Source organism: Mauremys mutica, chromosome 17, assembly GCF_020497125.1.
Source record: "Mauremys mutica isolate MM-2020 ecotype Southern chromosome 17, ASM2049712v1, whole genome shotgun sequence".
NCBI classification, from domain to species: domain Eukaryota; kingdom Metazoa; phylum Chordata; order Testudines; family Geoemydidae; genus Mauremys; species Mauremys mutica.
The window spans coordinates 20095854-20152938 of NC_059088.1; the positions used below are offsets into that span (position 1 = coordinate 20095854).

Sequence of the window (57085 nt, forward strand, 5' to 3'; positions counted from 1 at the left end):
CATCTACAATGACCTCCTGGATCACCCAGGCCACAGGACTTCCGTGAATTAATTCCCTGAATTAATTCCTTCTAGAAAAACATCCCATCTTGATTTTAAAATTGCCAGTGAGGGAGAATCCATCACGACCCTTGATGAATTATTCCAGCGGCTAAATACCCTCACTGTTAAAAATCTGCTCCTTATTTTCAGTCTGATGTTGTCTAGCTTCAGCTTCCAGCCACTGGATCTTGCTATACCTTTGTCTACCAGAATGAATAGCCTGTTATCAAAGTTTTGTTCCCGATGTAGGTACTCATAGACTGTGACCAAGTCACCCCTTAACTTTCTCTTTCACATAAATAGATTCAGCTCTTGAGTCTCTCACTATAAGGCAGGTTTTCCAATCTTTTAATCATTCTCATGGCTCTTCTTTGAACCTTTTCTATTTTATCAGCATCCTTCTTGCATTGTGGACACCAAAACTGGACACACTCACTTCCGTGCAGTGTTTTCCTCGGGAATTGAAATAAGGGGGGTTGTAGCAGGGTGGTTCCCCGCTCCTGCCCTGTGGGGCTAGAAACAGCCTAGGAGAGGGCTGTGGCTGGGGCAAGAAGCCTGGGCTGATTGGGGGAAAGCAGGCTCAGCTGTGACCAAGCCCCAGTCAGGCCCAGCTGGCCCCTATAACAGGCTGTGAGCCAGAGGCCCAGGCAGTCTCCCTCTGCCTGTAGAGGGAGAAGGGCCTGGCTGCAGGGAGCTTACACAGGGTACCTGAGTGGAGCAGGGCTGGGGAAAGGCAAAGGGAGCCGGGGAGCTCCGGCCTAGGAAAGCCCCAGGCTGCAGGCCTAGTAAGGCCTATTAGGTACTGGGTTGCAGGGGGCAGCCCATGGGTAGGCAGAGGCAGCAGGTCCGAACCCTCTTTGCCTATGATGAGTGGCTTACACTGCAGTCCGCCCCAGTGAGTGGAGGCTAGACAGGGACTGGCAGTAGCCTAACACTGAGGCAAAGTGGGGATAGTGCGTGGGGGTTCCCCTGGGAGGGGGAGATCCTGAGGCTGTGAGGGGTTACTGCCAGAGGGGCTGCACCTCAGGTCAAAGGGGCACCGGCTCCAGGGAGGGACACGGGGGCCAACGGCAAGTTGATCACTGGCCTGCAGGGGGTGCTCTGGGATTGAAGAGCTAATTCCCATGGATGACCAGCAGGAGGTGCTGCAGGGGTGAGTCCACAATGTTACAGGGGTGTTCAGATGTACGGGGGGGGGGGGGGGTCAGGGCCGATGAGGAGTGAGACCGTGAGGGTGAAGGTGGGCTGTATGGCACCATAGTAAAAACTGAAAAATGTTTCATGACCATTTTATTAGATTTTAAAATCATCACACAAGTTAAAGTTGGCTACTCAAGCCTTCTATGAAGCACGACATCTACATCCTTCTTGGTTTCTTGTTATAATTTTGCACAACTCTGTTAATGAACTTCTTGAATGCAAGGCATTCATCTTTGGTGGTTTCTCGTGTGTCCGGTACTTCCAGTCCTTCAATTGATATGCTCATTAGTTCATTCACATGATCAGGCAGAAGGCAACTTCTTTCAAAACACAAAATTCTATTCAATGATGAAAAAGAACGCTCAACTGTAGCTGTTGTGACTGGGAGTAGCAAGAGATAAATTCCTACTTCTTTCAGCCCAGGAAACATAGCATAAAGATTGGGTCGAGCCACTAGTGATGATAAAAAAGAAGTTGAAGTCAAATCTTCATTCATTCATCGTATGATATTCCACTCTGTGTTCAAATCCTCTATTCTGTCCTGATCACATGGCAGCCCCATTGCTGGTAGTGCCTCACTCCACTCAACTGTCGGTGTTTTATAAGACACGGATCTGTAAAAGCTACGTAGAGGTTGAGTAGAATCTAGAAGTTGCTGTTGTAGATTTTTAAGAATCAAGTCTGTGTACTTTTTCAGTTGTCTTAACAAACACTTCTTGTCTTTTTCACTTAAGGATTCAATATAAATGCCTTCATTAGTCAACTTCTGGACTGAAGTCTTTGCTTCTTCCAGTACTTTTTCAATGAATAGCTCTCTGATTGATCCCAGTGTAGCTTCTGGACAAGCTTTGCTGGACAAAGAGCTACTACGGTTGTAGCAGATGCCTGGATGGCATTGTTTAATGACCTAAGTGGTTTCAACAGTAGACTTACAAGAGAGGGAATGGCAATAGTCTTTTTTGAATGTAGTAGCAAAAGTAATCCACCAGCCTCACTACTTAGATCCATCCTATCTTGGTAGATACTTTCCAAAGCCAGTAATAATGGCTGGAGTAATTTTAAGACAACAGCCAAGGATCGCTCATGAGAAAGCCAGAGAGTTTTCCCAGGTTCATAGAATCATAGAATCTCAGGGTTGGAAGGGACCTCAGGAGGTCATCTAGTCCAACCCCCTGCTCAAAGCAGGACCAAACCCAACTAAATCATCCCAGCCAGGGCTTTGTCAAGCCTGACCTTAAAAACCTCTAAGGAAGGAGATTCCACTACCTCCCTAGGTAACCCATTCCAGTTCTTCACCACCCTACTAGTGAAAAAGTTTTTCCTAATATCCAACCTAAACCTCCCCCTCTGCAACTTGAGACCATTACTCCTTGTTCTGTCATCTTCTACCACTGAGAACAGTCTAGATCCATCCTCTTTGGAACCCCCTTTCAGGTAGTTGAAAGCAGCTATCAAATCCCCCCTCATTCTTCTCTTCTGCAGACTAAACAATCCCAGTTCCCTCAGCCTCTCCTCATAAGTCATGTGCTTCAGCCCCCTAATCATTTTTGTTGCCCTCCGCTGGACTCTCTCCAATTTATCCACATCCTTCTTGTAGTGTGGGGCCCAAAACTGGACACAGTACTCCAAATGAGGCCTCACCAGTGCTGAGTAGAGGGGAATGATCACATCCCTCGATCTGCTGGAAATGCCCCTACTTATACAACCCAAAATGCCATTAGCCTTCTTGGCAACAAGGGCACACTGTTGACTCATATTCAGCTTTTCGTCCACCGTAACCCCTAGGTCCTTTTCTGCAGAACTGCTGCCCAGCCATTCGGTCCCTAGTCTGTAGCAGTGCATGGGATTCTTCCGTCCTAAGTGCAGGACTCTGCACTTGTCCTTGTTGAACCTCATCATATTTCTTTTGGCCCAATCCTCTAATTTGTCTAGGTCCCTCTGTATCCTATCCCTACCCTCCAGCATATCAACCACTCCTCCCAGTTTAGTGTCATCTGCAAACTTGCTAAGGGTGCAGTCCACACCATCCTCCAGATCGTTAATGAGGTTGGACTAATTTGAACTTCAGTCCCAGTGTATCTTCTATATTTTCCAAGATATTCAGTCTTTTTGGAGTCTTGCTGAAAAAAGAATTCAATGAAAACATTAAATGTATAGCTTTTTAAATGTCTTTTGAAGAGTCTGCAGCTCGTACTAGTGCTAGTTGGAGTAGATGGTCTCTGCAGTATGTATAGGAGAGACTAGGGTTACACTTTTCTCTGAGCAAAGCTTGTGCTCCACCGTGTCTTCCAGAGGAGTTTGCAGCTCCATCAAATGCACAAGCAGCCATCTGTTTGGGCTCCAATGGACAAGCATTTAACTCTTCTAAGATGTGGGTTGTCACAGATGCAGCCAATCTGTCTTCTATAACTTGAACATCTAGAAATGCATCTACTGGCCTACCACTGACATCAAGATAACGTACACAATGACTTAATACTTGATGACCATTTGCACTGGTGCATTCATCAGCCATGTATGCAAATTTTTTGAATGTGGTGAGAGAGTTCTTCACTTTTTCAACTGTTGAGTCCTTCACTGTTGCACCACATGCATCTAGCCAGTCAGTTGAGTTTCTTGCAGCAAGATAGTGAGCATTTGCTGGTCTTGTTTGGAACCAGTGTTCAACTTTGAGATGAACAAGTGACAATGCACTTAACATCGGCCTCCAGTTTGTAGTGTGTGGTATCTCTTGCCTAAATAGAAAGTATGATGCCACAGCCATGTTTGTTCGCATGAACTGTGTAGTCTCCAGCATTCTTAATAGCCTCATTAACACTCTGCCTTTGAGCTTTTCTCCACAACCCTGACGGACTGAAAAATACTTTTTACTTAACTGCAAATGTGGCTCTGGGAGCTGGGGCTTTAATTAAAACAGCAAATATGTCAAGACTTGGGGTGAAATCGTGATTGTTTCCAACTCTGCAAAAACTTTGTGGCGCTGGCAGTTCCTTCTGGGGAGCCCAGCCCCAAGGTGCTCACACGTGGGGTGCCACAGGTTCAATCTCTTAGCCGTTGCTCAATGTGTATCTGAAGTCAGGGAGGTGATAGCAAGGAGGCCAGGCTTATGGGGTTTTCCTGAAGTGGATCACACCTAGCTCTGTGTCTCCCACACAACTCATCCAGCCCCTGATCCAAGGCCAGGCACCTGTGGAGGAGGGTGGTTAGGGTGCACCCTTGGGGGCAGTTTACTGTGAGCACTCAGAAGAGGAGAGGTTTGATGTGAGAAGCTAGGAGTAATTTAGGTTGGACACTCATGGGGGAGGAATTCAGTGTGAGCACCTTGGGGAGTGGTTTTGGTTCGGCAGCTGGGTTAAGTGCGTTTCCGTGAGCACCTGGAGGGGAACCGTTCTATAGGTATCCAGCTGGGGGAAGGAGTTTAGGATGAATACCTGCCAGAGGAGGGTGTTTGTGTGAGCATCCAGGGATGGGTTGTGAGCACTGCAGGGAGCAGTTTGGGGTGAAAACATGGTGAGGGCTCCTTAAGGGGAGAACCTTGGAGCGGGAGTGGCTTGGTGTGAGCACCTGGAGGAAGAGCAGTACAAAGAGTGTCATTACACTGGAGCGCGTGCACACACACATCATCAATACGTTGCAGCCTGGGGTGGGGCTGCTGCGGCGCTGTGGGTGGGGTGCTGGCAGAGCATCCCCAACTCCTCTCCTGGGGCCCGGGGTCTTTGGCCCCCACATAAAACCACCCCCAGGCACAGGCAGGGGACCTTGGTTCAGCCTCGTCCTGGCTCTTGTATATACCAGGCAAGACACAGCGGGCCAGACCCCAGAGGGTGTAAATTGTCTGTGCTCCACTGAAGTCAATGGAGTGATTTACACCAGCTGTAGATCTGGTCCAAGCGTTCTCCTCTCTCTGGTCTTTCTGCACATTGCCAGTGTTCAGCTGCCAACCCTGCACATGACCCCAGAGGAGCTGCAACCCCCCACCCCCAGCTCCTTGAACCCCCTGACATTCCCTGCCTGCCCAGCTTGTCTGCTCTGTCTCTAATGCCAGTAACAATGCTGGGTTCCCAGCCAGCCCATTACAGGCCTGACTCTACTCACACTGACGACACTCCAGGGACCAACTGTGGAGTCACTCCTGATTCACCCCTAGGTGAACGAGTGGCAGTCGGCCAGGGCAGTTTAAGCGAGGAGCAAATGGGAGGTGCAGAGAGGAAATGGTGTTAAAAATGATACATTGAAAGTGCAGCTTGGCCACATTTCTTTCCAATAACCCCCTGCTTGGGCGGAGAGCTCCTTGTTAGAGTTCAAAGCAATGTCCCCCTTCTACAGATGGGCTAACTGAGGCAGAGAGAGGGAAGCAGCCTGCCCAGGGTCACCCAGCAGAGCAGTGGTGGAGCCGGGGTTAAACCCACATCTCCTGAGTCCCAATCTAGTGCCTAACCATTAGGATACACTCCCTACGGAGGCAGCTGTGTGGATGAAAGTCCAGAGCAGACTTTAAAAAAGCTACAAAAACTGGGTGACTGGGCAACAAAATGGCAGATGAAATTCAGTGTTGCTAAATGCAAAGTAATGTACATTGGAAAACATAATCCCAACTAAACATCCCCTGTCTTCAGGGTCTGTAGAGCATATTCACAATCCTTGGACGACTGTACCCTTCTAGGTGCATTGCTTGGGTGGCATAGTCCGTAACAAAGTGTCTGTAGTAGGGGGCCAATCCAAAAAACTGCCTCATCTGTCTCTTGGCTGTGGGGGTTGGATAGTCTCTCAGGGCTTTGTCCTTATTCACAAGTGGGAGCAGCTGCTCCTGCCCCACCGTGTATCCCAGATATGCCACCTCCTTCTGCCCTGGATGATACTTGGAGGGTTTTGCTGTTAGTCCTTCCTTCCCCAAGAGCTTGCAGCACCATAGTGAGATGCCTAAGATGGTCTTCCCAGCTGAGACTGTATATTACTATGTTGTCAATATAGGCTGCGGTGTATTACTCGTGTGGTCACAGTGGTTGGTCCATAAGCTTTTGAAAGTTTGCAGTGGCCCCATGTAGCCCAAATGGCATAGTCATAAACTGGAAGAGATCATTTGGCATGACAAAGTCTGTCTTCTCTTGGGAAGCTGGGGTCAGGGGAATTTTCCAGTATCCCTTTGTCAGAGCAAGTGTAGATATGAACTTGGCATTCCCCAACTGCTCCAGCAGCTCATCTACCTGTGGCACTGGACAGGCATCGAACCCGGAGATCGCACTGACTTTCCAGAAGTCTATGCAGAACCGAGTGGATCCATCAGCTTTTGGAACCAAGATGATGGGGCTCCTCCACTCATTGTGAGATTCCCCTGTCACCCCCAAGGTTAGCATAGCCTCTATCTCTTCCCTGACGACTCCCCACATCTTCTTGGGCAGCGGTCGATAATGATCTCGCACCTTCTGTCCTGGGAGGGTGGCTATGTGGTGGTGAGTCATATTTGTCCGTCCAGGGTGAGGTGACAGAACAGCCGGAAAGGACTGGACCAGTCATTGCAGCTGCTACCATTGTGCTTCATTGAGTTCTTGTCCAATTGCTACTGTTGTTGCCTTGGAGGGGTTTGACGCAACTGGCCCCCAATTCGGAATTAAACTCCTTTTACTTTCAGTATTCTTACTTTGCTCCATATGTTGTTTTTTCTGTCCTCCCATCCCATGATATTTACCAGAAAACTGAAGTTATTTTTTTGCTCTGATTTTTACCCATTTTTTATAGTAAACACTGATAAATTCCCAGGAATTTTAAAACGAAATAAAACTGAACATGAAGGGCCTTACTCACAGGTAAACTGATAGCTTTGTTTTTATACATTTTCTGCTATGTACTGCCTCGATCTTTGGAAGATTTATACATGTGTTTACCTTTAAGCATGTGAGAAGATCCAACGGATTAAAAAAAAACAAAAACAGGAGAAAAGGATGAAGTTGAGTATATGTGCTGCAAATGGTGTGGCCCAATCATTAAATGTAAATATTTATATCCCAATAGTTCTAAGTCTACAACAATAAACAGTTTATTCAAATGAAAAGTTTTATTTGGGCATTAGAGGTATTTTGTTTTCTTAAACTCAGAGGTGGCCTTGTGTTTTGAGTTCTGTTTTAGTTCGGCAGCAAACCATGTTGATGAACGGAATTCAAAGAATTAATCTACTGAATACTTGTTCCCCCTGTCTTTCCTTCCACCAAAATAAACTCTGATATTTACCCAGAAAAATCATTAATAGTTTTTTGCACTGAGTTTCACCTGTTTTTGTTGTTGTGGTAAATTCCTGGGGAAAATTAAATAAAATAAAAACTGAAAACAAAGGGCTCAACCTATGGCCAAGTGTAAAGATAAAGGAGAAAGTGACAGAGGCTGTGACAGACAACACTGAATGGGAATCACTGGTGACAAACTCTTTGCACCTGTACCTCCCTTGTCCATTAACACCGCTCATTGGGTACAAAGGAAAATAGAGCAATTGGTGCCCAACAGGCAATTGGGAATAATACTGCTAAGCCAGTGGAAACACCAGGGTGGGCTGTACCAGAGGAGGTGAACTTCGTACTTTAAGCCTAGTATTGATGGAGGTTCAAATGATTACCCCCTTTGCAGTTCTGAGAATGAGCTGCCGAGTAATAAACTTGAAGAAGAAAGCACAGAAAGACAGGAATATGATGCAAAGGAAACAAATGCTGATATGAAAAGAAAGAAGCAGGGGAATATAGATAAGGCCTGGCCTGACATAAGTAATTAACACACGGAGAGAGCCTAATATTTGGAATATAAGATTAGGGAAGGAAATAAATGATTTGATGGCAAACAGAATGTTTGTTCTAAATCAGATAAGTCAGGAGGCCAAGAAGACAGAATGTTTGAGCCAACTAAAATCAGATGGAAAGCACTCGGGGAAGTATTTACTATGAACTCGATAAGAAGAGACAAAGAATGTAGAGATAAGATAAAGAGCAAGTCATATCATGGTCAGCTTGTACACAACACCTACTGCACAGGGATTGGTTCCTGCAAAGTAACCAAGCCAAGCCAAATATGTGTGATGCAATGTATAGTAAATGCAATGAGATGTGTAATGTATATCAAGGGAGAAGGTTTCTGTATAACTATGGAGTTGTAATGTAACCTGCATCCGTCCCCCCTGTGTTTGAATTTGATCAATTCAGCATAGCACAGCTGTATGTAACTTGCCATTTGTACAGACACATTTCCTGTGACCGCAGACCGCCTACAGGCATGCCATTGAAGGCCACCTGACTGCCATGCTTGGGGCAGCAAAAAACATAGAGCCACCCCTGCCCACACTGCTCACCAGTCCACTGCCACAAGGACCTACAGCTTCCCTCCATGCCGGAAGCGTTCAAGGTGCATCGGACCTCCTGGCGCTGACAGCACCACCCTCCCCTCCAAGGCGGGAGAGGTCGCCGGCACTGGTTCCTAGCCTAATCCCTCTGTGGGCAAGCCGGCGATGATGGCATTGATGAGGGTATCATCCTCTGCATGCCAACCTCTGGCACCTGTGGCCCATGTGGGGGAGCCGCTCCGGTCCCCCAGTTGGCTCTGCTCCTTCATGATCTTCACAGTCAGAGACCTCAGAGTTGGAAGCAGAGTGATTGCTCTCCAGTAGGAGCAGAAGATTCTGCTCCCGCTGCAACCGACAGCCCTACCTGGCACTGTGGCCGGGACAGTGGCAGGCTCCTCAGTGGACCTTCTGGACACCCTGGGCCTATCACCAGAGCCAGGGGCAGAGCCAGGGCTCCAGACTGATGTCGGTGGCTTTGGCATCCTTTGGGCTGCCACATATGCCCTCCGCACCGCTGCAGGGGACCCATCTGGCAGCTGCACTGATGTCGACGATCTCGGCACCAACCGCGATGTCAACGATCTAGACGTTGATTCCTGCACAATCCTTGGCACCGATTGTGGCTCAGATCGCAGCTCTGATCGCTGCTCCATCTGCGGCACTGCCATCGTCACCCACGGCATCACCAGCAACACCAACCGCGGCACTACCAGTGACACCGACCGTAGCACAGCCAGCAACACCAACTGCAGCACCGCCATCATCACCAACCCTGGCACCACCAGCGACACTGACTGCGGCTCTACCCACAGAATCATCAGCTTCACTGACTGTGGCATCAACCACCACACCATCCACGACACTGCCCACGGTGCTGACTGTGGCTTCGGTGTTCCTCGCTCCTAGGGACACCAGAGGGGCTGATGGCAGGGAGCAGGCTCCGGTACCGGCCGCCATCTCATCCTCCTCATCTCCAGATGAGGCAGTGGTGGGCTCAGCAACCGCTCCAGCCTTAGAGGACAGCAGAGTCCTACAGCAGTTGCTGTGATGGGTGGCCCAGAACCTGAACTTTAAACCTGAGGAAGTGGTGGAGGAGGCCAACCCAATGGTTGACATTCTTTCCCCTCCAGGGCCATCCCGTATCACGCTGCCGCTGATTAAAACCATCAGCGATGCCACAAAGACCCTGTGGCAGACCCCATCCTCATTGCTGCCTACCGCCAAGAGGTATGTGTGGAGATAATTTATCCCCTCAAAGGGGTATGAACATCTTTACATGCACCCCCAATCGGATTCCCTGGTACTGAACATGGCCAACCAGCGTGAGCACCAGGGCTACTCCATGGGGAAGGAGTTGCAGCTCTATATTGCTAACCATCAGGAGGTGATTAGCAAGTACAATTATAATACTTGTGGGGCCATACAAAAATTGGCAGAATCCTCCCTATGGAGTTTTCCGCGCCAGTAGAGGAGGGCAAATAAATTTCCTGTCAATCCTTGCAGGCGGCCCTGGATGCAGTGGATTCAGTGTCTCACACCATGGCCATGAGAAGGAGTTCCTGGCTGCAGGTCTGGTCTCCTTTTGAGGGTCAGTCTTTGTTTTCCGAGAAGACAGACTCTCGTCTGTGCAGCCTCAAGGACTCTTGAGCCACCTCGAAGTCCCTGGGCCTCCACACCCCTGCCACCCAACGGAGGCACTTTAGACCCCTGCCCTCACAGAGGAATTATCAACCTCTTGGTAGGCAGGACGGGTCGCACAGGAGAAATAGGAACTCAAGTAAGAGACCTCTCCCCTCTTCTGGCCAGGGCTCTGGCCAGTCTAAACCCTCCTCAGGCCCAGATCCTGCCTTTTGAAGGTGCTTCCGGGGGCAACACATCAGTGCAAAGACTGGATCCATCCCACCTTGCCTTTTCATCCCATTTATCCCCTTTCTACCATGTGTTGGCCTCTATTACATTGGACTGCTGGGTACTCCGCACAGTAGAGAGGGGATATTCACTCCAATTCTCTGCCCTCCCACCCTTCCACCCTCCTTCCCTGTCCTTCTTCAGGCTCCCTTCTCACGAACAGCTCCTCATACAGGAGGTGCAATCCGAAGAGGAGCGGCCCGTCCTCTGCAGCCGGGGCAGTGCCGCGCTACTGGCTCCCGCATGGGAGAGTGTGGGGGGGTAGCCGCTGACCACAGGAGAGCGGCGCGAACATGCTGAGGAGGAGCGGCCGATCCTCTGCAGCCGGGGCAGGGCCGCGCTACCGGCTCCACCTGGGGGGTAGGGTGGCCGCTGACCGCGGGAGAGCGGCGCGAACAAGCTGAGGAGGAGCGGCCCGTCCTCTGCAGCCGGGGCAGGGCCGCGCTACCAGCTCTGCCTGGGGGGTGGGGGTGGCGGCCGCTGACCGCAGAAGAGTGGCAGGAGCCAGTAGCGCGGTCCTTCCCTGGCTGCAGAGGATGGGGGGAACATGGCGCCTGGGCGGGCTGCTCCTCCTCGGCTTGTCCCTACCTCTGCCTCCTCCTCCCATCTGCACCGCCTCCTGCCAGAGGAGGGGAGCAGAGTGGCAGCCCGGGCTGAGCCCAGCTCGTGCCGGGGCCAAGGCAAAGACCAAGGATGAGCAGGGCTGGGATCCAGCAACAGCCCCAACCCCTGGCCCTGGGAGCAGCGGTGATGGGAGACGAATCCACCTCGGGCCAGATCCACAGCAAGGTAAGAGTTGGGCCGGGCGGGAGGGCCCCCGGGACCCCTTGGGAGCTTCTGCCTGCTGGAGCCCCAGAGGCTGGTGCCTCCCTCCCCAGCCCCTCACAGCACTCCAGTGCCTGGCGTCTCCTTCTGCCTCTCCTCCTGCAGGGGGTGAGCGACCTGGCAGAGAGGGGCAGCATCTGTCCAGCAAGCCCAGCACCTCTTCCTTGGCTCCTCCAGCCCCAGAGCTCTCTCCATTGCATGCCCCTCTGGCTCCCAACTGGGAGGCCTCAGCGCTGGGAAAATGCCAGCAGGGCTGGGTCCAGTGTGTATCCGAGCTCGTGGGGAGCTCTCTCGCCCCAATGACTAGCGCCTTACCTACGGCAAGTACAATAGTGCAATAGGAGTGTGACGTGAAAAATATCATGTCACGTTGTGACACGGTCACTCAAATCATGATTACGTGTGTGTACTGTGCTGCCCTATTGGTGCCATTTGGGCTAATTTCCGTTTCACGTCAGTGCCAGTGGTTATAGGGCTAAAATGCCGGGACAAAAACGAAAATGACTTTCTGGTGCTGCTTACCGGCAACAAAGAGAGAAATGGCAAAAATAAGAACATAAGAACGGCCTTACCGGGTCAGACCAAAGGTCCATCTAGCCTAGTGTCTGTCTACCGACAGTGGCCAATGCCAGGTGCCCCAGAGGGAGTGAATCTAACAGGCAATGATCAAGTGATCTCTCTCCTGCCATCCATCTCTATCCTCTGATGAACAGAGGCTAGGGACACCATTCTTACCCATTCTGGCTAATAGCCATTTATGGACTTAGCCACCATGAATTTATCCAGTCCCCTTTTAAACATTGTTATAGTTCTAGCCTTCACAACCTCCTCAGGTAAGGAGTTCCACAAGTTGACTGTGCGCTGCATGAAGAAGAACTTCCTTTTATTTGTTTTAAACCTGCTGCCTATTAATTTCATTTGGTGACCCCTAGTTCTTGTATTATGGGAATAAGTAAATAACTTTTCCTTATCCACTTTCTCAACATCACTCATGATTTTATATACCTCTATCATATCCCCCCTTAGTCTTCTCTTTTCCAAGCTGAAGAGTCCTAGCCTCTTTAATCTTTCCTCGTATGGGACCCTCTCTAAACCCCTAATCATTGTAGTTGCCCTTTTCTGAACCTTTTCTAGTGCTAGAATATCTTTTTTGAGGTGAGGAGACCACATCTGTACACAGTATTCGAGATGTGGGCGTACCATGGATTTATATAAGGGCAATAATATATTCTCAGTCTTATTCTCTATCCCCTTTTTAATGATTCCTTACATCCTGTTTGCTTTTTTGACCGCCTCTGCACACTGCGTGGACATCTTCAGAAAACTATCCACGATGACGCCAAGATCTTTTTCCTGACTCATTGTAGCTAAATTAGCCCCCATCATGTTGTATGTATAGTTGGGGTTATTTTTTCCAATGTGCATTACTTTACATTTATCCACATTAAATTTCATTTGCCATTTTGTTGCCCAATCACTTAGTTTTGTGAGATCTTTTTGAAGTTCTTCACAATCTGCTTTGGTCTTAACTATCTTGAGAAGTTTAGTATCATCTGCAAAAAGAATTAGAAAAACTATCTCGTACTTCAAAAAAGTATTTTTAAAAAGTCAACAATCAAGGAGAAAGCTCTAAGCAATGCATTGAAGGTGATTATTCATCAACTGATGAAGACCGATCGAACCAAAGATTACCTTTATCAACTGATAAAGATGAACAACAATCTGACCAAAGATTATCTTCGCTAACTGATAAAGACGAACAATCACAATCCATCCGAAGATTTACTATTTCAGCTGAAGAGTCCAGAAATGAAGAACTGTTATCCAAATCTAAAACTGAAGAACAATTATTGGAAGGTGGAGAGACTGACATAGGATCGGATCCAAGTACATGGCTGACAATAATTACTGATACAATGCAAATTATTATTGTGAAAAAAGGTCCTTCAAAACTAGATCCTGCATTTGAATATCCATTTAATGAGTCGAATCGTCGATTTATGCCATCCAGTATGAAGAAAAAAATGAAAAATGGGGAACAAATTAATAGATCGTGGTTAGTGTATTCACAGACCAAAGATGTATTTTTTTGTTTTTGCTGCAAACTGTTCTGTAACTCGGACATTCTTCTGGCAACTGCAGGTTTTAATGACTGGCGAAATTTGTATCAGCATTTGAAAGAACATGAAACATCAAAAAAACATTTATGCTCATTGACAAATTGGATTGAGCTGTCAAACAGATTACGTTCCAGTACAACAATCGATGCGGTACAGCAACGTCAACTAAATTCAGAAATTCTACGTTGGCAAGCGGTGTTGGAATGCTTACTGGCAATCATTAATTTCCTAGCCGAACAGTGGCTCCTCGGATATTTTATATGAGAATAACAATGGAAATTTCTTAAAATTGGTTGAGTTATTGGCAAAATTTGATGATGTTATGGCTGAGCATGTATGAAGAGTGAAAGATGGAGAGATTCACACCCATTATTTGGGTAAAAATACACAAAATGAGATAATAGAATTAATTTCTAATGGAGTGCGTAATGAAATTTTATCAAATTTGAAACATGCCAAATATTACTCAATTATAGTTCATTGTACTCAAGATCTGAGCAAAACCGAGCAAATGTCAATAGTTTTACGATTTCTGAAATTTGATGAAAACGCAGAAGTGAAAATTTGTGAACACTTTGTAGAATTTATACCAGTGAACGAAACTACTGGGAAAGCCCTCACAGATGTAATTCTACAGCGATTGGAACACTATGGAATACCTTTAGAAAATATGCACGGCCAAGGGTATGATAATGGCTCAAACATGCGAGGATGACATGCAGGTGTACATTAAAGAATATTGAATTTAAACAATCGAGCTTTTTTCATTCTTTGCCATACGCATTCACTCAATTTGGTTGTCAGTGATGCTGCCAAATCATCTAAAGATGCTGTTTCATATTTTACCACAGTGCAAGCAATTTACAACTTTTTAGTGCTTCCACACACCGTTGGGCAGTCTTGAAGAAGCATCTTGAACAAAAACTCACACTTAAACCTCTAAGTCAAACTAGATGGGAAAGCAGGATAGACGCTATTAGACCATTTCGATAATCATCAGGAGAGATTTACGATGCATTATTCGAAATAAGCCAGGACTTGTCGTATGATCCTTCATTTCGACATGAAGCTGAAACATTGGCTCAGAAAATGATGCAATTTCAATTTTCATGTTGCATGGTTATTTGGCACAATATTCTAAATCAAATTAATTTGACCAGCAAAGTTATGCAGAACATAACCATAGACATATCCGAGGCAAAGACGATTTTGAATAAAACGCTGGAATATTTAAAAAAATACCGTTCAGATGAAGGATTTGAAGAAACTGTCAAAGAAGCAACAACAATAGCAGAGGATCTTGATTTTGAACCGACGTTTGTGCCTCAACAATTCATTCATCCTCGGGAAAAAAACAAGACAGTTTTGTTATGAGGCTCATGATGATCCTATTCTCGATCCAAACGAAAGGTTTAAAGTTGAATGTTTCTATTGTATTTTGGATGTAGCTATAACTTCCATTGAAGAAAGATTTTGTCAGTTGCATGGTCATTGTGAAACTTTTGAATTTTTATACGATATTGGAAATATTAAAAATCCGTTTTCCAAAGAAGACCTCATGAAGCAGTGCCAAGACCTCCATTTAGTGCTCAGTACTGATAACGCTGCTGACATTGATGCAGTAGAATTGTATGATGAATTAATAGCTTTATCTGAGCTAATAAGTCCTAAAACTTCTCTAAAAGTATTAGAATTTATAGCAAGAAATGATTTTTTCACTCCAAACACTGCTATAGCATTACACATTCTTTTAATGTCACCAGTATCAGTGGCTTCTGGTGAGCGCAGTTTCTCAAAACTGAAATTACTAACAAATTATTTGAGGTCCACAATGTCTCAAAATCGTATGTCAGGACTTGCATTAATTTAAATTGAAATTACTATTGCAAAAAATTTAGATTTCACTGACTTATTAAAAGACTACGCAAGTATAAAACCCAGAAAAATTCAGTTCATATAAATTCTTTTAATTTATGAGAAACTGGAAGACACTAACGTTTTTCATTACAGTGTATAGTTGAACTCAAATTGTTTGTAATTGTGTTTTTGTTAAAATTAAATGTTAAAATTACACTACTAGGAAATTGTTTTATTTCACTAACTACAAATTCTCTGTTTTAATTTTTTTTAAATTTTAAACAGTCAAAACAAAATTGCAAAGTGCAAGCATATGTAAAAGCCAAAAAAAAGCAAGGGGCGGGGGAACAGCCAAATTTTTTTTTGCTTAGGGCAGCAAAAACCTAGCGCCGGCCCTGAAGAGAAATGTCAAACAAACAAACAAACAAATGACTTTATTATGTGAACTAACTTAAGCTGTTTAAGGTTTCATCCCACAGACCAAAGATACCAGAAGATATCACACCCCAAAGACACCAGAAGATATCAGTACACAGTGAAGGAACCCCCAAACATCAAGAAAATAAAAAATTAAGTGCTTTATAAATACAGACTGGTCAATTACACCTCAGTGTATGATATATGGACAATTAAGTTAGCAATCAGCTAAAAAACACTAGCTGGATCAGGTTAAACTGTCATTTAATTTAAATTTGGTTACTGTGTAATTGCACCTGTATTATTGCTGTATTACTGTATTATTGCTGTACAACATTTACATTGTGCATAACCTTGCTAAACTGTTTAATCAAAACACAGGTAAGAACCAACAAATGAACGGCAACAAACAACATGAAGGCAAGAAAAAAAAATTGGTAAAAAAATACACCTTACGTTACACAGTAACTACAAATCGGATAAATAAAAATTCCCTGGTAGCACCGGTCATAGGTTAAGGGGGTTTAAGGGCTCTGAGCTTCTGGTAACTGTTAACAACTGAGTGTGTCTTGCTTATGTTTATTGTCTGAAGGGGTCCTTGTCTAGTTTACTGACTAGTGACATAATAAATATTTGTGTGTTACATCTTATTCTGCCTCTGTCTTAATAAATCACCCGATGATAGATGCTGGAGGGGGTGGGATCTGCAGACAGCCCATCTTCTGATCTGTGTAGACCATAGTTAAACTGTTTTGGGCTAACAGCACATGTTTTTCAAAACAACCTTGTTCTATGTCTGGGTACCAACACTAAATCCTGACACAGCAATGTTTGATAAATTGGCTACTGTCCATTCAGTAGGTTATCTGGAAGACAGCAGCTATAAGAAATAACTGGACCTGTGTCAGCTGCTGGGGTATCGCAGAGCAATGCAACCAGTGGAACAGAGAAGCTAGCCGTTCCTGTTTCCTGCCCAGTAAAGCTTATCCCAGAGGGGAACAACCAGCAGTAAGGGTAACCTGTAACATGGCTGGACAGTACTGTACAGGAAACCCTGTAGACAGCTGCGATCCACAGGGCCCTCGGCTGGAACCTGAAGTAGAGGGTGGGCCTGTGTATCCCCCATCCCCCCAACTTCCTATTTGATACAAGAGGAGTTGACCTGGACTGTGGGTCCCACCAGAGGGGAAGGTCCCTGGCCTGTCCCCTGACTCACTAGGTGGGTCAGCAGAAACTGCAGGGATTGTTCTCCTCCCTTTCCCCATGCTGGCCAGTGATGAGGTTAGCTAAGTGAACAGCAAGTTTGCTGCTGTGAATCTGTGAGGCAAGCAAATCCACCAATAAGCACAGGACCCACCAAGGTATATATATATATATTATATTATATTTATTATATGTAAGCAGAGTCAGGATGAGCTCTACCCTGACATATGGTGGTGAATTATGGCGAGTGTAGAAAAGAATTTCAGGGGCTGATCGTGTTTGCATAGGCACACCCACCTAGCATAGCCCACGACAGCCTAAAATGGTTACTTTGACAGCTGTGGGATCCCCAATATTTGTTATTAGGACAGGAGGAATAAAGTGTTGTCATCCTGATTATGTGAATGAAGAACTATGAAACTGCTTTATGACAGAGAGTCTCACCATCAATTTAGTAGCACTCGCTAGACAAAGGACATGGGTGCCAAAACCCAGTGAATTGAGAGAGGCTGGGGATAGGTGTCTGTACCTGGTGGTGTGGGCTCATTGTGTGAGCCAGAAGCACCAATTGCATCTCCTCCTTTCTCCACCGTTGAATATCAGAGCTGATTTTTGATTCCCTTAAGAATCTAAGTTACAGGTTGTTGAGCTGAACTCACTTTGGGCTAATGGTGCACCAGCACCGGGGCTCCCCTACTATGAGCTGAAATCACTAAAGAGCTAAAATTACTGAGCTGAGATCACTGAGTGCTGTGCTAACTAGTGGGGGAGCCTGAAGCTATACTGCGGAGCAGAGCAGCTGGCGGAGCAGAGTAGTTTGTGGGACAGTTGGAGTGCCCACGGAGCGAGCGGAGCCCAGCAGTTTGCCGAGACGGCTGGAGCAGATCACAGGTCGGCTGGTGGAGCAGAGCAGCAGGCAGAGCGGAGCAGTTTGCGGGGACGGCTAGAGCGGATCACGGGCCAGCTGGTGGAGCAGAGCAGCTGGCAGAGCGGAGCAGAGCTGAGCAGTTTGTGGGGAAGGCGGAAGCAGAATCCCACGGAGAGGCAGGGCAGTCAGCCCCGGACCACGTAAGATGCCCCTTTCTACCCAGGCTGGCGGGGAGGGGGGGAAACCCTGCAGATAGACTCTTGAATTCTGGGGCTGCACTGACCTGGGACAGAGACTTTTGGGTTGCAGGACTTTTGGGACTGTGGGTGATTTTTGGGTTGCTGGACTCTTGGGACATTTGAGGTATTGGACTTTGGAGTCTTGGGGTGATTTTGGGGTTCCAGGACTCAAGAGCCCAGGGAAAAGGACACAGCCTAGTTGAAGTGTTTTCCCAATTTAATGCTATGCTGTTTATCTCATGTTATTAAACATTCTCTGCTACACCGAGACTCTGTGCTTGCAAGAGGGGAAATATTGCCTCTTTGAGGCGCCCTGGGGTGTGTGTAGGATTTTCCCAGGTCACTGGGTGGGGGCTCGAGCTGGTTTGCATTACGTTGTAGGCAAGGGACCCCTATGTATTGAACCCGGCCCTTGCTGCTATCAATTCGGCCTGGCAGAAGGGTTACAGATATAAGCAGAGTCAGGATGAGCTCTACCCTGACATCTGGTGGTGAATTATGGGGAGTGTGGAAAGGAGTTTCAGGTGTATGCATTTGCACACCCACCCCGCCTAGCATAGCCCACAGCAGCCTGGGATGGTTATTTTGACAGCTCTGGAATCCCCAATTTCTTTGTTATTGGGGCAGGAGGAATAAAGTGTTGTCACCCTGATTATGTGAATGAGGAACTATGAGACTGTTTTATGACAGAGAGTCTCACCATCAATTAAGTAGCACTCGCTAGACAAGGGACATGAGTGCCAAAACCCAGTGATAAACTTTTGAACTCTGAGGCGGCACTGATCAGGGACAGAGACTTTTGGGTTGTTGGACTTTGGGGTTATTGGACTTAAGACCCTAAGAGGAAAAGGACACTGCCAAAACTCACTTGGTGGGTCTTTTGCTCATGGTTTACGTTATGAATCCTGTTTGTGGTGTTTCCCCAATATGATGCCACATTGTTTCCCTCCTTTATTAAAAGGATTTTGCTACACTCAGACTCTGTGCTTGCGAGAGGGGAAGTATTGTCTCCTTGAGGCGCCCGGGGGGTGGTATGTAATTGTCCCCGGTCACTGGGTGGGGGCTTGAGCCGGTTTTGCATTGCGTTATTGAAACGGAACCCCTGGATACTGAACCCGGCACTTGTTGCTGCCAACTCAGAGGGGCAGAAGGGACACACACACACACACACACAGAACCCCAAGGCTCAATCATAAAACTACATTCCTCAGTTAAAGTCCCAGGCCAACCATAAGGGACTAAACACAGTTGGAAAATAAAATCTGTCCATCAGTCGTACAAGGGAATGTGCGGACCAAGAAACAGATGGGGCATGTATGTGTGGATCGTAAAGGTAAGGTGACCACATAATAGTGCGTAGCCCACGGGGTCATCTTCAGTCCATGCAGTATGCTTTTCCACAAAAAGACAAACAGTGGGGGAATGTAGTAGAAAGAAAGAGCCTGAAGCCTGGGCCTGGTGCAAGGCCTGAGGCCTGAACCAAAGTCTGCAAAAGTTATGCTCTGAGCAACAATCAGGCCCTGCCAAAAGCAGATGCTTGTCTGCAAGTCAGCGTCTGGTCCACGAACTTGGCACCAGTATTGCTAGCATTGCTAAAACACACTGCATATGTGAACACATTCCAGCAGGCAGGCACAAGAACACCCCAGCCTAGCACATGATTAAATGGTTTGACAAAAGTGATGACTAGGGATATTTTGTCTGAACCATTAGGAGTGGAAGTACAAAAACAGGTGGTGAATAGGAGTGTTTTGTCTGAAACTTGCGGAGGAAAGTACAAGGGGAAGTAACAAACATGGCATGAAAAGCATAAAATGATACATGAGCTATTTATCCCAGATTGTTTGTTTCAGTCTATAAATGTTGGGATACCTCACTTTAACCCTTCGTGCAGCCTAGGGGGCAATGGAAAGTCCCACCATTAACTGAGCTGCATCCATTGTCACGGGCATACACGTCTTAGTATCCTCGCAGCGTCTGCCAGGTGCTATTATCGTGCTTCGTCGACAATACACGTGGACAGGCGCCGTCACTACTAAACCCAGTCGTGTGGTCACTGGGCAGGTTGATTGAGGTCTGCTGTGCCAACTGATTGTGCAGAGCTGGGACAGCACACAAAACACACACACACGCAGCTGAACATCTGATGACAAGGTGAGATATTTTATCCATAACTAAACAAGAAACACTCTTCTTTCAAAACGAGGGAGAGGGTTGACTAAAGCAGAATTAAAACGAATAGGTCCGTAGGACAGCGGCTTCTTTATCATCTCTTTAAACCCCACCTTAACAACCAGACAGCCCAGTTGCAATAAACATTCCTGACTCTACACAAACTAGGTGGCTATTAATTTACCCTTCCTACCATTCCTCTCAGTTGAGTGTTATCTGCAAACTTGCTGAGGGTGCTATCCACACCATCCTCTAGATCATTAATGAAGATATTGAACAAAACTGGCCCGAGGACTGACCCTTGGGGCACTCCGCTTGAAACCGGCTGCCAACTAGACATGGAGCCATTGATCACTATCCATTGAGCCTGACGATCTAGCCAGCTTTCTAGCCACCTTATAGTCCATTCATCCAGCCCATACTTCTTTAACTTGCTGGCAAGAATACTGTGGGAGACTGTATCAAAAGCTTTGCTAAAGTCAAGGAATAACATGTCCACTGCTTTCCCCTCATCCACAGAGCCAGTTATCTCATCATAGAAGGCAATTAGGTTAGTCAGGGATGACTTTCCCTTGGTGAATCCATGCTGACTGTTCTGAAGCACTTGGAGAGGAAAGTGATCAGGAAGTGATTCCTTGAGGACCTTCACCATGATTTTTCCAGGGACTGAGGTGAGGCTGACTGGCCTGTAGTTCCCTGAATCCTCTTTCTTCCCTTTTTTACAGATGGACACTACATTAGCCTTTTTCCAATCATCCGAGATCTCTCCATGATGGCCATGAGTTTTCAAAGATAATGGCCAATGGCTCTGCAATCACATCCACCCACTCCTTTAGCACCCTCAGATGCAGTACATCTGGTCCCATGGACTTGTGCTCGTCCACCCCCGGCATGCAAGGGGTAACAGGTCCGGGAGGGACACAGGGGCCAGGAAAAGCGGGACACCGGCCTGGAGAGAGCGCTCTAACAACTAGAGAGCTAATTCCCAGAAGGTACAAGCAGGAGGCACCGCAAGGGTGAGTCCCGCGCAGGGTTACACACTCATTTCTCTAAATAAATAATTATTTATTTGTTTTCGAAGAATTACTGCTTATGTGTCCATGCTTTTGAGGAAGGCTGTATCTGTGTCCTTTCAAGGGTTAGCAAGACTAGCTTGCTCTGGGGAGCCCTCTGTGGGTCAGAGACAAGCCCCCTGGTAACACTCTGGCAATTCCTTTAGGGCAGGTCACAACCTTGTTACTCTTTTGATAAATTAGACAAATGTGTAGGTAATTTAATTAGTGTCTAAATTTTAGGGTAACATGACTCACAAAACATGACTTCGGGAGCTGAGGCTTTACACCCAACACCAGCCATCCGAAGATTTGCAATAACCTCATGAGAGTTAATGACACAGTCGAGTCTCTCTTGTGGAGTTCACAGGGTACCTGTTTTCTCTTATGTTTGTTTTCCCTACTGTTCGTGGAGCTGCTCATTTTGCTCTTGAAGATTATCTGAACTTTAAAGGGCTACTGCACTGAGGCTACCCAGCTGGGCAGGCTGAATAGGCCAATCTGCTGTTTGTAGGCAGAGCCATTCCTCCCCCTGTCCAGATGTTTTATTATTTCAAGATGAATCACTGCTACTGCAGCACAACCTGGCTCACGGGTCTCAGCATAAATCCATCAGCCCATCTGGAAGGGAACTAAAATCTATCTTCAGTTAGCAAAGAATAGCATCTTTGGGGCATTCTCAGCAAGGACTGAATGGGGCAGGGAGACTGAATCCCTTTGCTAGGCTCTCTCCACAGCTGCATTAAGGCGCGTCAATATGATAATGAATGAGAAGCTTGCTGGGTGGTTTTGTGTGATTAAGGATGCCCTCTAGTGGCTGAAGAGGCGATTTTGTCTCCAGCGGAGATCCCTCAGCATTCGAGGATGATTCTCTTCCATAAAATGGATAGCCAGTTATTGCTGGAGGTTTGGCAAGTGGCTAATGAGACTTATCCAGGATCCCCAGCTCTTGGCATGGTTGGGGCAGACATTTCCGGTGGAAGGGATGGATCTGGATTGTTGAGTCTGGCTGAGACACATTCTTTCCTCCTTTTCTGTTTCTCCATTGCCTGTTGTCTTTGTTAGATCTGGAAATACTGGGGTCTTTGCCCCAAGGTCCATTTCCATTTCAGTTGGTCAAGGGCTTGGGTTTCCCATGAGTTTATATTAGTGTTGCACTAGGAGTTACAGCCCTAGGATCAAAGTTCCCCCAAGCCAATGGCTTAGCAGGCTGGTGTCGTTGTGGCATGTCTGTTTCATAGGCAACGGTACACAAGGGAGGGATGTGCCAGCATCATGTCCTTTGAGTGCCCTAACCTGATGGATTGGGTACCCGCTTTGAAGCTGGGTGAGCTCACAGTGGCCTTTCAATGCGAGATTGAGCAAGAGCCAACCCGCAGCTTTCAGGATTGTAATCAGGCACCGTGACCACTCAGTCACCCCAGCGCCAGCATGCTGAGATGTCATAGAGAGTTTTTCCCCCCCGGCAGTGTTAGCATCTCCATGCCCTACCCCTGTCTTAGCGGTGAGGTTGTCCTTGATGGAAAAATAATGACCAAGCTAGGATTCATTCTGTGCTGCTTCCCAGGCTCCAGCTCCTCTAGACTTTCTGCCCTCCTGTCTCTGGCTCTGCTGCACTCTCCTCTTCCTGGACTCTCCCTTGGCTTTCTGGAATCCAGTCCCTGCTGGGGTTTGTTTTTCAGGGCTCCTTCCTTCGGCTCTGCTCTCTGCTGGGCTCTCTGATGCTAAAGAGATCCGTCACCATGGTGATGTTGAAATCACTGAGATTGATTGTGACCTCAACATTTATGTGGATGATCCTCTGAAAAAGCCCAGCATTTCCTGGCCACCATGAGAGTGGTGGAACTATCCAAGTGGTTGTTGGCTCAACTCAGACAGCTGGGGACATGCTCCATCAGGGGTTTGGGCTGGCAGCTGTGGTGAGGAGTCTTTAAATGATTACTTTGTTGTGGGCCTCAGACTCACCCTCAAGAAGTCAAATCTAGTTCCCTCTCAGTCAGCACAATTCAAAAGGGCAATTCTCGACTGGAAGGCAGAGAAAGCCATCCAGCTTTCTACAGCCAGGCACTCAGATACCACAGGACATGCTCTGAGAGAACATCCAGCATAGACACCTTAACACACTTAAAACCGCCTTCACCAAACAAGGACACTCCACCAGCAAAAACAACAAGGAGTCCTTGTGGCACCTTAGACACTAACCAATTTATTTGGGCATAAGCTTTCATGGGCTAAACCCCACTTCATCAGATGCATGGAGTGGAACATACAGTAGGGAGGTATAAAACACACAGCATATGAAAAGATAGGAGTTGCCTTACCAAGTGGGGGGTCAGTGCTAACGAGCCAATTCGATTAAGATGGAAGTGGGCTATTCTGAACAGTTGACAAGAAGGGGTGGAAATCACTTTTGTAGTTTTAATGAGGCCAATGTAAAAAAGGTAGCCCATTTCAAACAGTTGACAAGAAATTGTGAGTATCAGCAGGGGAGAATTAATTTTTGTAGTGACACATCCACTCCCAGTCTTTATTCAGGCCTAATTTGATGGTGTCCAGTTTACAAATTAATTCCAGTTCTGCAGTTTCTCCTTGGAGTCTGTTTTTGAATTTTTTTGTTGAAGAATTGCCACTTTTAAGTCTGTTATTGAGTGTCCAGGGAGATTGAAGTGTTCTCCTACTGGTTTTTGAATGTTATAATTCTTGATGTCAGATTTGGGTCCATTTATTCTTTTGTGTAGAGACTGTCCGATTTGGCCAATGTACATGGCAGAGGGGCATTGCTGGCACATATCATATTGGTAGATGTGCAGGTGAACAAGCACCTGATGGTGTGGCTGATGTGGTTAGGTCCTCTCCCCCAAGCTTAGTGTCATCTGCGAACTTGCTGAGGGTGCAATTCATCCCATCATCCAGATCATTAATAAAGATGTCGAACAAAACCGGCCCCAGGACCGAAACCTGCTTGTTACTGGCTGCCAACTAGACATCGAGCCGTTGATCACTACCCATTGAGCCCGACAATCTAGCCAGCTTTCTATCCACCTTATAGTCCATTCATCCAATCCATACTTTTTTAACTTGCTGGCAAGAATACTGTGGGAGACCATATCTAAAGCGTTGCTAAAGTCAAGATATATCACATCCACTGCTTTCCTTTGCTATGTTGCAAAGGAAACAAATGCTGATATGAAAAGAAGGAAGCAGGAGAATGTAACTAAGGCCTGGCCTGACATGAGTAATTAACACACAGAGGGAGGCCAAATATTTGGAAGATAAGATTAGGGAAGGAAATAAATTATTTGGTGGAAAACAGAATGTTTGTGTTAAATCAGATAAGTCAGGAGGCCAAGAAGACAGAAAGTTTGAGCCAACTAAAATCAGATGGAAAACACTCAGGGAAGTATTTACTATGAACTAGATAAGAAGAGACAAATAACGTAGAGATAAGATAAAGCTAGAGGTGGGCCGTCACAAGGAGACATGCTGGGTCCCTGTGGCTGAGAAGCTGGCATACCCCATGGTCTTAGGTTGTGACTGTTGGTGGTTCAGGGAGGTCATGCAGGAGTGGGGGAACCAGCTGCCATTGGAAAGAAACCTAAGACCACAAGTGAGGAAGTTCCTGAGCAAAAGAGAAGACAAATGGTGGAAGAAGGAACCCCGTGACCAGATGGAAGAGCCTGGGCCTTGCTCCATAGAGGTGGGAGTGCCAGAGGAAGCTGAGCATGAGTCACTGATGGTTGACAGTGACTTCATGAGGGAGGAAAGGGAAGACCCAACCTTGAGTCGCAAGTGACCAACAGTTGGTTACTAACCAATGAGCACCCCAAAGATCCCCCTTTGAGGTCCACAGTAACTGCCTATACTTTGTGACCAAGGATCCACAGACCCAGGAGGTGATCCAACAACTGCTTGTGCCACAGAAGTTCTGGTGATGTTCCAACGAGACCTGCTGTATCTGGTGCACTCAGGAGCCCTGGGCCTGACACGTGGGGCTGGAGAAGATTCTACAGCTAGTAGCCCTTAGGTTTTTCTAGCCCAGCGTTCACAAAGAAGTGAGCAATTTCTGTGCCTCTTGTCCAGAATGGCAATGTCCTGGCCTTAAAGGAATATCCAAGGCACCCCTGATCCCCCTCGTGGTGGTGGAATTGCTGTTTGAGAGGATATGGATCTGGTGGGACCTTTAGATAAAAGCAGTTCAGGGTTCTGCTGCATACTGATGGAGGTTGTGATAAATGAAGTGGGTGGGGTAGCTCCCTTTTATGGACACTTAGCCAGCCAGTTAGCTATAAAGTCCCTCTTGGTGGCTGTTCTCTTCTTGCTTTAACTGTAAAGGGTTAAAAAAGCCCCCAGATAAAGGAAATGGAGGGGGCACCTGACCAGAAGAGCCAATGGGAAGGCTAGAACTTTTTAAAATGGGGGAAAACAACTTCCCCTTTGTTGTCTCTGTTGTTCTCCAGGAAAGAGGGGAACAGGGAGCAGTTATAATCATAGATCATACCTAGAACTACTTATTTGGAACCCCCAAATGTGTAAGTAGATCAGGAATGTTTAGAAAGACGCAATTAGGTATTTCTGTTTATTTCTTATGGCTAGTGGATTCCTCTGTGCTAATCCCAGATGCTTTTGTTTGCTTTTAACCTTTAAGCTGAACCCCCAAGAAAGCTATTTTGGGTGCTTAGTTTTTGGAATTGCTCTTTTAAAATTAGTAAAAGCCTAAGTTTCAGATATATTTTCTTTTTGGGGTTCAAAGAAGAGTCACGAGAATGATTAAAAGATTGGAAAACCTGCCTTATAGTGAGAGACTGAAAGAGCGGAATCTATTTATGTGAAAGAGAAAGTTAGGGGGTGACTTGCTCATAGTCTATGAGTACGTACATGTGGAACAAAACTTTGAGGATAGGCTATTCATTCTGGTAAACAAAGGTATAACAAGGTCCAGTGGCTGGAAGTTGAAGCGAGACAACATCAGGCTGAAAAGAAGGAGCACAATTTTAAGAGTGAGGGTATCAAGCCACTGGAACAATTTACCAAGGGTTATGGTGGATTCTTCCTCACTGGCAATTTTTAAATGAAGACTGGATATTTTTCTAGAAGATCTGCTCTGGTTCAAACAGGAATTAATTCAGGGAAGTCCTGTGGCCTGGGTGATCCAGGAGGTCAGAGTAGATGATCACAGTGGTCCCTTCTGGCCTTGGAATCTAGGAATCGCTTCCAGCAGCAGATGTAAATATGGGTCAGGTCAGAGCAGAGCCAGGATTTGAGAGGAGGAAGAATGTTTGAAAAGACAGAGTGAGCTTGGAGCCGAGAGGCTGTCACTGTCCAGAGAGTCAGCTGTCTCCTGGTCTAGGATTTTATAATGGCACCCAGGGCCATAGTATTGGTGTGCCCCATTACAGCAGTTTGTGTAGGAATGACACACCTAATTATAGGATTGTACAAGGGTTTTCCGAGGCTTGACCCCCTCCGGGGCAGCGGGGAGCCACACTGCCTCCCTACACTAAAGTGACCATACGTACTGGTTTTACCAGTACAGTACTGGTTTTTTGGACATTGGTCTGGTTAGTCGTGAGATGTAACCAGTACAGTTTAGGACTACAAAATAAAAAAGTATTAATTTATCAAAAGATTGAGTACATCAAATCAATCCTTGATAAAACAGCCTAAATCAATTTTATTAATTTATCCTAGTTTTATTTTTATTTTACATGACGGTTCTCGTTGTTGGATCTCGGCAATACTCAGCATTCAGCACACGCACTCTCACTATATTGTGGCCGCAGCGACTCTTCGATAATACTCCCGCACATTACATACAGCCCGACCGTGGGAACTCGATGATGATGTCATCACACAGAGCCCGCCAAAATCAACCAATTCGGTGTTAGCTTTGGACTATAAAAGGCCCTCCGCAGCACAGGACAGGCACCAGTGATCTGGCATCTTCAGACCGTGACACTGGCCCTCAGAGCTACGCGCTCTCTCGGTTACTAGAGCTTTTTGCTCTGCCGTTTTCACAGCGCACCTCGCTGCTTCGCCAGGACCCGATGACTTCTCCCCCTTGGACCAGGATCGACGCCTTCGCCCCTTTGGACCAGGCCCAGCGTCTTCGCCCCCCTCGATCCTGGACCGGTGACTTCGCCCCCTTGGACCAAGACCGACATCCGACGAAGTTTGTAATAATTGTTTATTTTTGGACACCCATGGCGCCAAAACGACGAAAGTGCATCTTCAATGACAAGTTAAAATCGAAATATACATTCATCAAAACAAGTACTAATAATGACAATAGTGAGGTGGAATGTGTAAAATGCAGAAGTATATTTTCTATTGCAAACAGTGGAAAAACCGACATTGAAAACCACATACAAACAGTCAAACATAAATGGGCCGTGTCTGCAGCAATTGCAAGTACGAGTGTGACATCATATTTTAAGAAAAAACAATTTGAAGATGCTGAAAGAAAACTAGCTGCAGCTGAAGGTTTATGGGCGTACCACACAGTAATGCATAATCACTCATTCCGATCAATGGATTGTACCTGCAAACTGATTAAAACGTGTTTTGATGCCAGGTTTACATGTTCTAGAACAAAATGCGAGGCAATAGTTACCGATGTGCTGGTGCCTTATGCAAAACAGTTATTGGAAGAGGATTTAGATGCTGCACATTTTATTTCTATTTATTCGGATGCATCAGATCACAAGGAAGTAAAGTTGATTCCCATAATAAGAAGATATTTTTCATACCAGTCTGGAATACACGTCAAAATTTTGGAAGTAAGAGATTTGCCAGGCGAAACATCTGACATAGTTACTGATTATATTTTGGAAGTGTTAAAAAAGTATCATTTAGATACCAAGGTACTTGGATTTTGTGCTGACAACACCAATACTAACTTTGGAGGAATGCGAAGAAGTGGGAAAAATAACATTTTTACCAAGCTGAAATCAAATTTGGGTGGAAGAGAGCTTGTGGGAATTGGTTGTGCCGCTCATATTTTGAACAATGCTATACAAACTGCAGCTGACTGTGTACCAATTGATGTGCAAACTTTCATCACCAAGATTTATTCATACTTTTATATATATACAGTGCACGTTAATGAATTGAAAGAATTTTGTGAATTCGTGGACATCGAATATAAGAAAGTCTTGGGATACAGTGTCACATGATGGTTGGCGTTACGACCCGCGATTGAGCGCGTCCTACAAATATATCCTGCCTTAAAATCATATTTTGCCTCAAACGAGAAGAGCCCCACAATTATCACAAATTATTTTGATAATTCAGAGACAGAGTCTTGGCTTTACTTTTTGCATAACGTGTCATCAATGTTCCACAATGCTATTTTGAAAATAGAAGGACAGGAGATTTCTATTATAGAAACTAGCAATATTTACAGTGACTTAAAAACAAAATTAGCTGACAGAAAAGCAAATGTTTTCTTGCCATTACAGGTGCGGCAAAATTTGAAGCAGCTTGAGGAAGAAGGCATATTAAAACCTGCTATTTTCAAAGAAAAAGTGGTAGAATTTTATGACACATGTATTCAATATCTAGAGGAATGGGAAGGACCTATTAAGCATACCGAAAAATTCAATTGGGTTTTGTTAAACACTAAACTCACCCATGACAACATTCAAGTTTGCAGTGATTACATTCTTCAGTATTTTTCTGAAATCAATTTAGTAGAAGATGAACTGTTTGATGAAACCTGCTTTGTCCTGCGCTACATTACAGATGAAAAAATTACTCACTGGAGACAAAATTCTGTACCACTATCGAACAGATGGATTGAAATATTCAAAGCCTTCAGTGAAAATGATGTTTCCTACAAAAATATTGGCAAATTGGTAGAATATTGTCTCTGTTTACCAGGAACCAATGCACCTGCCGAACGTCTTTTTTTCTTTGATGAACAATATCTGGTCCAGTGATAAAACTCAAGTACATGTTGAAACTTTGAAATGTTTGCTAATTACTAAATATAATTTTAACCAAACTTGCATGGAATTTTATAAAAACATCCAGGAAAATGAATTATTATTAAAATCAATCCACTCTTCACAAAAATATAAGAAGCAAAATTAGGAATGTAGATTAAGTACTTTTGTACCATTTTTTATTAAAACCATTTTGTTTTACTGCTACACTTGTTTCTTTATTACTTGGATCCCAAAATCCTAAGTATACAATTATGTACTAATCTACCCATATCAAATTTTTTTTTCCGCAAAATTACTTTCATAATATATAATATAAATAAAAGAAGTACATTTTATTGTATTCTTTCACTTAAAGAAAAAAAAAGATAAGCATACTCCGCAATATTTTTTCAACTTATATTCTACGACAGCGACTATTACTCATGCTGGCTGAGCTATTTTAAATGTCCTGGTTTTAAATTTGAAAAAAATGGTCACCTTACCCTACACACAGTTGATATTTGAGGGAATTAGTCTGGCCGCAGGGTCTTCCTCGGCAGCCCCTGCAGTACTGGAACAAACACCGTAAGCCCAGGCCCTGGGTCAGGGCGGGGCAACAACAGTACAATTAGTAGCAAGCCCAGGCCCTAGGTCAGGACGGGCAATACAGAGTCAGGGGCTCAGGCCCTCATGCAGGGCTGCGCAACAACAGTAGGCCCAAGCCTTTGCAGGCCTGGGAGAGGGGGAGACTGCCACTCACGAGGTGGGTGACAGGGGGGACGCAGGCCCTCCCACTCCACTGCGTCCCAGCCCGGGGCCCTAGCAGTGGCAGAAGACCTACTGCTTAGTCAGTGGGGATCCTGGCCGCAACACACTGACATGGGCTCTGACAGTGTTGCAGCCAGACTCGGGTCAGCTGCCACCGGGCTACTTCCTATCTCCCCCTCTAGAGGTACCTGGGTCCGGACAGCATCCTCCACGGGGTCACACACCATGGGCTCCTCAGGATAGCTGGCGAGCGGTAGACTTGGCAGCTCCTCGGGATAACTGGCATACAGTAGGCCTGGGAGTTCCTCGGGGTAATGAGCGAGCTGTAGGCTTGGCAGCATCTCTGGGCTTGGGCTAGCATAAGGCGTTGGCAGGTCTGGCCAGTCCTTGGGTCGGTCACCAAACTCCATGGTCTCCCCACCCAGAGCTACGCTACAAGCATCTGGTCGCTCCAGTGGCTGAGAGCCAAGTGAGCTCTGGGATCGGGCTTTTATACTTCCTGTCCTGCGCCCTGACCTCTGAGGGGCTGGCGCAGGGTTTGCTGGCTCCGCCCACTTTGGTGTCCAGAGAGGCTCGTCCCCCTCTGGGGTGGTGGGGAGCCAGACCGCCTCGCTACAGCGGCCTAGGCAGAATGCATGACAGATTGCTACTGATGTTCCTAAGCACCCAGGCAGCATTTCCCAGACACAGTCTTGCCAGCTGTTGCGATATTATCATGAGTCTCACAATGTATTTGTTGTTTTTGTTTCTGGAAGCCCTGGTTCCTAGAGTCAAAGGATCAGGTGAGAATCTCAGCTCTCATTTTTAAAACAAGGCAGTTTCTTGCCCTCGTGGTTGTAGAGAGAAGTTGGAAAAGGTGACCTGACTGTGACCCAAAGGCTCTGAATCCAGAAGGCAAAGAAAAAATCCAACTTTTTTTGTTTTTGTAAAAAATCTCATGCTCTTTAGGGCCTGACTCTTGATTCTTTAATGCCAGGGCCTGGTGTTGGCAAAGCTGCAGATGTTTGAAACCTGATCTCCCGTTCGGGACAACACCACAATTCATGGCCCCTCCCATCCCTGCAGTCCCCAGCACATGCTGTTAAAGGCCTGCACTTAAATCCTACATTGTCCTAGGGGAACATACCCCATTCTTTGGATAATTCTCCTGTAGATCTTCATGCACTCCCTCTCCTTCCTTACATGCTTTAATGAAATGGTTTTAAAGGTTGGCAAGATCTGAATTAGTTCCCATTGAAACACATGGGCAGTTCATGCCTCAGTTACCGTTTCAGGGTCTCTGCAGACCCAGGCAAATGTCTCTGCCCTGGTTACCCTTGGCCACCTTTTCAAGGTTTTCTCAACAACCAGAACAGCTGGAGGCTGACTTTTCTGTCAAACGCAAACTGAGACTCTGGAGGCCAGTTAAGAGACCTCTCTGTGTCCCCTTGCTCTATAAAATCCTGAGCGGGTATGACATACTGGAGCACAATCCAGACTAGTGGGGGACTCTATCACCACTGCCCTGCAACCTTGGGTGCCTTCAGTGCCTTGCTGTAACAGCTCAAACTGGTCCTCTCACAAACAGCCTCCAGCATGCAAGCCACCCCCTACCCCTGAGTGTCTGTATGTGACTGCTGCCTGCCAGCTACACCCTGACTCTCTCCAGCCTGCTTCATATTACAGGGTGACCCCAACACACTCCCAGTCCTGGATCTTCCCCCAGAAATTATGTCCTATCCCGCGCAGCCCCTCTCTTTGGCAGTACAAATATATTCCTTTAAAGGAATAATATGCCAGTTTATTATCTTAAATAGGTAGCCAGACACTTCAGTTTAAACACACCGGATTAGAGAAAACAGTAAAACAAGCACATTAAGTACAAAGAGACAGAGTTTAAGTGAGTACAAGCAATGAGGCACAAAAGTCAGAAATGGTTGCAAGAGACGCTCCTGCACTGGGACTAAAGAGGGGTCAGAGGGCTCTGTTCTCTGGGACTGACCCAGATGGACCAGGCTGTAACTTTTTGTTCTCTGGGCTAACCAAGGACTTTCCAGGCTGTGTTCTAGACTCTCATAAACCTGCTGCCTTTACCACACTGAGAGTTACTGCACATGGCTGAGAGTTACTGCACATTAGAGTTGCCAATTTTGTAATATTTAAAAACCGGACACTTCAGCAGGTGTGCTGGAACCTCCCCCATCCCACCTCTTTCCACAAGGCCCTGCCCCTGTTCTCTCCTCTGCCCCCCTCTCCCCTTTGCCCACTGCTTTTCCCCTCTCCCACCGCCTCTCCTCTCCTCTTCCCAGGTGGGACAGACTCGCTTGTGGAGCCAGGGCTGGGAGCTGCAGGACCTGATGCCAGTAAGAGGTGGTCCCAGCTGAATAGGGGCTGGCGCGGGTGATGGCCTCCCCACCTCCCCTGCCTACAGTAACCGAACTTTGGGTGTCCGGTCTGTAGATCTGACCAGACACTGTCAGGGCCCCTTTTCGAACCGGACATTCCTGTCGAAAACCAGGCACCTGGCCACCATACTGCACATGGTGAAGGTGGGGGTGCATGGCTCCCTTTGGGTGTTCAAGTCTCTCTCAGGTATCCAACTCAGGTGGACTGGCTGAAGCGAGCTCATGGTGCAAAGTGGAGTGCTTAAGGCTCCGAGGTTCGGTCTAAGGAGGTGGTGAAGCCAAGAGGCTTACCCTAGTGAGAGTGTGACCCTAAAGCGGGTCTGGGGCACTGAAGGGGTCCTCCCAGGGACCGGTCCAGAATTAATCAAAAGCACCAGACCCATGGATCCGTGACAAAGGGCACAGACGCTGTTTCAATGAAACCTAAATAGCAAAGTTCCTGCTTTAACCTGCCTCGTTATTATATCAGTGGAGGATCTACAGAGCTCCAGCGTCCTTCTTGGCTTCATCAGGACCATTGAACTCCATTACCTGAATTAATACTCAGCCGCAGCATACAAATAATTAGTGATAATGCAGTAACGTCAGGCCTGCCATATGCTTTTGCATCAACATGGAGTTTCCAGGCTGGACTGGCAGCAGTTGTTTTGAAGAACAATAAATTCAGATACCTGGGACATGAACTAGATTTGACCCTGTTTAACGTTTTCGCTGGAAACCTGGGTGGGGTGTCTGGAGAGTTCTATTGTTTGTAAGTTGTGTTTGCTTTTATTGGGTGGCTCCACTCCCTATAAAAGGTTAGATCTGCGACTGGTGCATCAGAGCTCTGTCTCTCTGGTCAGAAGCTTCTGATGCTGAAATTTGCAGTGAGACACCTCAGTGACACTGGAACTGGGAACCAGGTGAGTCCCGGCCCTTCCCCTTAGTACATTCCTCAGTGATGTCACGTAGCAGTAGTTGTGATATGTTAACACGACAAATAGTAGCTTTAAAAAGCCCAAGGCTACGTTGGTTTCTCTATATCTGTAAAATGAGGATAATGATATTGAGCTGCTCTGAGATCCATTCCTGAACAGCACTAGGCATTATTATTACACAGCAGCAGCATGATTCCATCTGGCTGCCCAGCACACACAAGCCTCAATGCACTTATCCTCAGAGCATCTGGTGAAGTAGGGATGGTTCTCAACCCTGTTTTACAGCTGGGGAGCTGAGCCCAGAGAGAGCCCATCACCTGCCTGAGGAGTGAGTGACAGAGGGGGGGACTTGAACCCAGCTCTCCTGAATCTGAGCCTTGACAAGCCCCCTCTGCCTACCGCTAGCCCTGGGTACCTGTGCTGCAGGGCCCTTTGGCTGGGCTCACGAAGCTGTGGCCCTGCAGTGGGAGGGAAGATGCCAGGGCATGAGTGAAATGTGCTGGAGTCAGCTCTGCTGCAGAGCAAGGAGAAAGACTCCTAGAAAAAGGTCTGAGATGGGACTTGGGTACTGATCCCCTCGCTTCCCTTCCCTGGACCTGATCCCAACGCCAACTGGAGCCAGTGTGAGGCATTCCACTGACTTCAATGGGCTTCAGGTCAAGCCCTCTCTGCCTCAGTTTCCCCATCATCAAAATGGGTATAATGAGACCTGTCCACCCTATGGGTGATGTGAGGCTCAGTTAGCAGAGGGAGTGCAGGGGGAGGGCTTGTTCTGTGCACATGATGCTACTTGGATTCCTCCCGGTTCCATGTGAAGGCACCATGGTCCCTGGTGCTCCCCTCCCAGCCCGGCTCACCTCAGTGGGCTCTGAAGATGAAAACTGCTCTAAGGATGTCACTGCAAGGCCATCCCCACTCCGGCAAACCCCCGCTGAGCTCAAGGGCTGCAGGGTGTTAGTGCCATGGGCAGGTTATGCAGAGAGCCAGGGCAGCGCTGGGAGCAGGAGGTTTGGGGAGGAGCCGCTCCCCCCCCCCACCCACTAACTACCCCAACCTGGCTATTAACCAGCTGATTTACTGTTTTCCCTGCTGCAAAGTCAACAATGAAGCAACTCGCTTTCCTGCTGCTCCTCATCTCAGTGACCAGGGCGACCCCTTGCGGTAAGTGGCTGTTTCATTTTCCTCTTCTGGGAACTAATTCTGCCAAACTCTGACCCTGCCTCTGGGGCCAGGGCTGTGATACATGCAGGGGGAGAGCAGGGCGGGTTGCTACAGGGGAGGCTCTGCTGATACACAAGTGAGGCACTTGGACCAGGCCCCTGTCGTGCCAGGCGCTGTACAAACCCAGAACAGGAAGATGACACCAGTCCCAAAGAACTGACTGTCCAAGTACACAAAGTTTGACTCTGAAGCTGAGTTTCAAAAGTGACGAGTAATTTTTGGGTGTCAATCTTGAGACACCATGGAGGGGTCTCAGATGTCTTGAGTTGGGCATCCAAAATCAGTCTGAAAATCTTGGCCCCAAAAGACTCCTAAATAAGTGACCTGATTTTCAAAAGCCCTGAGTCTCCAGCCACTCACACTCCAGCCAGTTGTGCAACCTAGCCCCTATGTCTGATTCTAAAATCTGTAAAGCTCTTCTACTGCTGATTTAAGGATGTGGAACAGGGTTTAAAGGTATATATTTAAAATGCATCAGTTCCACTTTAAAGTCCCTGTGTGGGTCCCACCCAGAGCATTTCTACCTAGACACCTCTGCTCTGCCCCACCACAGCGTTATGCCCCCAGGGCTTGGGATCTCCACTGGGCGCCATGATGACAAAGTGTCACCAGCTCTCATGATTTGTCCTGAGTGACAGCATGTCAGCCAGGGCACAAGCTCCACTCGCTGCGACATGAGATGCTCCAGCCGCCCCCTTGGAGATCAGCCTTCAAGAAGCTGGCAGAGCCTCTCCCCCTCTGCTCCCCTTCTCACAGGAGGGGGCTAAAGAGCACAGCAGCTCAGTGCAGCTCCACGTTCCCCTCCCCTCCTGTGAGCAACAGGGACAGGACGGTTCCTCTGCTCCTCCCCCTCACCCCTGCAACACCCGACCTGGGAAGGCAGGAGGGGATGGGGGTGCCGCTGCAGCCCCCTAAGCCTGGGAGTAGTGACAAATCCTAGGAGCTGTAGGAGGAGCAGAACTGATGGGATGCTTGGGGGAGCTGGGCAAATGTGGGGCTGGGGGCTGGATAGGGACAGGACGGATGTGGAGCTGGGGCAGGGCTGGACAGGGGCTGGGCGCAGCACTGGTAGGGGGCTGAACTGATTTGAGGGCTGGGGGACAGACAGAATTGATGCAAGAGAAAGATGTGGGGGCAGATCTGATCCTGGGAACAGGACTGATTTGGGGGTTGGGGTGTAGCGTTAATTGCTAGGCAAGCGAAGGGCATGTGGGGGGCGAGATCTCCTGTAGAGGGGATAAAATCCCTTTCCCTGATACATTTGGGAGAGCAGGAAGTACTAAACGTCACACAGCCATGGGGAGGGGCAGTGGGAATTCAGCTATCAAAAGGCAGACTGAAAAAACACAATATAGACGTTCAATAGAAACCCAAATTCATGATTTTGGGGCAAAACATCCTGATTTTGGGAGGTCTAACTCATGATTTTGATCTCGTGAGTTGGCAATGCAGCAGAACGGTGGGCTCTGCCATTCTGGCCCCATACATGGTAACAGAGAAAACTCCTAATTAACTCCAAGTCACCCCCTGTGCAGCCGAGAGCGTGGGTGTTGCTGAACTGAAACTCGCCATCCGTGACCTGCTGGAGAACTGGAAAGACACGTCCTCCTCCCAGAGTGGCCAGAGCGGCCAGAGCTACCAGAGCCTTCCCCGCAGCTGCAAGGAAATTAAATCCACCCGGGCCGGGGCTGGAGGTGAGTGCGGAGGAAGCATCCCTGGACCTGCCAGAAGCTGCTTTGCCTCTGTTGGGTGCCTGCTCCAGACCCAGTGTAAAGGCCACAGCTGGGTCCAGTCGGTTTAGATGCACCCAAGCATCTCTATGCTGGGAGCAGGGGCACCTGCCTGCCCGTGGGCATGGTGGGGAAACCACATTACCAGGGCTGGCTGTGACAAGCTGCTGTCGATACCCAGCACTGTGAGACACTCTGCTAGCCCTGCCAGCCCCAGCAGGTGGGAGATGTGCTGCAGCTGACAGCTCCCTCCTGCTCCAGCCTGTCTGCCTTGTCAGCAAACTCCTCAGGGCCCTCCCAGCCTAAACCTCACCTAGCCAGTAACTCGGTGAACTCCAGCCCCCGAGCTCCGCGGAGACGTCTCTCTGCAGCACGCAGCCCTAGCACTGCACAGGACAGGAACAACAGCTTGTTATCTTGACCGGAGCTAACAAGCCCCTCAGTTCAGTCAAAGCACGGGCTCGGGTTAGAGAAACAGTCAAACCAGTTTATTGTAGTAAAGCGAGGGAGGCTTGAAGTGAGTTCCAGTAGACGGGCTCCAGACAGAAAAGGCTCCCAACAAACAAAAGTAAAACGACGCTGTCTAACGGCAAAGACGTAACTTCACAAGGTTTGTTCCAGGCGTTTCCCGACCAAACTTCCTTTCCCAGCAGTGGCTGGTTAGTTCTTAGTCAGGATCCCCACAGAGTCCCAGGTTCTGCCTTTCCTTGTCTCCTGAGGCGAAGGAAACTTAGGGGTTCACTCCCCTCGCTTTATAGCCCAATAAACCTTTGAAATGGATCCAGCCAGCGTTCCTGTTCCTGCTGGGGTGGGTGCTGGTCTGTCTTCACCCCGCTGGTGATTTCTACAGGGCAAACGAGCTCTTCCTGCTGCCTCCCATACAGATGAATCACCCACTGAATTTGGCCACCTCTGGTTTGAGCAGGGTTTGCTGGAACAATTTGTATAATGGGGGTGCTGAGAGCCACTGAACCAAGCTGTAAACCCCGTATAGGATGGAAACCACTTCAAGCCAGAGGGTGCTGCCGCACCCCCAGCACCCTTAGTTCCAGCACCTCTGGGTTTGAGGTGTCGGCCCCTTTCCTTTGTCTGGAGAAAACCTGTGGATCAACTCTCCTGACAACTGGTTTAAATGCCGTGTAGCTGTTGCTGTGTCAGTCCCAGGATAATACAGAGACCAGGTGTGGGAGGTAATAGCTATTACCAGACCAACGTCTGTTGGTGAGAGGGACGCGCTTTTGAGCCAGGCTTTCACAGAAGAGCTCGGTGCGGCTCAAACACTTCTCTCTCTCTCACCAACAGATGTTGCTCCAGTAAAAGATCTTCCCTTATCCCCTTGTCTATCTGGTTTCAACACATTTTACTCATAATTCCAGCACGTCCGGATAATCCTTTGGGGGTGACCATACAAACAAAGCCAGTCTCAGTTGTGTCCACAAGTCGTAGTGCTGTAACCACACCGGTATCATTAAAGTGCTACAGCTTGTGGGTGGAAAGGCTCAGGCCCCGTCCTCTGGGAGTCCCTGTAATTTGCACTCACTTCCCGCTGCCAAGGGGGCTTTAGTGTCCCTGGGAATCGGGCCGCTCTGCTCCCGGATGCAGGGGCAGGTCCTGCTCCAGTGACTCCGGGTTTGTGCCCTGCTGCAGGGCACTAGCAGCTCCTCAGGACCTGAGCGTTTCCCATTTAATCGCTGGCTCTGAGAGGGCCCTGCCCCTTTCCCCGGCCCTGGGTGACCAGCTCGGTGCTCCCCCCTTCCCACCCCGCCCCTGCAGATGGGATTTACACCCTGCGCACCGAGAACGGCGAGACCTACCAGACCTTCTGCGACATGACCACCAAGGGGGGCGGCTGGACCCTGGTGGCCAGCGTGCACGAGAACAACGCCTACGGCAAGTGCACCGATGGCGATCGCTGGTCCAGCCAGCAGGGGAGCAACGCCAACTACCCAGAGGGAGAGGGCAACTGGGCCAATTACAACATCTTCGGCTCCGCGGTGGGCTCCACCAGTGACGACTACAAGGTGGGGTCCCCTTCTCCATGGCCAATAGCTACCTGCTAGGAGAGAGGGTGCGTTAGAATGTGGTTCAATGCACACGGGCATGGAGGTTATATGGGGGGATGGTCCAGTGGTGAAGGCACTGGCGTAGGGCTAGGCAGCCCTGGCTTCCCTGCCCTGCCCTGCCACAGGCCCCCCTGTGTGACCTAGGGAAAGTCACCTAGTCTCTGTGCCTCCATTCCCCCACCCCCCCACACACAATGGGGATGGTGCTTCTCTGCCTTCTGGGGCGTGAGCCACAGCTGGGGAGGTGCCCAGATGTCCTGGGGATGGGGGTTTCTGGGTAAGTACCAGGGATGTGGTTAAGAAGTTTCATCTGGGCCCTTGCTTTTCAGAACCCTGGTTATTATGATCTGCAAGCCCAGGACCTGTCCGTGTGGCACGTAACCAACAAGACGCCCCTGAAGGAATGGAAGAACAGGTCCATCCTGAGGTACCACACCGAGACCAGCTTCCTGTCCTTGGAGGGGGGGAACCTCTTCAAACTCTTCCAGGTGACGGCACGGAGCTGGGGGCTTTAGAGGGGTGTGTGCAGGAGGGACCGGGTGGCTCTGCTGGCCTCAGTGTATATGGAGGAACTGAGTTGGGCAAATCCTCAACATGCTACAAATGCTCCATGCTGGGGGGCCAGAGGCTGATAATGGGGGAAGGAGCCTTCCCCTCGGCGCATTGGAATCTGACCATGACCTTGGTGTGAGGTGAGCTGGCTGGTCTGAGCCACTTGCTGGTGTTCACGTCCCAAACCAGCCACCTGCTTGGCACTGATGTGCTGGCAGACTCAGCAGAGAGGCTGAACGGGCCACGGAGACTGACCCCACCTCACGCCCTGGAGATGGGGGCCATTGGACACAGGTGCTTTGGTGCTAGGCCAAGCCCTTTACCCACCCTTGAGACCCAGCTTTGAGGTCCAGTGTCCTAGCAGGGGTATTTCCTGAGTGCCAGGGCAGCGGGCAATGGTGCTGGACACATGCTGATTCTCACCTATTATCATTTACTGTCCACATTGTGCCAGCCCCTAGTGGACACCCCACCACCAGACCAGGGCTCCATGGTGCTAGGTGCTGCATGGACCCAGAACAGAAAAACAGCCCCTGCCCCAAACAGTCTGTGATAAATCCACTCCAAATGGCACCTTGACATGCCAGATTTCCCTGCCCACTGCTGGGATCACTGCTGTGCCCCAGGGCTGCCCTGTGTGGGAGGCGGCACTGACTGAACAAATCACCCACCGAGCATGTGTCAGTGAAGCTGCCTTGTCTGTGCTGGAGCTGCCCTGTCACAGGGACAAACTAACACTGGATTCTCGCTGCGTTTGTGGCTCCCAGAAATACCCAGTGAAATACGGCGCCGGCGTCTGCAAGACCAACAATGGCCCTGCCGTGCCCGTCATCTACGACTATGGCGATGCCCAGCAAACCGCCGGCTATTACGCTCCAAACAGCCAATGTAAGTCTGCAGTGAGCGTGCAGGTTCTGCCTCTCCACCTGCACTAAATTCTCATAGAGTATTTCCCGCAGCCCCCCAGTGTCTCTGCCCCCAACATGCTATAAAAACTCCAGGAGGTTAGAAAACATTTACCAGAGCTCCGCTCCGGACAGCTCCCTCTGAATTTAAGCCCTGGGCCTGTCGTTTCAGTCTGAACAACCTTCCTTTTAGAGCAGTGAGACTCAAACCTCAGTGGTCCAGGAGCCAAATTAGCGATCAGCATTACCCAAAAGAGCCACAGGAGTGTGAAGTCATTGTTTCATTTACTATTGTACTAGTCATGTTTAAACAGCATGACAGGGGAACTATTTAGTTTATAGATATATTTATTATTCTCACAGCAAATAAGTTAATAATTTAGTGCCAGTTGATAACTTAGTTGGTTACTAACATAGTAAAAGCGTCTTTCATTTAGAGAAAGGGAAAATGATGAAACAAGAGAGAGCAAGTGGAAAATCCCCAGGAGAGAGCACGGTGTGTGTTCCCCCCTTTAACATGATACAAGGTAACTGCACACAAACCAGCTCTTGGGAATGTAAAGATGCCGTGACAGTGACAGATCTGTGAACAGCCTGGCTGAGCCTCACAGTTCCTGATCATTTGTGGGACTGGAGTTCCTGAACCTTAGTCCCTGGTCATTCCCAGTTCAACAGGATCAGCTGGGATCAGAGCTCTGGCCCTTCTCTCCGCCTCTCCATGGCAAACAATAGCCCTGACCTGCCCTTTTCTGTCACCAGCTGAAATTGTTCCTGGCTACATCCAGTTCCGCGTGTTTAATGCTGAGAAGGCGGCCATGGCTCTGTGTTCTGGGGTGAAAGTGACTGGCTGTAACACCGAGACTGTGAGTATCTGGCCAGGGTGGGGGGGTTAGCTGTGGAGCAAAGACCAGCTGATCAGCCTTGGGGCTGCCTAGTGTCACTGTCAGAGCTGGCCGGCTGCACAAGGGCTCTTTTAGCTCGGCACTGGCGCAGGGTAGGTTCCGTTGTGCCCCCTGTGCCAGCAGGGACAGCTGCGCCCGCAGAGGCAATCATCCCCCAGGACAGGCCAAGAGGGATGGATGTTACATCTTTTCCTTGAGGGACCGTGTTGGGGGGAACAGTTCACAGGGGCTGTTGGCTGCTGGGGCACTTTGCACCACTGGGAAGTCTTTCAAGGTGTAATTTCTGCCAGCAGGGGGCCTGCAGCCCAAGCTTTTGCCACGGGTAAGCTGGGAGTGAATCAGACCCACTCACGGTCTGCTCCTGACCCAGAGAGGTCCATGGGGCTCTGCGCGATCGCATTTGTCATAATAATCCCTAGCTCTGGTACGGCTTTTTTTCATCAAATCTTAAATGCTGCACAGAGGAGTCAATATCATCATCCCCATTTTATAGAAGGGGAAACTGAGGCATGGAATGGAACAGCCAGGAATAAAAGCCAGATCGCCAGAGTCCCAGTCTAGCGCTGTATCCACTAGGCCACATTGTCTCCCCAGGTCAAGATTTGATTTCTGTTCCAGGGTGTGAGACATAGGTGGCAGATACTGCACCAATGCAGCCACTTCCCCAGCAGCCCCTTCTCTGGTGCCTTCACAGATCCACAGATGCAAAGGCCAGAAGGGCCAGTATGATGGATTTTGTAGTCAGACTTCCTGCATGGCACGTGCCAGAGAACCTCCCACAGGGATTCCTGCATCAAGCGTTCTGGCCCCTGCCAACCTTCCCAGTACAGGTTTTTCCCAAACTTTCTGGTGAGGGTTGAACTGTGAGCTCCTTGGGGCAGGGGCTGTATTTCTGTTCTGTACAGCACCCAGCACCCGAGGGATGTACAGCACCCAGCACCCGAGGGCCTGCCCAGGCCTGGGGCTCCGAAGCGGCACTGCAATGCAAACAATAAACACCACCACTACTCAGTGGCCTAAACTGGCCTTGCCCCTTGTGCAGACGTTCAAATCAGTGCTGGCATCTGGGGACCCATTGCACCAGGGTAAGGGACTGCACAAGAGTCAGGGCAATGGAGACTTTGGTCCCAAGAGTTAGGAAGGGATTTAAACTCTCATGCTTCAGGGCATTAGCTGACCTCTGATGGGGGGTGTCAGGAGGTAACTTATTTTGTGGGCAGATTATTTGCCAATGGGCCATTGCAGGGTTTCTTGTGTCTTCCTCTGAAGCAGCTGGCACTGGCCTGGAGACAGGAGAGTGGCTAGATGGGCCCCTGCTGTGCTCCCATCTGGCAATTCCTCTGTTCTCTCCCCAGTACTGCATAGGTGGAGGAGGGTTCTTCCCAGAAGCGACCCCGGCTCAGTGCAGTGATTTCCCTGCCTATGCCTGGAATGGGTACGGAACCCATCAGGGATGGAGCGTATCCAAGGAGATGATTGAATCTGCAGTGCTGCTGTTCTACCGCTGAGTTCGGAAAGGCTGGCGCAACCCAGTGAAGGACTCTGCATCGCTCCAGACACAGCTACTCCCTGGGAGGAGAATTATGGCCTCAGCTGTGGACATCTGTGATGCAAATAAAGAAAGTGAAGTGCGCTGGGGTCTCGGTGTGATTTACACTCCCCTCATGACCCAGAGAGGGCTGAGAGGTTCTCAGCACCAGTCAGGATCAGGCACTGCTCTCATTACGAACACCTAGCCCTTAGCTAGCTCTCTGGATCCCTAGATCTCAAAGCACTTTACCAAGGCGGGTGGCGCAAATATCCCAACGTTACAGATGTGGGGAATAAGGCCCAGGAGGTGATGAAGTTGTCACGGCTCCTGAGTTAGCTGCATCTCTCCCCCTCACGTCTCCCTGAGGGACTCCCACCTTGATGTCAGGCCTTCAGCTGTCACTCTTCTCAGGACTGGATTCTGCAATCCCCTCCGTCCAGAGCGGGGCCTGGGCTGGAATTCACAACGATCAGCTCAGCAGAGGTGAGGTCAGTTCAGCATCTGCAGCCCTGTTCTCTGCCGGGCCGTGGCTGGGTTAGGCAGTGACCAGGCAGCTCTCAGAAAGCCAAGTCCCGTTTATTTACAACAAAAGCATTTCCGAGCAAACGTCTCTGAACCTAATAAACAGTGTATCCGAGGTCTAGCTCAGCAGGTGCTCACCACCACCGTCTCCAGGGTGACCCTGGCAGGTTATTAAGTACTTCAGATCCCGCCAAAGGTCCTGTCTGGTCACCAGTGCAGCTCAGTTCTTGGACCCTCCTTTGATCAGGCTGAACTTTTATACAGTAGCGTTACTTTTTTTTTTCTTACGCCTCTTGACCCAGGTCAGACCAGTCAATGATATTTCCCAGTGGGTCAATCTTCACAAGCCTTATTACTGACATTGTGTCTGTGTTGGAGATTTGTGTTAATTACCCACCTGTTGTCTTTCTTTCCTTGAGAAAACAGCTCTTCTTTCATCCATGGAGCCAGGAATACCATCACTAGCCAGCCCCTAACGATGCAGATCCCACTGATAGAGTTGATACATAAGTCTTTGAATGTTCCCTGTCTTCGTAGCTCTGCATCTGTCACAGATGTAACTTTCCCAAGGTCGTCCAGCAATCCGCTGACAGAGCCAGGAATAGACTGTAGATCTCCTGAGCCCCAGTCCAATGCTCCATCCACTAGGCTATGCTCCCTCCCCTTGCTACAGGTGGGGCTGGTTGCACACCCAATTATTAGTGCCTCACACTGCCCAGGACAAGACTCTGTTTTCAGCTCCATCTAACTTTGCCAGACTTCAACCCTTTGGGCTGGAGTTTTCCATGCCGGCTGTCTGCCTCATGGCAGATTTTCAGCCAAATAAAACAGGAGTACTTGTGGCACCTTAAAGACTAACAAATTTATTGTAGCATGAGCTTTCGTGAGCTACAGCTCACTTCCTAAGTGAGCTGTAGCTCACGAAAGCTCATGCTACAATAAATTTGTTAGTCTTTAAGGTGCCACAAGTACTCCTGTTCTTTTTGCGGATACAGACTAACACGGCTGCTACTCTGAAACCTTTCAGCCAAATGGTTCAGTGGTTTGTGAGACCAAGAACATTGTTTTCCCCACGTGATGCCATTCTGACATTTTATCTGCACTGCTCTAGCCACCATGGCATGGAGCTGGGAGTTGTGATGGTCTTTGGGTCAGGGATGTGCCTTTTGCCAGCCTGGTGAAAACCAGCCCAAGGTTGGCCAGAGTATAAGCCTTTGGGAAAACTGCACTTCACACGTGCTCAATAGAAGCTTCTTTCATTGTGGCAGCTAAATTCCCTGAAGATTCCCCTGTGGCAACCAGGGTCCAGACACTCCAAGAAGACAAAAGAAGGATTAAACTTCCAAAATAAGCAGTTAAATCCCTCGGATTGTATACACTGTTACTAGATTATAAAAACAGACCTAGTAAGATGTGACCCGGGGTGCCTGGGGCAGCCCTCACTGAAAATGCCAAGGTCAGGGAAGGCTGCAAAAAGGAGATCAGATACTCCCAAAACTGGTGGGTAACACTGTAGTTACATTCACCAACCATCACAAACTGTGCGCCTGATCCTCCGCCCCCCACTGGTTATCAAGAAGCTGAAAAAGAAATCACCCAGCCCCCTTTATTGCATTCCAGGTCTCTAGCTTCCTGTCAGCACAGAGGTCCAGCACAGGGAGAAGTTATTTAAAACCTCTGCTCACTATACAAAATGTTCTTCTGACCCACAGGGCCAGTCACATTACCAGGTCAATGTCAGTTTGGATCTTACCCAAAATACCACGCTGCCAGCCAGTCCTTTAGTACCTAGAGCTAAAGGTTGATTATAAAGAAAAAAGAAAGAACAGGAAGGGAGTTGTTCAATAGTAAAGCAGTCGCATACATACAGAGACGTCGAAGTCCATCTATCAGATGTATTGGTGAGTTTGCTGGCTTGAAAGCCCCTCTGGAATCATCCAAAACTTGGATGGGTCATTCGGTCCTTTGTTCGGCGCTTCATTTTGCAGAGAAGTGAGTCCAGAGGTGAGAAGCAGGATTGAAGACAAAATGGAGATGATGCAGCCGCCTTTTTATATCCATTGCCACGTGGCTTGTACTTCCTTTGTCCCAAACACCAACTCATAGCACATGGCATGGAAAAGCCTCGGAGTCCCCTGTGCACAGGCACGTCCCTACAAGTCCTGCTGACTCTAAGGTGTAGCCCCTGCTTCTTTCAATGGGTTCTTTGTACAGCTGATGACCCATGATGGGCCATCAAACAGGTTAGGCAGTGATGACGCCAGTCTGTCCGGGGGTGTCACCCAGAAACACAGCACAAGTTTTGAAACACAGATATACCCGGCATATCTATAACTCACAATGCAAAGGAGATACAAACATACAAACAAGCCTATCATACTTGGCAAATCACACAGTTCCACTGACATCTTACACGGCATATCTGGCACAATTCATTGCAATTTAATAATATTGATATTAATAATAATACAAAGTGTCTCACATATTCCATACAGCATCACATAAGGTCTTTTATGAAAGCGTGTAATGTTCTAAATTCAATAATTATTATGAGATATGTATATAGACTGTGATTCTGAATCAATGTATTTGTGTCCAGAGAAAACTGCTTATAAATGTGTGCTATGAATTCCACTACACCTCACAGAAGGTGGGTGAGCAGTCAAATGGGAGATGTTGATAATCGTAGCAGTGGAGATGTGTCTACAGGTTTTGCATCTGTTGTTTGAGCAGGGGCTGGTGCTGCTTTGAGTTGGGGGTCTTGGTCTGTGGGGAGTTTGCATCTGATGACGAGTTTGGCAAAGTTGGGAATACTTTAAAGGCAGAAGGGGGATGGAAATGATTTCTTTCAGGATGTGCTCCCCATCAAGGACAGGTTGTAACTGTTTGATGGTACGCCATATAAGTTGCAGTGTAGGGTGGTAGGTGACAACCCGGGGCGTGTAGTCATTGGGGCAGTTTTCTGTACTGAAGCAGGTTCTCTCGAGGTAGCTGGGTGGCCCATTCCATGATGAGATCGACTTTGCTGGTGGAGTGTCCTTGTTTGGTGAAGGCGGTTTTCAGTGTGTTAAGGTGTCTATGCCGGACGTTGTCTCAGAGCATGTCCTGTGGTATCTGCGGGCCTGGTTGTAGAGGGCTGGATGACTTTCTCTGCCTTTGAATCAAGAACTGCCCTGTAGCGGGGTGGTCACCCCGCTCCTGCCCTGAAGGGCTTAAAAGAGCCCTGGGAGAGGGCTGGGGCAGGGGAAAAGCGAGGCTGATTGGGGGAAGCAGCCACAGGTGGAGGCCACGCCCCAATCAGGACACAGCTGGCCCTATAAGAGGGCTGGGGGCCAGAGACTGAGACATACTCTCTCTAGCTTCTTTGAGAGAGAAGGACCTGGCTGCCTGAGGAGGGTACCTAGGGTGGAGCAGTGCTGAGGAAGGGCAGAGGGAGCTGGGGAGCTCCAGCCTATCAAAACCCTGGGCTGCAGGCCAAGTTAAGGGCCCACGAAGGGGTACTGGGGCTGCAGAGGGGCAGCCCAGAGACAGGCAGAGGCAGCTGGTCCAATCTCCCTTGCCGATGATGAGGGGTTTATAGACTGAAGTCTGCCCCAGGGAGCGGGGGCTAGATGATGACTGGCAGTAGCCACTGAGACAAGGTGGGGATAGAGGGTTGGGGGTTCCCCTGGGTGCGGACACCCAGATTGTGGGTTACTGCAGGGGCAGAACCCTGACATAGAAGGACACCGGGGTCTGGGAGAGACACAGGGGCGAGCAGCAGGTGAGACACCGGCCTGCAGAGGGCGCTGTGGGCTGGAAGAGCTAATTCCCCGGACGACCTGCAGGAGGTGCCACGCCAGTGAGTCTTTGCCCCGCCACAGGCCCCCATGAACTGCACTGACTAAGAGGGAACTATATTTGACTTGTTGAGGTTGAGCCTGAGGCTCGCAAACAAAGGAATCATTTCAAGACTCCCCACAGCTGCAGCCCAAATATACAGCATGTGCCCAGCTGTATGCGTTGAGCCAACAACCACAAGGATAGTTCCACAGCCCTCATGGTGGCCAGGAAATGCTGGGCTCTTTCAGAAGATCATCCACACAATGAGGTCATGATCAGTCTCAGTGATTCCGCCATCGTCATGGTGAGGGATCTCTTTAGCACCAGAGAGCCCAGCAGAGAGCAGAGCTGAAGAAATGAGCCCTGGAAAACAAATCCCTGAAAGGAGAAGGCCCAGCAGGGATCAGATTCCGGAAGGCAGAAAGCCAAGGGAGAGTCCAGGAACGGGAGAGTGTAGCAGAGTCAGTGACAGGAGGGCAGAAAGTCTAGAGGAGCTGGAGCCTGGGAAGCAGCACAGAATGAATCCTAGCTTGGTCATTATTTTTCCATCAAGGACAACCAGATCCACCCTCACGGCTAAGACAGGGGTAGGGCATGGAGACGCTAGTACTGCCATGGAAACAAACATGCCGTGACCTCTCAGCATGCTGACGCTGGGGTGACTTGTAGCTCACAAGCCGTGGTTTGGCCACCCCTAGACAGACCTACCTTGTCAAGGTGATTATGAGCCTGCATGGCCACCCCTCCTGGGCTGTCTCTGTGGGAGGCCACGCCTCCTCGCTGTCGAGCCCTTTGCCCTGCAATCAATTAATGGAGAATTAGCAGTCTTTAAAGCTCAGTCCGCTTGATTCAGGGGGCTGCTACCACAGCGGTAGGGTGGCAGAGGGTAAGGGGACTCGGGCCCACCTACTCCATCGGGTCCCAGCCCAGGGCCCTAGCAGTGCCAGGGTGGGTCAGCGGGGATTCCCCTGTAACACACTGACCTAGTATCAGCCAAGGCCCAGCCAGACTGTTGTCCAGTTTCCCTAGCTCCTTCCTACCTCCTTGCTGTAGGTGTCCTCCATCTTCCTGGGATCGGTGGTCAGCAGTAGCCCCAGCTGCACATCAGCACCTCAGTCGGCCAGCAGCCCTGGGAGCTCTGGCCAGTCTTCAGCTGGCAGCCCCAGGAGCTCCTCCTTGATGTCCCACTCTGGCAACAGGGAATAAGTGTCTCCCTTGGCCGCTCCAGCCCAACTGACCTGCAGGGCCCGCCTTTTGTATTTCTGCTTCCTGTCCTGCCCCTTGGCTTCCGGTGGGGTGGGAGTGGCTACCCTACCTCTGCAGCCCAAGGGATGGGCAGAGGTTCCTCCTGAGCTGTCTCTGAGGGAGGCCACACCTAGAGTGATCCATGGATACGTTACCAAGGTGATCAGTTGTGGCTGTTTTGGGTTAAAATTCACTCAGATCTTAGATGCAAGAATAATGAAATGTTGTTATCCTTATTGTACGAGTAAATCAAAACAGAGTGGTAAAGTCCTCATGGATTATTTTGCTTTGAAATGACATTTTGTTTAGAAATGTATTTTATTAAGGTATACATTATTATATCTCAAATAGAAAATTCAAAACGGAAACGTAACAATTTGATTTTATAGAAATGAAATGTTTCAATTGAGCCAAAATGAATTTTTTCTTTTTTTAAAAATTTGGCTCACAGACAAACACTGGAATTGACCAGTTCACCTTGTTCTGGAACAAACCTCAATTCTGAAAGCTCAGAATTTCCTGTGAAACTGGAATTTCGGTTCTTGTGCAGCTCCACGTGTTGCAGAATTCGTGGAGATATGTCTAAGTTTGTCCTGCCACCAGGTGGCTGTCCTGTAGAACTACACCTTTATCATACACCATTGAATGTCAGAGCTGGCTGGGGGTTGAGCTGTTCATAACAAATACCGTTTCAACGCATAATTTATAACTTTCAGCAACTGCCCTGAACAAATGCAACAAGAGAAGCCAGATCTAGATCTCAGTTACTCTTGTGTAAATCCAGAGTGACCGCATTGGAGTCCATGGACTTGTTCTGGATTTATACCTGAGATCCAAACCTGACCAGCCTTGGGGTGAAAATCCATTAGAGATCCGGGGATCATGCGGACCACTTTCCTTCAAAAAATGTTAATTTTTTCACAAAACAAACTGCTTTTGTTTCAATTACCTCTCTCTAGTCTGTCGATCTATCTAGGAGTATTGCGCTGTAGAAGAATGTACCAAGACAGGCTGGGATCTCAGTGACACCAGTGTGAACAGGGGTGATTTCACTAACTGACTGCTGGGCAACTCTGTTTTTGTATCGGTTTAACTCTATCAGTTTAGAAATTGATCGAGTTAAATCTCTGTGCCCCCGGTGTGGAGACGGACAGAGCTGTCTGAAGCTGCTTGTAACTTTTGCTCCATGCATCTGAAGAAGTGAATTTTGGCAATTAATTTGGCAATTGATCTTTGATTATCAGTAGGTAAGTATGCCCAGTGGTCTGGGATGGGATGTTAGCTGGGGTGGGATCTGAGTTACTGCAGAGAATTCTTTCCTGGGTGCTGGCTGGTGAGTCTTGCCCACATGCTCAGGGTTTAGCTGATTGCCATATTTGGGGTCGGGAAGGAATTTTCCTCCAGGGCAGATTGGCAGAGGCCTTGGAGTTTTTTCGCCTTCCTCTGCAGCATGGGGCACGGTTCACTTGCTGGAGGATTCTCTGCAGCTTGAGGTCTTCAAACCTCAATCTGAGGACTTCAATAACTCAGACATAGGTTAGGGGTTTGTTACAGGAGTGGGTGGGTGAGATTCTGTGGCCTGCGTTGTGCAGGAGGTCAGACTAGATGATCATAATGGTCCCTTCTGACCTTAAAGTCTATGAGTCTGAGTCTATAAGTGAGGTTTTTTTACCGACAAAATAAATCGGTTAGTCTTTAAGATGCCACCGGACTCCTTGTTTTTCCAGTGTGGTTTATTACTCAGAAAAGCTCTGCTGATAGAAGGTGTTTATAATGGGGTAACTGCATCCACACCAAGGGGCTGCAGTCATTAAATTGCATCCGTTTCTAAATGGAACTAGTGAAAGCGATAGAAATGCTGGGTGGAGCCAGCTCTGAGGTCAGACACTGGCCCAGAGAGGCTCTGTCACGGGAACCTGAGACCACCTTTTTGTTCCTGGGTATCTCGTGGAGGGGCTGGGGTCAGCCAGCACAAAGTTGCTCATCTTCCAAGGCCCTTCACAGGCACCTGCCTGTTATCTCCCACACACTGTTGAGATGTGGTCTCCTAGGCAGTGGGTGTCAGTGGCCAGGGGAGGCTAAGCCTCCCCAAACAGCCTGCCTGCTGCCTGTGGAATGTGCTGCTGCCGAAAGGGTGGGTTCCCTGGCTGTGGCCCCGGCCACGTTCTGCCCCGAGGCCCTGGTCCCACTTGTCCTCTTCCCCCGAGGCGCCGCCTCTTCCTGTCCCTGCTCCACCCACATGGGAGCCTCATAGCAGCCGGTGAGGAGGCACATGCGAGTGGTGAGTAGCCAGCTGGCCAGGAGGGGGGACCTGGGGTATGGCTGTGAGCGGCAGGCGGTGGGCCGGGGGATGGAGAAAAGAGGCGCCAGCAATGGGTGGCAGGGAAGAGGCACAAGTGGCAGGCGGGAGCCTTGGGAAAGGGGCCAAATGGGGCCAAAGGCGGAGCATGGGTGGGGCGTCTGGGGGAGGAGGCTGAATGGGGGTGGGCCTCGGGGCATGGCCACGGTCTCGGTGCGCTCAGCCTCCCCAAATGAAGGAGTTACATGCCACCCACGTGTGGACTCCCACTTCTGATCAGCCCGTGCTGCCAGCCTCCAGCGTCCACTGGCTCCATTTTCAAACAAGCCCCTCGGTGCATCCCCCAGCTTGAGGGGAGGAGGAGAATCTCCCTGAGCATCCGCACAGCTCCTTCATCATCCTCGCTCCTCTGCTTTGCCCTGATTCCTGCAGAAACCTCACCAACCCTCAGGCTGCTCGTGAGCGGAGATTGCTGCCCCTCCCGCTGACCAGTTCTGTCTCATCGCTTCCCTGCGCTCCCCCTCAGGTCTGTCTGCACCTACCTGTCATCTCTTGCCCTAGACACAGACTGTGCATGGCTCAAGGCAGGGACCATCTCTCTGTTCAGTGGCTGTGCAGCACCTGGCACCGTGGGGTCCAGGCCATGACTGGGGCACCTCGGCACTACAGTAATACAACAAGAGACTCACATGGGGCAGGAGTCCCCATCCAGACACCTCACATGGATGGGCTCTGCCCCGAGGTACACTGCCAGCTGTGGGTTCACGTGGCAGGTTGGCAGGCAGCAGGGACATGGGAGCGGAGATCACAGCCCTGGAGCCTCTGAGCTCAACAGGGAGGTGAGGAAAGAGGGAGTTGTCCTGGGGAGGGGGGGATTGTTGGGGGACCACCTCCTTTTCAGCTGGGGTTTGTGCAGGGCAGGCTCTGACCATGCTCACCAGATCGGGCCCCACAGGCAAGGTCCAGCCTGGCCTAAGGGTCTCTCCGGTGCCTAAGCACTGAACTGCTCAGCTGCGTCAGGGCTGTGGCAGCTGCGTTCACGTTCACTGGTGTCCAGGTCTGAAGGCAGCGCTGCCGCCAGCAGCAGCGCAGAAATAAAGGTGGCATGATATTGATTGATGAGGCACAGAAAGGGATCCTGCTTGTACAGCACAACTTCAGGGACATGTCTTGCAAACACTTTCATGGCTACTTGATGAGCCATCAACCACTGCTGAGAAAGATATGCTCTACAGAGAAACATGCATAGACCCAACAGGAAGAAGTGCAGTAGGAAAGGACTGACTGCATGTAAAAAGGTACATTTAAATTTGATTTATATTTATTTTTGAGGCTCTTACACTTGTTATTTATAAATGTTAGTGGGACTGGTTTCCTGGAGTACAACCTGGACTAGGAGCCCTCTGTCCTACCAGCCTGCGCTCCCTCTCACACTGTGATGCTGTTGCTAAGCCACAAACCGCTGTCAGGGATTGCCCTTATGCAGCCTTCCACTGGCAAGGACACACCCAACTGACCGCTTCTCCCTGCCATTCATGAACCAACAATAGAGAGGCTCCAGCCAATTCTCCCCAGCCTTGCACCCCAGAACTCTACCATCTTGCACCAGTCAGAAGTCTGACCAGTGTAAATTCATTAAGTTCACCACTTCTACAAAGGAAAGTGGACATGCACCAGCCTTTGAAACCTGAGCCGATTTCCCAAGCACGTCAACCCAAACACACAGTTTTAGGTAAAATATAAAACAGATTTATTAACTGCAAAAAGATAGATTTTAAGTGATCATAAGTAGTGAGCATAGAGATCAGAGTTGGTTACCTAAGAAATAAAATAAATTCCCAGTCTAAGTTCCATGAACTAAACAGGATTTGAATCAAGCAGTGTCTCACCTGGATAGACAGTAGTACAAGCAGGTTACAAATCTTCAGTACATGGGCTGGAACTCTTCTCCACCTGGGACCACCTCCACAGTTCAATGTCTTTGTTCTCCAGATGTGTTTCCAGGTGTTGAGTTGTGCGGGGAGTGAGGCCAAGTGATGATGTCACTTCCCCACTTTTATAGTTTCTTCCAGCTTGCTGGAAAGATCTTTGCTATGATGTGACTCAAGCAGTCTCCATTGTCTAGGTGCTCCCTCTGAAAAGTCTCCATTGTGGACAGTTCTTCAGATAGTCATTGGGAGTGTGGATTGCCTTTAATGGGTCATCAGCACATCTGGCTCCTCCATTGTTTCACCAGAAAAGCTGTTTGTGGGTGTTCCCAACCTCACAATATATTTCAGTAACACAACCATAGCAAAACATCGTAACTCCACATACAGTGATAGCACATACAATCCAACAGGATATCAATGTTCAACAGATCAAGACTTTTAAAATGATACCTCACAAGGCAGACTTTGTAAAGAACATATCATAATTGTATGACAGTGATGAATATGGGGGTTCTAGACTGCTGCTTTGAGGTACAAAGTGCCACAGTTAGATATTCAAAATAAAAAGAAACTGTACAGTAGGAATGGTACCCCTCTCCCCGTCAACTCCCACACTTCCCCCAGCAGTGTCCTCTATTTGGGAACTTGAAATGTGGTAACTTTAGACAGGGGGATTTCCCAGCGCACTCAGCACTGGCCTCACACTGCTTCTTGGAGTCATCAGGAGTGTGGTGGGAGGTGGGGCAGAGTGAGGCCAATGCTGGGCACTCTGGGAAATCCCCCGTGGAGAGCATAGAGGAGGGGCTGCCTTTTGCTTTTAATACAAATTGCTGAAAATCCGGGTCTTGATCCAGAGTGCGCCAGCATCTGGGGTATTAGGCTCGGGGCGATGGGCCGGGAGAGCCCTGCCCACATGCAGTGCCCACACTCGGCGTGGGATCACTGAGATACACACTGCACTGTGTGCATTAGCTGCAGCAGGGTATCAGTTAGCGGGATGCTTCTATTCAGGGATCTACCTCCAGCCCTCACCAGGCCAAGGGGACTGGCCTTTGTGGAACTCTGTTTAGGTCAAGGCTGAGAGGGAGGCTGGCCTTGTCATTAGGGGACTGGGCTGGGACATGGTAGCCCTGGGGGCGGTGCCCAACCCTGCCACAGATGCTCTGTGTGACTTTTGGTAATTCACGTGGCCACTCCGGGCCCCAGTTCCCCAGCTGCAAAGTTTCTGGTGAGACTGTGATCTCTTTGTGGAAAGGGAAGGGGAAGTGATCAGAGGTATGCGGGGGAGAGCCTGGGTTTGAAAGAGATTTTCTGACAGAAGTGCAGAGTGAGAGGCGTTTCTAAGTGCTGAAGGCTGGGATGTTGTTGCCTCAGTAACACCGTTCAGGCTGCTCAGTGCTTTGGTGCTAAGAGCTGCTAAGGCAGCCTGCTCATTCAGCAGACCTCGATGCTACTCATAAAGAATGACCAGCAGCACAGTTCGGTGACAAAGGCAGCTGACCAGGTTTATTGCCCTCAAGGCACAGCCATAGCACCCTGGGGTACGTGGCAGCCGCTTGTTACCTCCCCTTGTTCTGATATCTTGGACAAAACCTCCCTATTCAGTATTCTGTCAAACCACCTGATCTTGTTCTAGACTGGGGTGACTCTGTACTAGCTGGAATACATTTACATAAATATCTAGTGCCTAGTGCACTAACAACAGCTTTGCCAAGTTCATGTACTAGATGTTTATCTGCTTTAATACATGGCCTGACTTTGGTTCACAGCCTCTGGTTCAGGCCTCAGATCTTGCACCAGGCCCAGTGCTCCAGGCTCTATCTCTCTACTACATCCCCTGCTCTTTGTCTTTTTATGGGGAGGATATTTACCCCTTGTGACGGGTTGTCACCCCAGGGGTGCAGTCTGGGAGCCATGGGAACCACTGTGCCCCTCTACTTACCCAGCTTTGCTGGCCCTTTTCTCACACTGCTTTGCTGGTGACACACAGCCAGCCTCGCCAGGCCCTGTTATCACCCAGCACGACGGCAGCTGGTGCCACACACCCAACTGAGTTACCTGAGTCCAGGAGTTCGGGCCCTCGGGCCAGGCAGAGCACGAACAGTCTGACGTCCTAGATCTGGCAGTCGGCAGACAAACGCAGGCCTCTTGGCCTAAAGTGGGGAGGTTGCCACCTCAGAAGTGGGGTTGGCAGCAGGGGGAAGGGAGACCCAGGTCCAGCCTACTCCACTGGGTCCCAGCCTAGTGTCCTAACAGTGGTGGAGTGTTCTGCCACTGGGTCAGCAAGGATCCTCCTGAAACACACTGACCTGGGCACAAACACAACAACACAACCAAACTACTGTCTGGTGTCCCTGGGCTACTTCCTACACTCCCCTCGCCATGTACGGTTGTCCTCCGTCTCCCCAAGTGTGGTGCTCTGCTCTGTCCAATGTTGATAACAGATGGCTGCGTGTGTGTGTTTCCGCTGTGTGCTGGCCTGGCTCTGTGCAGATAGCTGGCACAGCAGACCCCGAGAGAAACCCCAATGACCACAGACTTCGATAAGGTATGAAGGCACCCGGCCAGGTTTATTGCCAAATGAAACATAGTCTCTAGCTCCCTGGATCAGAGGTCTACAGTTCTGCTAGTACATATGTGCTCCCTGACAGTGGACCTGCTCAGTCAGTGGTGAGACTTACCACTGCCCCCTAGGCCAGACAAAGATAACCCCTCAGAGGTCCATTTTTATACACAGATACAAACAAGTTACGCCTCACTCCTGACGTATTGAGGTACAACCCCTCTACGTGTCGCCTATTACCTTGTACATGTTGGCTTGAGCAAAACAACTCTATCCATCATATTATCCTTTTAACCTTGTTTTTTGGATGGGTCAGCATGTTCCTGTTATCTGAGGGGGAATGTGCTTGTGCTGGAGTGTTCTGGTACCATCCTGGCACATGTTTACATCCCTTGTATGTATGTGTGTTTTTGCAGCATCAGCCCTCTTCGTTGCAGATTCTGTGAGCAGGGCCTGCCTCTTGCTCACAGCTTAACTTTGTTTTATATCAGCAAAGTCTTGACCATTACTTTAGCTCAGGCCTCATACCAGGCCTCTGATACAAGGACTTACGTTTCAGAATCTCATCTTACTACTAACTTGCTGGCAAGAATACTGTGGGAGACTGTATCAAAAGCTTTGCTAAAGTCAAGATATATCACATCCACCGCTTTTCCCATAACCACAGAGCCAGTTATCTCATCATAGAAGGCAATTGGGTTGGTCAGGCATGACTTGCCCTTGATGAATCCATGTTGACTGTTCCTGATCACCTTCCTCTCCTCCAAGTGTTTCAAAATGGATTCCTTGAGGACCTGCTCCATGATTTTGCCAGGGATTGAAGTGAGGCTGACCGGTCTGTAGTTCCCCAGGTTCTCTTTCTTCCCTTTTTTAAATATGGGCACTATATTTGCCTTTTTCTGATCATCTGGGACCACCCCCGATTGCCACGAATTTTCAAAGATAATGGCCAATGGCTATGCAATCACATCAGCCAACTCCCTCAGCACCCTTGGATGAATTAGATCTGGTCCCATGGACTTGTGCATGTCCAGCTTTTCTAAATAGTCCTTAACCTGTTTTTTCACCGAGGGCTGCTCACCTCCTCCCCATATTGTGTGGCCCAGTGCAGCAGTCTGGGAGCTGACCTTGTCCGTGAAGACAGAGGCAAAAAAAGCATTGAGTACTTCAGCTTTTTCCACATCCTCTGTCACTAGGTTACCTCTCCCTTTCAGTAAGGGTCCAACACTTTCCCTGACCTTCTTCTTGCTGCTAACATACCTGTAGAAACTCTTGTTACCCTTCACATCCCTTGCTAGTGGCAAGTCCAATCATGCGTTGGCCTTCCTGATTACACCCCTGCATACGCAAACAATATTTTTATACTCCTCCCTAGTCATCTGTCCAAATTTCCACTTTTGGTAAGCTTCCTTTCTGAGTTTAAGCTCACTGAAGATTTCACGTTTAAGCCAAGCTGGTCGCCTGCCGTATTTGCTATTCTTTATGCACATCGGGATGGTTTGTTCCTGCGACCTCAATAAGGCTTCTTTAAAATACAGCCAGCTCTCCTGGACTCCTTTCCCCCTCATATTAGCCTTCCAGGGGATCCTGCCCATCAGTTCCCTGAGGGAGTCAAAGTCTGCTTTTCTGAAGTTCAGGGTCCATATTTTGCTACTCTCCTTTCTTCCTTTTGTCAGGATCTGGAACTCAACCATCTCATAGTCACTGATGCCCAGGTTGCCACCCACTTCTAGTTCCCCTACCAATTCTTCCCTGTTTGTAAGCAGCAGGTCAAGAGGAGCACGGCCCCTAGTTGGTTCCTCCAGCACTTGTCCTATTTGGTATCCAGGCCCACCCACTGCTAAAGGACCTCCCCCGAGCCTAAGGGGAGGATCCACAGGTCTGTGATACCAACTAATTACGTGGGACAACAAATGAAAAAAGCAGGATCGGGAGTGAGGTCATAGGGCTAAACGACATGGTTCCTGATGTCTTGGAAAAAACCTCCCTATTCAGTATTCTGTCAAACCATCTGATCTTGTACTAGACGGGAGTGTATCTGTACTAGCAGCAATATATTTACATAAATATCTAGTGCCTAGAATACTAGCAACAATTCTGCTAGGTTCATGTACTGGATGCTGATCTGCTTTAAAACATGGCCTGACTGGCTCACAGCCTCAGGTCTTGCACCAGGCTCTGTCTCTCTCTCTATTACAAGGGAAGGGGAGCTTAGAGGTAGCTTGGGACCCCCCCGTTTGGGACTCAGACCCTCGTGCTGGCGCTGCGCCCCTCAGTTCTGATGGGGAGGGGGAAGGGAGTGAATTATAACACAGTCACTTTCTGCAAGTTTCTGCTAGGACCAAACAGGTGTTCACAGAGCAGCACTCAGCTCCCACGGTGGCAGTTCTGCTTCGGCCCCCAGGAAATCCCTTGATTTGCATAGTGGCAAATCCGATTCATCCAGCTGTGTCATGGCCTGAATAGCACCCAGCCCTGATTGCACAGGGGCCAGTGACTTGTCACCCTTGGCACTTAAGATCTGTGGTGGCTGGTGATAGAGGAGGCGTGTGCATGGAGGCAGACAGATACGTGCCTATGGCGA

The 57085-nt window shown here is 48.7% G+C and overlaps 1 protein-coding gene across 2 annotated transcripts; it reads left to right on the plus strand.

Moving 5' to 3' along the window:
- The first annotated feature begins 23026 nt into the window (after nt 1–23026).
- LOC123351755 (intelectin-like protein) lies at nt 23027–42221 on the plus strand. 2 transcript variants are annotated; one of them, XM_044991355.1, is made up of 8 exons: nt 23027–23140; nt 34313–34376; nt 35972–36130; nt 37940–38187; nt 38559–38717; nt 39549–39669; nt 40446–40549; nt 41944–42221. In XM_044991355.1, exons 1-8 carry the CDS (start codon nt 23108–23110, stop codon nt 42094–42096), a joined length of 1041 nt encoding a protein of 346 aa, XP_044847290.1. In that variant the 5' UTR covers nt 23027–23107; the 3' UTR covers nt 42097–42221. The 2 variants fall into 2 exon arrangements, with proteins under 2 accessions (XP_044847290.1, XP_044847291.1); XM_044991356.1 differs by lacking the exon at nt 23027–23140 and adding an exon at nt 25252–25273.
- The last annotated feature ends 14864 nt before the right edge of the window (nt 42222–57085 follow it).

Excerpts from the sequence above, each read along its gene's own strand:
- LOC123351755 (XM_044991355.1), top strand. The coding sequence starts at position 23,108 with ATGCTCCATCAGGGGTTTGGGCTGGCAGCTGTG. Across the intron at positions 38,188-38,558 it reads CCACCAGTGACGACTACAAG|AACCCTGGTTATTATGATCT; the intron begins GTGGGGTCCCCT and ends CTTGCTTTTCAG. Across the intron at positions 38,718-39,548 it reads ACCTCTTCAAACTCTTCCAG|AAATACCCAGTGAAATACGG; the intron begins GTGACGGCACGG and ends TGTGGCTCCCAG.